Source organism: Magnolia sinica, chromosome 14 (assembly GCF_029962835.1).
Source record: "Magnolia sinica isolate HGM2019 chromosome 14, MsV1, whole genome shotgun sequence".
NCBI classification, from domain to species: domain Eukaryota; kingdom Viridiplantae; phylum Streptophyta; class Magnoliopsida; order Magnoliales; family Magnoliaceae; genus Magnolia; species Magnolia sinica.
In genome coordinates, this window is record NC_080586.1 from 27392267 (window position 1) to 27464355 (window position 72089).

Below are 72089 nucleotides of genomic sequence, written 5' to 3' on the forward strand. Positions count from 1 at the left end.
TTCAATTTTTGAAGTTTCTGCTAAAAATGAATTATTTTTTAAACTGATATTTTTAGAAGCCATAATTGCATTATTAATGAAAGTTGATATGATGGAAGATGGGATTCCCATAAAGACTTTTTTTGATAAAATGTCCAATTCAGAAAAAGAGTCCATTTCTTGTGTTTTATGCGGTTTTAATGCAGAATGGAGACCCAATAATGCCTTACTTACAAGTAGATTATTTCCAAAATACCACATTCTCCATCGGATCTTCACTTCAAATGTATATCCTAGAGTAGGGAATAAGATTAATCCTACTCCCTTTATGGTTTGTACTCTGCATGCTGTTGCTAATGGTATTAGAATTTGTCTTCCTTCTCTAATTTGCTATTTGATTATTCGGTATCGTTTACATCCAAGACATGGTTCCATTTCTTTCGCTCATCTTATGACTTCGCTTGCTTTACTATTTCGTGTTCAAATACCGTCGATTGAAGTACCGGAATTCAAATTACCTTTTAATTCTTCCAATATTCATATGATGAGACTATTGCCTCTTCCTGAGCAACATGGCATTCAAGAGGAAAGGCAAAAAGATGATGTAAATATGGATGACATTTTTGATGAATTAGAAGAATTAGCGGAAGATGCAGAAGATTCAGACTATTTACCTTCTAATTTCAACGAAATGTTATCATCTTTAGAGCAGAGGATGGATGCTCTGCATGTGTCTCAGGAATCTCTTACTCAAAATCAGAAAATGAATATGAAGTACATGAAAAAGTACTTTCATCTCTTTAGTAGGAGTTTAAAGATAATTGATCCTGAGATGCCAGCTCCATCATCCTCCGAGTCTGAATGATTTTTGAACAAATGTGGTCTGTAATAACTTTATATTTAGTTTGATGTGTCAGAACTTGATACTATCGACTTCTTTAACTTGGTACTTATACTGTTCCATTGGTTAGAAAGTTTATTCTCTTTAGGGCATGTTTGAATTCGCGTATAGGGCTGGATTGCATTGTTATTCAATACGACACATGTACAATGGCGGATGTAGACTGTATCGAGTGCCCTTTTCGTTTGATGAATAAATTATTTGGGAAGGACTGGCTTTGGAAATGTAATCAGTTGATATATGCATATTCACTATTTGTTGAAGGATCGAACTAAAATGAACGGTTAAGCAGACCATATACAATACACGGTATGAATGTCGTCTACGACATAATCTCATTTCACCATTGATTTTAGGTCGTAGCTTTGTGGGCCCCATCATGATGTATGTGTTTCATCCAAACCGTCAATCAACCTATATTAATTAACATACAGTATGACACCTAATTTTAGGCCTATTCTGGATGTAACATAGATTATAAGGATCAATCTGTCTGCTTCTATAGGCAGTTCATCTGGCCCTCTATGATCTAATCAATATATAGGATACCGATATCACTATAGAGTGGGCCAATGGAGTTTGTAGTGTTGGATATCCATCCACTGATTATTGTGGCTGAAATTGAGATTCTACTTTCACATAGACACATCACAGACTTACCCAATGAAAAATTACTAAAAATTAAAGAACTGATGTTTAAATGAAGCAAACAAACAAAGTCAGAAATAACAGTACACATACAATACGATAAATACAAATAAAAAAATGATTTGGCCATAAAATGAAAAGGAAAAAAAAAAAAGAAGGGGTGACCAGTGTTTTGAGGGTGTAACAAAAAAAAATTACAGTCTTAAAAAGAATACGCCTCACTGGTACTGAGCTTTCTCCACTCATTTCAAATTACCATATCGGCCACACCCCACCTAATGATCCCATATCATCAAAAACTTGAAAAAAACCATGCAACTACTGCGTATATAAGCACGACTCTAATAAGAATTTTGATGATGTCGTTCAAAATCCCTTCGTCATCAGTATTTCGATTCATGTCCGATATCGAGACGTCAGATCCATGTACTCTATTTTGATGTTCGTCAGTGCTTGGCGGTGGCTGAAAGGGAGCGGAACCACCTTCAACTCTTTCCGATATTCTTTCTGTCATGCTTGATGACGCCTTGTTATGTACACCACAGGTGTTGCCCGAACCAACTTGCTGGAGAGTGGCCTAAATACATGTAATCAAGTTATTGTTACACCTCAGATACAATGGATGAATCTGATAGTAACCATAAATTCTTAAACATGTTTTCAGAATTTTTCGTATACAATTTAGGTTCATACCTTGAATGTGGTCCACACTGTGACAGCCTCACCGTGTGTTCTGAACGATCGGTGTCTGGACCCGCTGAATCTTTCAACCTCTTCCCGAGCATCCTCCCAGTTATCATATATTCTCGGCACTCTACCCACAAATACGACACAGTATTTACCAATTTCTACCTACAAATAAAACACGTTGTCAGAATTGAAGTGCATTGTGTGGTCATGGAGTATCCCAGGTCTTATATAAAACTAAGAACAACTCATGTGGTCATATAGTATTCTCGTTTTCTCACCTGCAAAAAACATTCACTTCAATCACAAACTCTTCTCAAATATACCCATCTAAATGATGCAAAAAATTCATGCTTGATGTGTATATATATTTAGACCCTCTTTATATATAAGCAGTATGCATACGTAACCCAGTATCATTACATGAAGTCAGATTGTGACACCACAATTATGACTGTAAGAAGAAGTAATCATCTCTGTTCATTATATTTATCAATAGCTGATTAGTGAGATGGCAGCATTACGATTGAGATGTCAGAATATAAAAGATAGAAGCTAAAATATGGAGATAAATGAAATTTCTTAATAAGGAAATAGCAGCATCAAATCCAATCAATCTGAACGATCTCAGAAGCAATCTGAGGCAGACATCACACCAGGTTCTTAAATTAACAACTGAACCATACATTGGATAATATATCAATTGAAGACAATTAAAGAAATTTGGTCTGCAGGTCTGAGGCAAACATCACAGCGAGTTCCTGTTATATATTTATAACCTACAGTGAGCAATATATCAATTAAAGATGACTGAAGACATCTATTCTGATAGTCTGAGGCAGACATCACAATAGGTTCCTGCGTTATGTAAAAGACCTATAGCAGGTATCTTGACCATAAAAGGATGATCAATATAAGCAGATATAAATAAAAATAACTTTTGGATGGTGCAACCATCAACACCATTACAATCTAAAATTAACTGTTAGAAGAACAGCGCAAGCAAGCCTAAATCCCACAGCCTCCAAACCCATCCAACCATAACATTTATACAGCACATTTTAAAAAGAAAAGAAAAATAAAACAATTTGTTCAAGAACCCATAACCAAAGTATCAAAGGCAAAGTTTTTTTAAATAAGACCACTGCGTTCAAGGAGTTTTTGCACCCACTCCTTACACCTCTCATGGCCCATCTTCATGAAAAACTCGGCACTGACAAGGTCTCCCTACATCATCCGTGCAGCACGCAGTTGATCTTCAGGGCTGAGTCCCTCTACCTCTTCAAGTATGCTTAGAATTTTCTGGACTTAGGTCATTTTCCTACCCTGGGACATTGTAATAGTGAGAGACTTCACGGCATCAGCTATTTCACCCATTCGATCACCGATTACATTACTCGGCTTGCCCCTTTTTTGACGGGATAAGCCGGTAACAGTAGAATGAGTGTTCTTGAACCCCCTTGAGGTATCCACATTTACTGCATTAACCCTATTCAACCGATTAGATGCATCATTGATATGAGGGGCTGAACCACTGTCGTGGTCCTCCCCAGACTCTGAAGAAAGGCGAACTGTATCAGTCCCATATTGATCTGAATTAGAGTAAGAATTTAACTCATTTCTACTTCGTCAGCAACCCGAAAGTGGTGATGAGTAAGCTGTGCTCGCAAAAGACCCATGAGCACAGTCGTTCCTGAACATGAATGACAGATCGTTATATTTGTCAATATGTTTGCCACGCACTCTTTTGGTGAATGGGTGAGACTGTAAAAAGTGAAATACGAAGTTATTAACATATTGTAATGAATAAAACTGAACGAAAGGTGTAACAAATAATTTTTGAATATTACTAATAGAAGTGTACCCATCCCACACTTCGTCTGTCACCGTCACCATTTTATTTTCACAGTCTCATCCAAATCCAGAGGTATTCAACATGTCTTGCACGGCCCAAAAAAAAAACTTTTTAACATCTGCAAGCGGTTAGAAATATCTTTGTTTTCAATATCAATACCACATCTATCAGAAATTTCTGTTATGGTGGCCTTATAAGCCTCCGGTTTGAATCCCATATCACTTTTCCTCCCGAGGTTTACTTGTTCTACTAGTGCATCAAATAATGCATTGTCCATATGGTCTGTCCATTGAATCCGCCTAGTTTTCCTAACAACTGAACGTTTACTTTTGCTGCCACTTGTCAGATTTTTCCTACTGGGGCTACTAATAAGCTTACTCGGTGATGCTATGTTTTTTTGGGGAGGAGCTTGTCTCACATCCTGGGGAACCCATCTCAATCAAATACATTTTTCCCTTATATGTACTTCGTAAGAAATTCATATTACCTATGCATTTGTAACAGTTAATGGGAATAGGAATACTTAAAATAAAAACTTAATTGCAGTTTAAACGAAACCACATAAAGTAAAGATTAAGGCATGCTGAAATATAATATGACAGCTACTGTTATATGGCATGCGATCAATATTAAATTTACTGTCATAATAATATCAATGCATGATAAAGTAACTATCAAATGCATAAAATCCAGTTAAAAATCCCACCAACCAAACACAATTTTAAAAAAAAAAAAACAATTTGCTGTTACACAAATAGCATAATACATAAACAGTAGCAAGGCAAAGTCAATGACGCTGTCGAGTCCGAGGGAGACTGTCATTCCACATCCTATCTGCAATGTCATATATCTTTTTCGTCCACTCTTCTCTTACTTTATCTGCCACGTGAGATAAAGCACGATCTTCTTTGGTTGAGCTTACGTCCACAGGAGATGGCATATTTCATCAGCACTGCCCACAATATCCTCAACTGTTTCTGTAAATCCGTCTTTAACACAGACACGGATGAAGTTGTGTATAACACAAAAGGCTATAAAAATCTTTACTTGAGTTTTAAACTTGAACTATGGTGCTACACAAAGTATAGGAAAAAAGCCTTTCAAGAGTCTGAAACAACGTTCAATGACATTTCGTAGCTGTGCATAACGATAATTGAAGAGTTCTTTCTTATTTGCAGGCTTTCATCCGGTACGAAACTCATTCAAATGATATTTGATACCTCAATAAGGTGCAATAAACCCAGGGGAATGTGCATAACTCGCATCAACGACATAGTACTTCCCTATACAAACTAACATATGGGTATTATAAATCTGTACATAATATGTTCTACTATTTTTTCTTAGGAAATTACATCAGTGTTTAGTTACCATGAGGAATAAGGAAACAATCTGGTCGACGAGTTAACGCATTATGCAAAACACGAGCATCAGATGTCGAACCATCCCAACCTGCAAGCATGTATACAAATTTCATATCAAAAGTACAAGCTACCATTACATTCTAAGACAAAAAACCTTTTTCATTTCGAAAGGTGGCACTTGCTTCGTTGGAAAAATGTGCAAGTATATCAGTCCCATCGAGTGCCCCAATACAATCCTATAAAAATATTGTTATGACTTTTAAGTTGTTATTTACAAATTAGCACATAGTTAATTCCATACAAATCAGTATATCACTGATTATTTTACTTGAAAATATGATAACCACATAGGATTATTAGATATCTCTCTTAGTGTATGTAAACCTGAAAACTTCATATATTTCAGATAAAGTCTAATTACAGTATCAAGAACTCTTTGAAAATGACGACTAACGGTCTCACTAGACCTGCAAAAGCAATGACCAATGACCCAGTTTCGTACATTGTGGCCTATTATATGTAGGAACAATACCACTTGTTCCTCCAAACTACACATCCTTGAATCCGAAAGTAAATTTCAATCTCTCAGTAGAAAGCATAATTCGAAGAACTTATCTCAACCCATCCTTAACTGTGTTAAACAGTCAATGTCGCTCTTTTTAATGATTCCATTTACGAATCTATTTCTCTAAATATCACCACCTCTAAGCGATGCATTCATACAATAATGCCAGTAATATTTAGCAGCTCCCATAACACACATAGCCGCTACGATCGCAGTTAATGCATCAACTATTTCATTTCATTCCATTCACTACTAGAAGATTGATCTCCGCTGAAGTCCCCACTATGAGACCCCATTTAGACAAATGGGGGCTTCACCTATTATTCTTCTCAGTTATTTTATAATTGTTAATGCATATGACATAACTGGAGTATATGTACAACAATGAATTAAAGTATACTCAAAATTTTTAAAAAAAAAAAAGACATACAACATATGATTTTTTAACAAGAATGACACATATGAGATATATATAAATTTGGGGTATAATAAATGCATGTAGTCTTTGCATTCTGGCATGATAGAGTGAAAAAAATGAGTTATTGATTAGGGAAAGTTTAATAGTCCTTAGTTGGAAAATTACATATATCATAAAATAGATGATGCCCTCATAAATATGTATTGATTTTAGGCATGAATCAGCAGAGTATGCATACGCACGTCTGTTTTTTGTTAAAGTGAAAATAAACTGATTAGTATGACGATCTGCACATATGCAAATATCGTTTTCTGCATCAGTGGTCGACAGACAATTCTGTAAAGTATTCTAATTTCAACAAGAAATTTAAAAATAGAATGGAAACGATATTCCAGCAATATGAAAAATATAGCTTACAACACTCAAGAAATCTGGTCTGCTAGCCTTTCAGACACATATCATATGCGAAAAATATTCATAGCATTATAGACAATAATAAATAGAAACTAGGGTTTTGACATGCATTTACTCGAATGATACATTGAGACATTGTAATATTGAGGATGGCGTATCACCTTCTACAATCAATGCACCACTACAAGAAACAAACCCTTGAAAAATATAATAGAACAGAGGTTTTTGGATGGAATAAAATGGAAGATAAAAGCTTCTGATATAGGCATATACGAAAAAGAGTAAGCATCGGTAGATGGAAATCATAAATCCATCAACAGTGTATGACATGCAGTGGTCATGTCCCACAAGTCATGAGGTGAATCCATCAACCGGATTCAGTTCAGATATGCATACACCTCATGTAGATCTAGACAATGAACAAAATCGGATTGAAAAGTATAACAGGATACACCCTCTGCATAGGGTATAGGAGAGAAGTGTCTACACAAATACTCATCTCCTTCTGTAAAAGAGGGTATACGAAGAGAAATGGTATCCATCAATGAAAGGATGGATACGATTAATTTAAAACGATGATCACCTGTTGTCCCAGAATGTATAGTGGGAAGAAAATCATATACCTTCTTTCACTTCTGCCCTTAGGGTAAGCTATTTTGGGCAAGAGAAGAAGGAGATTTATGGCAAGATCAACCTAAGATGAAGACATCCCATCTTCAACGTAAGCGAAGAAGACAATGCTAACAACTGTCTTTACGTCTCAGACATGGCTGTAATGACATCCAATCCTCTCGCAAAAGGGTTGAGACAGACGGAGAAGAAGAACGAAGGCACAGGAAGGAGAGATGGACTAGCGAAGCACGTTGCGAATGAAGGTCTTCTCTCTTTACAGAGGCGGTGCAGTGAAATGAGGGCGCTGCACTGCCCGATGTTTTGGTAATGTACGTAAATAATGCGTGTCCAGACTGTTCTAGTTCGGCGCTATAATCGCCCGCCATGTACAACGGCGGATTTCAAATCCATTTCAAACGACCGATATTGTATTTTTTAATAATAAAACAATGCAATACGAAATGTGCCTGCGATCCAAACACGCCCTTAATGTGCTTCATTAATCTGCCTATGTGATATTGCTTCCTTTCCTTATATCTTCCTTTGTCAACTCGTGACAAAAATGGGGAGAATGATTCATTGATTGATGAGATTATGATGCATAAATATAATATGATGCTTAAATAGAATGTGAAATTTTTTTCTTAATCTTATGCATGGATAGATCTTGTGTATGCATTTGAAAAACAACTTGATTATATTTCTTAGGGGGAGCAACAAGTGGTGTGTAGATTTGATCTTCAAAAAGATTTTGATCTGAAGCTTTAAGTTGTTGTTTGAGTCCATGTGGTTAATGTAATTATGTATGACATGATGTGTATGAATGATATGATGTGTATGTGTGTTTTGTCATGAAATTGACAAAGGAGAAGATTGTAAGTGCTTGTATTCGAAGCGCACATGTAATTGTCAAATTTTATAAACAAAATGCTGGTTAGATCTTCATTATACTTCAATCCTCTATGACACTTCATGAAGAGTGGCTCAACATCATATGATTAGAAGATGCAGTATGATTACAAGTGAAACATGTGAAAAATCAATGTGTATGCCAATCATAAGGTAAAATGAGCCTAGGTAAAGACCTTAGGTTAGAGGTTTTTTAAACATGGCCCTTATATGCTTGAATCTATAAAATTTACTATGTAAAATTGTTGATGTTCAGCCAGCCCAACCTCTGGTTCAGCCAGTCGAATTTGGTCTGGCCAGCCTAACCTTATCCTCGGTTAAGTTTATAGCAACATCAAACTGAAAAATCTGTTACAAGTTCGGCCTGCCAAACTTGGCTTGGGCTAGCCCAAAGGTGTATTGGGTCAAGTTTCCAGAAATGGAAAAAATTCATATTTTAAGAGGATTTGGCCAGCTGAATTTTTGCTCAGGCCAACTGAATTTTTAATAAATCTTATCCCACAAAATCTGATAGCCATTGAAATAGTATCCTTAAAATTCAGCCAGTCAAAACTATTCTTAGGCTAACTAAAGTTTCAAATCCTTTGGCTATAAATAAAGACCTTCTCTTATTGTTTTCAATACAAAAAAGTGTAAAAATCATCCCCAAGTAAAGAGGAAAACTCATGTCCTTCCAAAGCTAATTGTGTGGTAAATCTTATTTTATTTTAACTTGTTCATTTCTCATTCTCAAGTTAGTTTTAAATTCAATTAAAGAGTAAAATATACTCTACTTGAGAATAGATAATTGAATTCGCAACTGTTAGGGTTTTTATTCTTTGAGAAACATTAAATCCCTAAATCCTTTCTAGTTGAGCATACATTGATTCATCGGCAACACCCAAGTACTGAAAAGTGTGGGGTGTTACAAAACAACATCTTGTCACATCAAGGGAGAAGGAAGCTCAGCATAGGCGGAGATAGTACCTATAGACATCCTACAACATTAAGCGAGATCGAATCTCGCTCGTTGACTTCGGTTTGGCCCCAATTAAAGTGCATGTATGGCATAGGGCATGTCTTGAAGACAACCATTAGGTCAGATCGGTCGTTGCTGGGGCATACATGTGATAGACTGAATGAGGGAGTATGGTCTCAATATCGTCTGTGGGACATCAACCCTATTTTAAAAAAAGGCAAAAAAAAAACTACATATAGTCCATGCAGGATCGGTTATAGGTGAAACGATCTTTAAAGACTAATTCTACATAAAACCAGCTTAGGGATGACCGATTCTACGTAAAATTGGTCCTTAAACCACCGGTTCTAGGTGTAGGCTAAGCCGCTCCAATCACAGGTGTTGCATCTCTGCGCTTCGTGCTCTAATTCATGGTTTCTATGACTGACAAAGTCCTAGTGTTTATTTAAAATGCTCTTTGCAAGTGAAACAAGGGAGGAGAGGTAGAAATAAAGAGGTAGCGACAGAGAAAGGAAATGATGATGAAGGTAAAGAGGTTCTATAGTAGCTCGATTAATACCTGTAGTCCAATCCTACTTGAACCGTAAACCATCTCGACCAAAATACCTATGCTTCATGAGTTACTGGACTTCGTGCAAGAGATCATTGCCACGATTAAGAAGATTCAAGCTAAACATTTGGTCACAAATCTTAAAGTGACAGAGGCTAGTGATGCAAGGGAACAACTTTCTACTGCATAACCTAATTGAAAGAATCTGAAGTAGAAAGGGTTGATCTTTCTACTAAGATCATAACATTGGAGGAGTAGTTAAAGTCTTTGAGAATATGTCGAGAGCAGGTAGAAAAGATTTATGGGGAGTAGTAGAGTGAAATTAACACACTAGTCAACTTCATCCAAGTCAAAACACCATTAGTCGGTTAGGCCAAACGTGTAGTCCTGAAGACCTAAGCGAATCTTCCTAAACAAACGGAAAGGCATGATTTTTATTTTTATTTTGGAGATGATTGCTTTTTTTTTTCTTTTGATCTCTAATTTTTCGTCTTGTAAAACAATTTGAATTTTATGAAATAAGCCAAAGTGCCATTTTTATCCTATCTCGACCGCTCTTTACTTAGCTTCTTTATGCTATAGGAGTAATTGCCATAGTGACATGACATAAAAACGAGGAGTTGTGTGTCGTTTCCATTACTGAAATAAATGTCATTGCGGTTGCACATTCCAACTCCTTGGAAGGTGGTACGATGCCTTGCTGCCATTATTGCACATCATTAATTCCAGGATTCAACAAAAGCAGGAATGATCTCTGCCATATAAGCAACACTTCTATTCCTATTTCTTTACGCTTTCAAATTCACACTTAAGGGGTTCATTTTCAGTTTATGGACCCTCATTCGTTCAAATGAAATTGAAAATGGGTGAAATACTCTATAATACTGACTGACTTGACCACTACATTATTGATGTATACTTCCATAAAATGGCCAATCATATTATGGAAGATATAATTCATTGCCCTTTGATAAGTAGCTCTTGCATTTTTTTAAATCTAAATGGCATAACCACACATCAAAAAGTTTCCAAAGGTCTCGGGCATCTGAATGTCATATTTGGCACATTATCAGGTATTATGCTGATCTAATTGTACCCTGAATGGTTGTCCATAAAGGAAACCATCTAATGCCCAGCTGCTCGGTCAATCAGTTGATTAGTCATTGCCATTAGATACTCATCTTTAGGTGTGGCTTGATTCATGTTTCTATAATCGATACAAACTTGAAGCTTACCATTTTTCTGATGACTAACACCACATTAGAGATACACTCAATATATTTCATAGGCATGATGAATCCCACCTTTAACAATTATTCGATCTCATTTTTATTTTTTAGGTAACCTCTGATATCATCTGCCTGAGTGGCTATTTGTGTGGCCAATACCATTCTTTTATTAGTAACTTGAGCTCGACAAGGTTTTGGTCTAAACTAGGCATTTCGTGGTAATCTCATGCAAAATAGTCAGCAAACTCTCTGAGTAAATTAGTGAGCTTGGCTTGGATTTGTGGTTTTAGCAGACCATTGATAAAAGTCAACTTGGGATTTTTCCATGTTCCCAAATTTACTTCGATAAGGGGATCCTAGACTTAGGCCTAAGAATCCTCTAACTTCTCTAGAGCTTCCTTTAGATCCTTTAGATCTATACCATTTTCAGCTACTATATCGGTCGGTACTTTCGTTTCGACCAAGTTGATAAAGCAACCACCGTAATACTTTCTCAAGTTGTCCTCGAGCTTCTTTATTCTGGCCGTGAATTCGGTTGTCCTCCCATCGACTGTGAACTTGTCATGGAATTTCTTCTATAGTGTAACATGGAACTATGCGATAGGGTACTATAGCCTTTAGCAGTTCGTCATCTAGGCGTATCACTGTAGCAATATCTTGCACTATGCTATCTACGTTAGTTGCAGTAGATGTTCCAGTTGGGCGCCCATATTTATTTTCTTCCAATGAAACATATCGGCCCAACTCCATCTCTATAAAGTTATGCCTCATCCACATTACATATAGCCATGAATGGCTTGTTGTCAGCCAACACCAACTCAACCTTATCTTTGTTCTTTAAAAAATTACTAATTAGTGCAGAGATGATAGGATACATGAGAAAGAGTGTATCAAATCCCTACATAACATGGCATTGTAATTGGATGAAGTGTCAACTATGAAGAAAGTGGCTAATACTTTATTGGTTCCCACTATCAACTCAATAGGCAAGACGCCACGTGTTTTTGTTATTCCTTCACTGAAATTGTTGACCGTGACCTTGGTTGGAATTAGGTCAGCTTTGATTTTTCTCAATTTTGCCATTATTCTGGTGGAAAGAATGTTTATAGCTACCCCATTATCGACCAAAACTAGGTTAGTTAGACATCCCTCTAGATGGACTGATATATACAATGGTTTGAGGTGTTGGGTCATAGTAATAGCGAGTATTTCTATAATAACTTTCTTAAAAGATGAACCCGTCTCAATAGTAACAGTTAATATATTTTTGGTTCATTCCTCTGGGTAGAAGGAACTGTGTTGTATTATTACCGAAGGACCAATCTCCTCTACGTCTACTACGATCTCATTATGCTGAGATGGCTTAGCTTGAAAATTGGATGGGAGCGTGAGCACCATGTTACAGTCCATCACGAGATCCAAACCTTATTACAAAATTTGGACATTGCCACCTAGGCATTACCAAATTATATTGTTCTTCAGCACTCTTGACAATAAGTACAATACTTGGGCAACTTGTCATTGGAGCCACCCCTACCTTTTCAAGACTAGGTGGGGTTTCTTCCAACAACTTTGCTATTGCCATAAGCTCTTTGATCAACAAGTTGTCATCCGAGAAGCACTCTCTAAGATACTCAGCTGGGCCATCGAAATTTTTAGTGTCTTTCCCGTTTTCCTTATTACTTTGTTGGCTTTTCGTAGTCAAATCATTTGAGGAAGGCTTCACAACCAAATCGACTACATTCACAGCCAACTGCTCATCTCTTGGCTAGAGACTTATCAACGTCTATCATGGCCTCATTGCATCTAGTTGCAGCTCATTTTTCATGTAGGTCAATTCTCTTCACTTGGTAACTTGTTGTCTTTGCCAACTTTGCTTTTGAGTGCGAGTTATCCCTTTAAGCACGACTGAGAATTTGAGGTGACTCAACCTTCTCTAGACCTCCTCCTGATTAAGGCAAGTTTTGAGCATCCTTTCGTTTTGGTGATGGAGCTGGGTGGGACTGGTCAAAATGAGGCTGGTATGTTCTCTATAGCTGATAAGTGCTCGATCCTTCGAACCTCTCTGTGAAAACCATGATCTGATCTAACTAGTTGAACTGAGTAAGAGCCTAGTCGATCGAATCGCCCTTATGCACTGACTGCACATGTGTAGTCCGTGGTTGATGTGCGGTGCTGCTCTCGGCCACATCTCTACACTTGTAGTCATCTGCTAAGATGCATAATGTCTCTTTCTGGATTGTCATGCCACATCTTAACGATCATAAGGGCCAATGTCAACCATTTGTTGCGGTCGAGCCAGATTCTAAATATTAATCGTGGCTATGTTGATCTCCAAATTAGGTGAAAATGTATCAATATCGATCATCATTACTTCCTTTTTTTTCTTAATGAATTTTAACAATCCCTGGTCTATGTTGTCTTGAATGATATTCCTGAAAACCACACAATTGTTGTTGGTTGGGAATGAGTTCTATGCCACTTATAATACTTGATTTTTAAAATTCTTCAACCATGGGTATTTTATGGTTAATGAGAACTTTAATGAACTTTCCAGCCAACATGATATCAAAGATTTTGTCAGTCTCAGTAAAATCAAATGTGTATATTTTATAAGTTTTTTGTGTGGTCGGTGTAATGGCTTCAATTCTAACCCATGCTGAACACATAAATGGCTTATTGGCCACTACCTTGGCTGCAACCACCTCGTAGTTAGGATCATAGCAATATGACCCAATTGATAAATTTTTTTTTTTATTTCTCCTTCCTAAAGTAGGACTTCATATCAGGAAACTTTTCTTGTCAAATCATATAAATCCACAAATTATGTCCTAATAAACTTTTTGTGAAGTTTATATTACAAACCATCTCGGGCGAGCTACACAAACTCGTCTTCAGTTGTGACTACCTTCCATCTGCTCTTTGCTTTCTTGAACTGGGCATTATAATTTTTGACCGATTCACCATGCAACTACCTAAAACATGCAATATCGGCCATAAAAATCTCCCTATCCTTGTAGAAGAAATGGACGTTGAATTTCTCTTCAATCTCTTTCCAGGTTTGGATGGAGTTTGGCAAAAAATTAGAATATCAAGTAAACGCCACTACCATTAAAATGAAAAAAAAAAGAGGTCAAATAGTTATAATTTATGATAATCATTATTAGCCAATTCACTACATTGCATAATAAATTGACCTATATGCTTTTATGGTCGGTTGAACAATGTTTCCAGTGAAAAGTGCAAAATCTGGTCGATAGTTTTTGGGTAATAGATATTGTTTGTCGATCCATTCGAGATTAGTGTAGCCGCGAAATTAGCCTACCACTTCTTGAACCAGTTGCATAACCTAATCACGATTCATGTGTTGAGGTCCAACCATTAGTGGTGGATCTGGACCTATTGGGTATTGTCCTCCATGATATGGCGGATTCTTAGGTAGGGGGTACCCTCAGGCATTCTTGATTTCTAACTTCAGGAATGATGTTCCGGGCCTCCGGGCCTCCCACTCAAGTCGCTTGAATTCAACAGGCGGAGGCATAGTCCATATGCCTTATGTCGGAGTAGGATGTGTGTACCGTGGTGAGGGAAGTACTGGCAAAATTGACGCCAAGTTTCCAACGTAACTACCCTCAACATTCGGGCTGAGGTATACCGTGTGCTCTTTTAGCAATGATAGCCACCATTTGGTTCAAGTTCTCAGTCTGGCTAACCATCCATCGGTTGAAGATTTGTGCCTGAACTCTTGATTATTCTACCTTGCTCCATAATATGTTGGATTCCCAACTGCATATCGTGCAGCCCAACCAATATCGTCATAAGAGGTTCGCTCCGAGACGAAGATGCACCATTCTAAGTTAGAGGATTGGGCATTGGGTTTGATGGCGAACCTAAGAGTTTAGCTATTGGTTGCGCTTACATCTCCCCAAGTGGAGGCAGTGCAGAAGGTGATATAAGATCATATACCCTAGAGGAGCTTCGAGTAATCATTCGACTCATATTTATGAAATTGGATTAATTAATCATGCCTCTGTCACACAAGTATGTTTACAAAATCAGGTGTCCCATCGGGCATGCCAAAAACTGTTATCGCTCGGTTTTAAATTTGGTTGTGTTTTATTTACAGGCATGTCAGAACTAACTATGTGGATCAATTCCAACTGAACAACTTTGACCATAAGTGCCAAGATAGCCATATACGTTATAATTGACAATATATGAACAAGATCTAAGAAGAACGATCGCCTATTTAGACACTCGCAAGATGTTGTTTAAAATGATCAAGTGATTATCAAAGGGTAGGGTTTGTCCTTCGAGGACAGGTTGCACCTTGCCTTCTGTACGAAAAGACTTTCAAATATAAAAGTTAACCCACAAAAAGGAAATACTTACAGTCAACTTCAAATAGTAACTGCAAAGCACCTTTCTGAAAGAAGAATTTCGTGTTTTGATAGAAATTGTCCAACGTATGAGTGTAAAGTTGGATTACAGGCAAGGATTACAACTACATTATTACTGCTACTCCTAATGTAAGATTATGTTACTCGTTACGCTAAGGAATGTAAAGGATAAATTATGCTAAGTAATATAAAGGATAATTTGTAAGCCCCATATCCTACACCGTACCATTCCATAGACTTCCGCGGTTTTTCCGGTTGAATTTCAACAACCTTCGACCTTTAACCAGTATTTGCACGCGACCCTGAGTCACACGCCGTCAACTTGAATCGACTCAAACCGAGACTTGTACCCTTGCAACCGCGCCGTCACTGCGGTTCCGATGCCATGTCTTGCCCGCCGATCCGATACTCTGGCCAGGAGATGTGGGTCAGCATTCGGTGCGAGGAAAACATCGCGCGTGCGAATTCTGAGAGAATCTCTACAATATGTCACATCAATCAATCAACCAATCAATCCCATCATGTCAAGTACATGTCAAATACACATCACCTCTCACCCTTCCCCAAGCAACCCCTAAAGTCAAAAGTTTCTTACAAACCCATACTTTTCTTACACCATTTACCACAAAAGTCAAAAAAATCTCTTACACATCCATCACCACCACATTCATCCCCATACCTCTCTCTTTACAACCCTCTCTCTCGGTTCTCAAAACCCATAGTCCAAGCAAGCAAGAAAAATTCACACGTCCAAGCCTCTCCAAGCCCTCCTAAGCAACAAGTGTGGCCCACTTTTTTACTCTCTCATCTCACATCTCAACCATCAAAACTTTATCTCCTCCGTTAAGATCGAAGCTAAGGAGCAAAGGAAGCCAAGGGAGCAAAAAGAAGGTGGTGGGTGATTTTGGATTTTGTCTTTCATTCATTTATTTGATTTAAGGGTCCATATCTATTGGGACCCACCTTGATGTACGCTTTGTATCAAAGAGGGGCCCATAGTGGTGGGGCCCCTCAACCTTCGCCGATGTCTCTCTCTCTCTCTATCTCTCTCTTTCTATGATCATGGACCACCTATAATGTGTGTATTTTACCCATGCCATCCAAATAAGTGGGCCACCTTGATCCCTTTTTGGGGCTTGTATGACTGGAAGGTCACACAGGCCTGGATGAAAGGGAAACACAAAAATTAGGCTGATTCAAAACAAGTGGGCCATGTGAGACCCACCTTGATGAAGTTTACACCCACACCGCCCCTCCAACGGACGCACCAGTGAAGGGTGCAGCTGGCAGTGAGGAGTGGACTGACGTGGGTGCACCAACAGTGAAGTGTTAACTGACAGTGGAGTGGACTGACGGTGGGTGCAGCAGAGTGAAAGGTGTGTGGACGGTGGTGCCCTCCCTGACACACCCTGAGCCCTAGCTCACGTGGTAAACTGAGTGAGAGATACCTCGTATCAACGCTGGGCCCACCCAACTCAATAGCTCAGGTGGTAGACCGAGTGAAGGATGCCTCGTTTCAACACAAGAGGCCTGGTATAGATCCCTGTGAAGGTGGCTGACATGGGTGTGCACTGACATGGGTGTGGACTGACGGTGGGGTCCATGGGACCCACCCACGTTGTCCGTCCATTTCAAGGGGCCACACCAGTGTAACTGTTTTATCCAGCCGTCCATCATCCTTCGGCGAGGGACCCACGTTCGTGTGGGGCCTCCCTTGATGAATGTGCATGTCCAGGCCGTCCAGAGCCTGGACGTTGCATCTTATTAATATAATGTTAATATATTATATTATATATTATATTATAATAGTATCTAATATCATATGTAAGCTAAGAAGGGTGGGCCCTACCTGGGACCACCTTTACTCTCCCTTTTAATGGAGTAAAGCTGCACATCAGCAGCTATAAATGTTATATATATATATATATATATATATATATATATATATATATATATATATACTTTATATAAAATACATGACGGTGGGTCCTACGTGTGACCCACCTCTGCCTTAAAAACAAAAGGGCAGCCACGCTGCACGTGCTGCAGGTTCCACCATGATAAATGTGCTTCACTCATGCCGTCCATCTGTTTTTATAGTAGGACCCATTGCCATCTGACGCAGCAAGCCCTGTGGGTCCCACTACTAAGGACGTCAGATGTTTTATAATAATATATATTATATAATATATGCATAGTGGTGGGCCCTACATAGGATCCACCTTTGCCTTCCTAGGTGCAGCCAGCTGCCTGTGCAGTAGCCACCTAGCTGCCTTTGTTGGCAGCAAGCCTGCAAGCCACTCATTGATGTGTATCGACACCGTCCACTATTTGAACGGTGGGGCCCACTATGATGCATGTATTGTATCCGTGCCGTCCAATCATTTGTGAGATCATTTTACAGCACGGGAATATAGTGGTGAGCCAGAACTATTGTTCAAGTGGACCCCACCAGTTAAGTAGTGGACCGTGACATCCACCGTTCAAAATCCTAAGGGCCACGGTAGTTTCCAATTAAACTGATATTTGTTTTTATTTCACCTATCTCTATGTTAACTTATGAATAGGTCGGATCACAAAACACATAAGGGTGGGCCCGATTGTTATACCTAAGGCCCATTGGTGCGGCCCGAGTTCAGATACATAAGGCCCATCGGTGCGGCCTATTGGATATACATGAAGCCCATTTGATCGGCCCATCTTGATTCGGCCCATTCGACTCGGCCCATGCGACCCGGCCCATTTGATTCGGCCCATTCGACTCGGCCCACGCGACCCGGCCCATCTGACCCGGCCCAATTGATTCGGCCCATCTGATTAAGATTCCACCATGATGCATGTGATGATGTTTTTGGCGGTCATGCCTTGGGAGCAATGATGGTTTGACGTCCACATTGATGGGCAATGATGGTTAGATGTCCTCATTGTGACCTTCCCTTAGGCCTTGTTAGGCTCATTCTCTGCGTGGGTTAACCCAAATAAGTGGGCCCCATTCGCCGTTTGTGACTATCGATTCCGATTTTTGATTCCGATTATCGATACCAACTATCGATTCCGATTGTCAATTCCGATTTTCGATTCCGATTATGAGTATATAACAACATAGCATCATGATACATGCTCATACGCATCATCTGCATGCTTGTGATGAGATGAATAATTGATCATCGCACATGCCATTAGGCAGACTGTTATGGACTCCCTGGTAAAGGAAGTTGCTGTAACGCCCTGAAATTCGGGGGTCGAGCATAACTCAGCTCCCGAGTTTCAAAACATCACCTATGCAACATATTTAATGATGGATGTATGTTGTCTGTAAGAGTACATAAAACATGGAATAGATTAAGCTAAACTGCAAACATAATTCAGGGATAAGTGAAAGACGCAAGTGGAAGACTTAAAAAAACATATGTGTACATGTGCAAGTCCCTGAAATATGTATACATGTCAGGTCATACTTACAAGTGTTGCTCTCAAAAATACAAGAATCAAAATGAAATTATATATTCCAAAAGAAAATCCAGAATCCCCACACATCAGGACATGGCTCACAAGAACCCGCCTAAGAACTGCACAAAAGATAACATGGCCTCAACATCCTTGAACTCCTTCTCTGCCTCAGGGGTCGCGTCAACATCTGCATCTAAGACAAAGTCTGGTTGGTGTTTAAACACCGCCCCAGAACGTGGGAGTGAGTGATCAACTCAGTGGAAAAATATCGCAAAAGTTAACATGATATCAAATCAATCAAGCAGTAATGGTAAGGCAATACAATTAAACAACCCTAAAGTACTCTTGTTAATGCAAGGATGTATGTATAAATGATGCATGCCCTCGCCTTACTCCCTCAGCGTCTTCATCTAACGTTACGCATGACAACCTCCCGCAGTGCCAACGACTTCCACGCACATGCAAATGCGGTGCATGAACATGATTACCAAGTTGTTATTAGTCCTTTTCATACAGCAGGATTGGGAAGCTAAGGTACCTTCCTCATATCAATTTCCATACGGTGATCCATTCTAGGGTCGTCAGTCCTAAGCCATCTCATACGATCATATGGTTTTAGGTCGCTGTAAAGGGCTCGTCACCAATCAATGCATGCCTATCATACCTTCGTTACTACTCTAAGGCTCATCGCCTTAATACAGTATCTAGGTATGCTCGAGGTCACTACAAAGGGCTCGTCACCAATCAATGTAGGCCGACAGCACGAATATAGTGTCTCATACCACCATAATCGGCTCACGAGTTTGGTGTGCTCACTGGTCACTACGGGGAGGCTCGTCGCCCCAGCGTAGGCTAACAGTTCGACCATGGTGTCTCATACCACCATGTCCGGCTCATGAGTCTTAACGGATCAAGGTACAACGGTTAACGGGATTTCATCGGTAAGTTTGGTACCCTAGATTCAAACAATAGCGTCTATACATGGTGAACATACATCGGACAATCGGGTTACTTAACGAACTCGATTAGCACGAGTGCACGTTGGGTTGAACGATATAGAGTGTGCAAATACTCCGTGTGGCCAAACCACTGCCGACAACTCTAATACGACTCGGGTTCATCAAATCACGTCCTTCGTAGCGAATGCAACCTCAGCTACGAACTCAAGGCCGATTACCGATTTCCTGGACTATTTCATAGTCCCAAACACATTCCATTATAACAAATATGCAAATACAATTTGGAACAGTAATGGAACAACAATTCAAATCATGTAGTATGTGAGCATTTGAAGAATATCAACTTAACATGGATTTAAACATAAGTAATACTTGAAATTAAGCAACAAAGAATGTGACTTGCATGTAGGAAATCATATACACCAATAGGAGAGTTGAGAATCGCTTTTCAACGCCCGCAAATAGGATAATATATTACACTTTAGACCATTCAGACATTTCTACAAACACTTAGACTACATAGTTCAACATACATGACATATGTTGGAATACACACATTTGGAAAATTCCTTTTGTCAAGGAGTTGACACACATACAATTAACACAAGTACACGACAAATAATCATGGCAAGTACATGTTCATATTTTATACGTATACGATACTTCCTATATATACATAGAATACACAAATCTCAATATAACACATACATATCAGGAACGCAAAATAAACATAGCATTTGGCATGTAAAATTGCACCCACAACAAGAATAAACCATTAACTGACATTGAAAGCCTTGAAAACCATAACCTATACGAATATAGTCCGCACCTTAAACCCAGAAAAGCACACCGAACTGATTCAGACGATATGTCTTCGTCAACGGCGACTAGATAACCTAAAACAAGAATAGAAATGAGCTACATCAACACATAAACTATTCTAAGCTCTAAACAGATTAGGGTTAGATTAACTTACCCAAGAAGGAACTTAGAATCGCCGGAATAACGATTCAAAAGTGATGGTTTAAGGTGTAGAGTAACAAGAAAGAATTTTAAGATGATTCACCAACTTCTCTCTCACTTTCTCTCTTTTTTTCCTCTCTCTTTCTTAGCTAGGGTTAGGAAATTCATATGGAAAAGAGAGTGAGGGTTTTAAGGTCTTTATATAGGCCTAACATTGATGAAAATAGCCCCAAGGCCAAGGTATACTTAGGTTATAACCAAATCAGGCCTCTCTCGATCCAACAGAGCACTTCCGGTGGTCCTTTTCCCACATGCGGTCAGACTTAAGCTCACTGACTATGGATCTAGGTCAGGCTGAGTTTTCGTACCAATCGGATTTACAGATCAGCCGTGGTGGACCACACTCAATTCAACGGTCACCGAAACTCGATTAGGTCCACAAGCACTATGACATGCTTGGGCCACCTTCCCTGATCCGAGGGTGAAATTGGGTCAAAATCCAACGGTCAGATTGCTTAAAATTGTTGCGCAAGCGATACGACTCGGATTTCGTAAAATTTTATTTAATTTCTCACCGTTCTCACACTCTTGACTCCGGACTCAATCAAATCGACCCAGGACATCATTTGGACTTGATTTTTGAGGTGATGGTCAAGTCCAACATGGTGACCATAACTGTCTAAGATTATCGCTATCGGACTTTCGACGCACGGTCCAGGTCCGATCCAAAGCTTTTAAAAATTTTCAAGAGCAACTGGATTTAGCGTTGAATCCCAGATTTCAGAGTAACATAGCGCTAACGATTCTACAGGTTTTGAGTCCTACAGATCAAATTTAAAGTGATTGATGCTAATTTCACAAGCAATCGAGTTTAACGCTAATTAACCCATAAATAACTTCTAAGGAAAATAGAGGTAGTACTCGGGTCTTGGCACGAAATTTTCTGTCATTACACTTGCCCACACGAGCGCGCGGTACACACATTTTGCTGTATGATTGGATTACGTGATTCATGCATTTCACATTGTGTGACATGGTTACTGTACACCCTAGCGACATCTGGGTCGTAGCCTCCATAGGCGTATCGTGGTTAACAAGATTGGATACCGAAAATCTTGATCTACATGGGGTGCTATAGATATTCCTGGGTGAAAGTCCCTAAACCATTACGGTACCAAGAGGTTGCTCCAACATCTAGACCGAGTGGGTGCATGAGCGCCTAGTGCCGATTACCAGACGGTCACGCTTTCCGCTGTGTCATAGTCGGTTGGAAGGGGGTGCGACCTTACCCGCCCAAGAGGAGGGGGCAAAGCTAGGTTGAGTTTGACCAGCTAGAGGAATGGGTCCGTTATCGACGAGCCGAGTACGATATTGGCAAGCGGATAGTGAAGTCTCTTCCATTCACCTTATTGCGCACGATGGGGCGGCAACCTGGTTGGAGTGTACTAGACCCCGGTGATATTCCAGAGTTGAGCTGTATTGATATGTAGGCTTAGATGAAGATTTACATGCTTGAGTTGCATTTTGCACAACATGGCCTTGGGACGGCTAATAGCATTCATGGATTCATCAGCATACTTAGCATTACTCTGATACTGCATAATTGTATTACTACTTTACGCATACACTTACACCACCCTCTAAGCTTTCTATAAGCTTATACACGACCGTTGCGTGCAGGTGACGTTGGACCGCAGCAGCACTGAGACAGGAGCGCATAACAGATCATCTTGGAGCTTTTGTCCATTATCATTGAATTTCCCTTTATGCTCATTGTACTTGTAAAGTTTTTAATCATAGTGGAAATGTAATGGAGTTTTTTGTTATTATTTGTGGGTTATGCCTTTAGTTATGCTTATTACGAATCAAACTGATATTGAAAATCCTCCTCTTACCATCCCAGGATCGGAACCTGGCAAATGGGCGCTGGGAGTCGAGAATGAGGTTCTACGGAGGCTGTCGGCGCCGGATTCGGCGATCAAAAATTTTGTAAGCCCGGTTTCTGAGTTTGGGGCATGACAGAATTGATGGATTTTATTTGTTTGATTGGGTTAATATGAGATGTTTTCTTTCATTGAAATACTGTGTTATTTATAGACCTTCTACATATAGCAATTTAGATACTTCTTTCCACGTTCGACGGTTATAACAATTTTTTCATCACTGATCTATTCTTTCATCACTGAATTTGGCCTTGAGAAGCTTGCTAACCTCTTCTTCAACAATTGCTACCTTTCAGGACCGAGTGGACGTCGCTTTTATCGGATCGGCAGGTAGGTCGGATTGATGTTAGGTCGATGTGTGATAACGGATGGGTCGATTCCTAGCATGTCTTCATGGTTCCATGCAAATACGTCGGCGTATCGCCAGAGCAGGGCTATCAGATTGTTTTTCAGTGGCGATCGCAGAGACGAGCCAATTTGTGCTGTTTTAGATCTGTCGGTCTCGACCAAAGGTACTGAAACAAGGTCTTCCACCGGTTGCCCTTACTCGTGTGTTTCGGCTCGGAGATCCAGTGACTCGATCATTGATACCTCGATCGGGACTTTTACGGCTGTTGCATAGCAGCGTCTTGTGTCTTGCTGATCTCCTTTAACAACTCTCACTCCCGACTTAGTCGAAAATTTCATAGAGAGATGGTATGTAGATACCACAGCTTAGAGGAGACTCAGAGAGGGTCAACCAAGTATCGCATTATAAACGGATGACTGGTCGACTATCAGAAAGTCAACCATTACTATGGCCTAATGCGGATGGTTTCCAACAGTAAGTGACAGTGAGATGATACCTTTTGGGAGTATCTATCCTCCTGAGAATTCGATTAATGGGGTACGCACCAGCCGTAAGGTCAATCGTTCAATACCCATTTTGTCGATGTACGTCAGCAGATGATCCTGTGTCGACGAGTATGCGGAACACCCTTCGGTTTGAGATGGTTAGAGTGATAACTAATGCGTCATCATGAGGATGATGAGTGCCTTGAGCATCTTCATCGATGAACGAGATGCAATATTTTTCTCTCTTCTTTTCCTTCGAAGGCTGAGCTATGATCAGGATCTCGGACTCGGGTCGACTGATGCTCTTGGCGTGACTTTTTCGAGCATTATTTGAGTCACCTCCGCCGCGGGGACCACCGACAATAGTCTGGATTTCCTCCGTAGGTCGGTTGTCCCCCCGGCGTTCTTCTACTGTCCCGGTTCCTTCGACGTGTTCTCTGAGCCGGCCTTCTCGGATAAGCCTTTCGTCTCTTCCTTCAAGTGTTAACAATCACTCGTACTGTGGCCGTAATCGCGATGGTAGTGGCAATATTTATCCTTATTTCGCCGGTTCGGATTACTCCGAAGCTTATTCGGCCAACTAACAAATCCTTCACTCTTGATTTCCATTAGCACTTGCTCTTGAGGTTTATTAAGCGGGGTGTATGTAGAAAACCTTCGGTTAGGTTGCTTGCCCGACTTGCGTTCATTGCGTGTTCGGTCGTCCTTACGCTTCTTTCCTTCGGTCGAGTCAACTTCTTTTTTGGCTGACTCTTTGGATCGGGTTTTCGCGTTCTGGGCGGCCTTACGCAAATTTCTTGTTTCCTCGGCGTCCGCGTATTTATCTGACCGAGTCATGAATTCAACCAAAGTCTCAGGCGGATTCTTGTTTAGCGATGTCAGAAACGGCTTATCCCTAACGCCTTGCATGATGGAATTGAGTGTCGTCTCCTCTGAATATTTTTGAGCTTAGAGTGATTCAAAGTTGAAACGTTTGATGTAGTTTTTCAATAGCTCTCGCTCCTTCTGAACTATGTTGTTCAGATGCGAAGGGGGCTTCAACTTCTTCTTCCCGCCGATGAAATTGGTGAGAAAGACATCGCTGAGTTCCGTGAACGTGCTGACAGACTTTAATTTTTGCTGCTTAAACCAAAGTCAGGCTACGTCGGCTAAGGTGAGGGAGAAAGCTCGACACATCACGATATCCGAGGCATCATGCAGTTCCATGTACATTCGGAAGCATTCGATGTGTTTCGTTAGGTCAGTTTTGCCTGTGAAAGGTGTAATCTGCGGGAGGCGAAATCTTTCCAGAAGCCGGGCTTGCATCACTTCGTCGATGAACATGGACGCTTTTATTTGTCCTGGTTGAATATGCATCCCGACTATGTTTCATATTCGCCATCTCCTCTAGCACTTCTTTTTTAAAGTCTTGAAGATCAGCTTTCCAAGGCTCGTTACTTTCTGTCATCCTTTCAACCGGGGCCGGCCGCGCCTCCTCACATCTATCTCATGTCGGAGATCAGTGGAAGGTAGCATGGTAGTCGCGGATGAGCAGGCGCTGGCTCGGACGGCCTATGGGGCTGACTCGGCTGTGCCAAAGACCGCGGGGCAGTGGGATGAAGGTTGACAACTTGTTACGGAACATTCATCGCCTGTTCTTGTTGAGGTTGCTGAGTCTGTTGACGGTGCATCTGCTCCAACATTTGCTTCATAACGTTTATATCGGCTCTGAACTCCTGGACCTCCCGATCCAACCGTCCTCCGCTGGGTATTCCTAGTTGCGGCAGATGCTACAGGACGAGCCGCGGAACCTTGTTGATTGTTAGGTTGATTCTGAGCTCCTTGGATCCCGTCTGGACCTGACGGTCTAGCGTTATTAGCCTTATTTGGTTCGCTATGACCAGTTTTTTTGGTTTTCACCATTAATGCTCGCTTGAGACTTCTGGATAGAGCCTGAAACATGACTTTTTGTATCGTTTTCCACAGACAACGCCGAACTGTTGATGCAAAAATCTGGTCCACCCTCTTTAGACATTTAAATATCTACACAAGAAGAAGACAAAGGAGACCCTAGCTAGAGCAGGGGACCCTCCGATGCCAAAGTCAGGCTAGGAATCTGGGTCTTATAGTATCGAGGGATTCTGGGAGAGAGTTTTTGTGTACCTTTCACCCTTGAAGTGTCTCTCATTTATAGGAGAGGGAGGATCCCGCCGTACGGGGATTCTCTTCCTGATTTCCAGGAGATTTGATTTAGCCGTAATCTACTTACGGATGATTCTCGATCCCGAGATCCTCGGGATCGAGAATCATTTCCCATAATTTTCGGAACGGTATTTAAGCTTACACTGTCTCTTCCTCACTCGGGTTGGCCTTGACCGACTCAAGTAACAAACGAGTCTCGACTGGCTACAAGGATAAAGCTTTTTGCCTCCTGTCGGACGGAACAAGATCGACTTATGGCCGGCGTTCTTCCCTAATCCAATAACTGACACTTAACCGGCCTTGTATGGGTCGGTTTTATAGTCGGTCGGGTTGCTTTTAGCTTCAGGGCATCAATCGGCCCCTTTACAAATTGCTACCTCGTTAACCAAGTCAACTTTATGTGTCTTACTTTGTCTATGACTCCTGACCCTTAAAGTCTCGGTCGGGATTCGTTTCCCAGGAATCTGAGCTAAGTCTTTCCTCTAGGCTTTGTCTCGTACATTGCCTCGGACTCTCGCAGTGCCGATAGAGTTGGTCCATTCCATAACCGGGTCTTCAGACTTGATATTTTTTCCCCAATAACTACTATTCTCGTGTGGTGTGGTCCACTTAAGATTTGAATGTGCATGGTCTAAATTTAAGCCAATTCTTTTTTTAGATCATTTTACAGCACGAAGCAAAATTAAAATAGATCCAAATCTATATAAAAAAAAATATGATAAATGATCACTAAAAGCTTTTGTGGGCCTCAAAAGTTTTGGATGAATGGTATTTGTGTTTTCCTTTCATCTTCGTGTGTATGACTTTATCAACAGGTTGGGTGGCAAAAAAAAACATTACGGTGGACCCTTGGAACGGATAGACGGCGTAGATGTACAAAACATGCATCAACGTGGCCCAACGGTCAGGTCCCACACACATCGATCCGGGGTTGCAGCTGAGTAGAGTCCTCAGTCGTTTCCGTCAGTCAACAGGGGCTTTTGTATCACTCCATTCCGGACGCGGTTTGGCTAGTGACGCTGCTACCAGCCAGGTGGCTAGTGGTCGGTGCTATGTGGACCCAACCTGATATATGTGTCTTATCCACGCCGTCCATAAATTTGAAAGATAATTTTAGAGCTCTATTGGAAAAAATGAGGTATATATAACTCTGAGGTGGACCACACCATGGGAAAACAGTACTGATTGATTTTCCACCATTGAAAAGCTCGTAGGGCCCACTGTAATGGTTATTTGACATCTAACCTGTTTATTAGGTCATACATACTTGGATGAAGGGAAAACAATATTTCAGCTTGATCCAAAACTTTTGTGGCCCTAGGAAGTTTTTAATGGTGGGCGTTCAATCAACACTGTGCAGTCCACTTGAGATTGGATCAACCTCATTTTTGGAATCATACCATAAAATGAACTAGAAAAATGGGTGGACGGCATGGATGAAACACATATATCATTGTGGGGCCCACATAGCACCGACCACTAGCCATTGGGTAGTGGCAGGGTCAGTAGCCGATCTGTTTCCATTCCATACCCAACCAAAATAAAACAAAAAAAAAAAAAAAAAAAAAACGCTCCTGCTTAAAGCAGACGCACGGCGGGTGCAACTGCCCCCAACGCTCTGCCAACCATACCAATCTCTCTCTTCGTCAGACTCCTTTAACGGCCAGACCCAAAGAAAAGAAAAAGAAGAAGAAAACCCTAACTTCAGTTTCTAAAGTTTCCTCTTTCCTCGATGCAATAAGGGTAAGTTTCAGAACGAAATGAAAACGCACAAAAAACGGTCAGACCCGTCTTCTCTTTCTCTAAATTCGCCTTTGTTATCTTCCTTTTCTCCACCTCTGATTTTCAAGCCTAGGGTTCCTCGCCCGCCTGTTTTTCTTATCTTTTTCCCTTTTGGAGTTACACAGTACTCGGCAACTGTGTGGATGATTATATTCGTGCAATCCAGCAGTCGCACGTTTCATGGAATTAACTCAATCCAGACCGTCCAAATCCTCGGCTTCGCGGTGTGCTAGTTATGGCCCGAGAATCACACTAATCTGATGTGGTAACCGTTCGATTTTTCCCAGTGAATTTGGACGGTTGAGATTTTTTTTCCTGAGACCCTCCATATGCAGGATCGGATTGTCCGATTACTGTAATTCGTGGTCTTTGGCGTGTGTATGGCAGATGGGTGCAAGTGCATCTTCCTCCGTATGTTTGTTGGATTACAGCATCATTAACTGTTTTTTCTTCGATTTCAGTGGTTTTCGTTTTCAGTAGATCAGTTTTCTTGCCGCCAGGCAGTTTCATCGTCGGTTGAATTTTGAGTGAATTTGGATTTGATTTTGCAGGTTAAGGGAATTGTAATTTTGTGACTATTTGGTCCACTTTTTTTTTTTTTAGTGTTTGGGCCTTTTGGTGAAGGAGAATCATGAGTCCAGAGCTTTTGGAAATTCAACCTCGCGAACTCAGGTTCACGTGTAAGTAATACATGAGGAAGAATATATGGCCTTTCTACTTTTTGGTTATGCAATATTACAACTTTGTACTATGGCATTACCAAAAAGTAGACAGGTGGTTGTATTTACAAGTTTGCCAATCATGTTTTTCCCCCTTTTTTGGTGGTTTATGTGATATGGTGTTTGTCTGCATAATTTGTGGTAAACCATTGTAGTATTTACTTCTTAGTTGTTGATATCTGTACATGTGGTAAGATTCTGAAATTAGGAATTGTATGATCCTTGGACCGAGGATGCTTTGAGGATCGTTGGGCCTTGTAACTGTGGGGCCCATGTTTCTGTTATCTAGACTGTTGGTCTGATGGGCCCTACTATGGTGGATGGACCAGATCTGGACAAACTCCCTGATGGGTCAACTTTAATGATTAAATCATTGGCCTCAAACAGATGGTTAAGAAGAAGAAACTAAAATACAGCTGCAGTCTGCATTCAGTAGAAAAAAGGCCAAAGATTGGATGGGCTATATTTTACAATATTTTGAACTTTTTCAGTTTTTTTTTTTTTTTTGGTTGTTGTTGTTGTTGTTGTTGTGTGTGTGGGGGTGGGGGGTAGATCAACGGTCTGGATCATTGAACTATGGGGTCCCACATTCATAAACTTGAAGCTTGGGATATTGCATGTATGAATGCATATGAGCACACACCTTTGATGCTCTGGATCATTGAGCTATGGGGTCCCACATTCATCAATGGTCTGGATCATTGAACTATGGGGTCCCACATTCATAAACTCGAAGCCCGGGATATTGCATGTATGAATGCATATGAGCACATTCATCAACGGTCTGGATCATTGAACTACGGGGTCCCACTTTCATAAACTTGAAGCCTGGGATATTGCATGTATGAATGCATATGAGCCAGCTGTCTGGATCATTGAACTATGTGGTCCCACATTCATCAATGGTCTAGATCATTGAACTATGGGGTCCCACATTCATAAACTCGAAGCCCGGGATATTGCATGTATGAATGCATATGAGCACATTCATCAACGGTCTGGATCATTGAACTACGGGGTCCCACATTCATAAACTTGAATCCTGGGATATTGCATGTATGAATGCATATGAGCACACACCTTTGATGATTGGGGGGGGGGGGGGTCGGGATTTGTTTGGATCATTGAACTATGGGGTCCCACATTCATAAACTCGAAGCCCGGGATATTGCATGTATGAATGCATATGAGCACGCACCGCCGGGGGGGACATTAAACTTGAATCCTGGGATATTGCATGTATGAATGCATATGAGCGCACAGATTTGATGAATAATGATTTTCTATAGTTTGACACACCCACATAGGCCTTCTCGGGTCTGATGATTATATAATTCCTCTCATGAGATGTACGGGTTTGGATCATTGAACTATGGGGTCCCACATTCATAAACTCGAAGCCCGGGATATTGCATGTATGAATGCATATGAGCACATTCATCAACGGTCTAGATCATTGAACTACGGGGTCCCACATTCATAAACTTGAATCCTGGGATATTGCATGTATGAATGCATATGAGCACACACCTTTGATGATTGGGGGGGGGGGGGTTCTTTGGATCATTGAACTATGGGGTCCCACATTCATAAATGAATGCATATGAGCACGCACCGCCGGGGGGGACATTAAACTTGAAGCCTGGGATATTGCATGTATGAATGCATATGAGCGCACACATTTGATGAATAATGATTTTCTATAGTTTGACACACCCACGTAGGCCTTCTCGGGTCTGATGATTATATAATTCCTCTCATGAGATGGGGGGGGGGGGGGGGTAAACTTGAAGTCTGGGATATTGCATGTATGAATGCATATGAGCGCACACATTTGATGAATAATGATTTTCTATAGTTTGACACATGCGCGCAGGCCTTCTCAGGTTTGATGATTATATAATTCCTCTCATGAGATGTGCATTCTTGGGCCCGATGATCATATAATTCTTCTATTGAGATGTGCATTCTTTTTTCCTGGAATTGAATAGATGGACTGACTCCTTTTTCCATCATCAACATCACCTTGTCTTCCACACCCTTAACGGCTTTATCTTTGTGATATTAATCTTTTGCTCATGCTACCCTGACTTCTAGCCCTTATAACATAGTAGGTTGAATAATAGCTCTATAAAAATTTCCCATAAGGTTCATCTGCATGCAAATGGGGTGTCTGCTTTAGCTGTCATCATCATCATCATCATCATCATCATTGGAAAAAGCTTTGTATGACTTGCATCCCACCTAACATTGACCCTACTCCTTTAAACCAAGCTTTGGGCTAGCTGATGCATTGATTCTAGGCAGATTTTCCAAGTGTGTTTGCGTTAGTGTCTAAAATTATCGATTCTAGGGTTAATTTTCTTTTCCTTTTTTGTACATCTCTGTAATACTAATGTCATGATTATTTATATAAAACAAGGTCATGATTGATCAAAATAACACTATTGTCGTGATTGATAAAAAAATATTAGTCATGATTGATTATAATACATTAGTCAGAGGCCATGTCAATTGTATGTTGGTCCTTATATTTGCTTTATTGGATTTTTTTTTTCCGCACCATAGAGATGATAATTTTGCCCCTATATAGTGGCAATTTGATCATATCAAGTATTCCTTTCAATAAAAAAAGAATATCATAGTTGTTTCGTAGGTGTTTGTGATTTTCTGTGTTAGGATAACTGCTATGACAATTTTTATTACATGAGGCGTCTCCCATAATCATTTCTCAACCTGGTAACTATGATTTGCATATATTCGAGATTCAAAGAGTAAGAGCTGATTATTGTTAGGCATGTGGTGTACCGGCGTTTGGTTGGTCAGTTGATATGTTTGATTATTACTTGCCTAAATCTTTCTCATGTAATGATTTTGGTTGATTAGTTTATGCATGCTCCCTGATCTAGTCACCTTGAGATAGTTCGTCGCATTTTACGTTACATTAAGTCTTCTCTAGGACTTGACATCTTGTTTAGTTGTCATAATAATTTTGATATCGAAGCTTTTTTTTTTTTTTTTTCTTTTTTTTTTAAAAAAATGTAGAATAAGCAGGTTCCTCAGATGATTGATGCTCCGGGACAAGATATTGTACTTTAAAAAAAATAAAAAAATCTCGTTACCTGGAAGACTAAAAAGCAGATAGTTGTTGTATGATTCAGTGTTGAGACTGAGTAATGTGCTATGGCGAATACCGCATGTGAAAACTTATGATTAAAAGGTTTTGTCATTGAATTGGGATTTCCAGTGAGTGAAGACTCTCGAGCTTATGTATTGTGACAATCAAGCTGCTATTTATATAATTTCTAATCATTTTTTCATGAGCGAAAAAAACACATTGAAGTTGATTATCACTTTATTCATGAGAAGGTTGCCGCTGGTATTATTTCTGTTCTCTTTATTCCGTTTACCACTCAACTTGCGGATATCTTCACTAAGGGTTTGTTTGAATACAAGTAAAAAGGTAATAACGACTCCTTTCCGTGTTTGCAAGAGATGGAAAATGGTAAGCATTTCCACCTCGAAAATCGGTCTGAAAATGGGGTGGGGTCACCCTGACGTAAAATAAAGGTCTAAAAAGGGAGTTGTTGAGTCTTAACTTAAATTAGTGGGCCCCACTATGATTTATGTGACTTATCCATGCCGTCCGTCCATTTTACCGGCACACTTTTAGGATATGAGCCCAAAAATGAGGCAGATCCAAAGCTTAAGTGGACCACACCACAGGAAACAGTGGCCCTAAAGATGTACACTGTTGAGCCAAGACTTCTATGGCCCCCAAGAAGTTTTCAATGGTAGGTGTTCAATCTCCATTGTTTCTTGTGGTGTTATCCACTTAAGCTTTGGATTTGCCTCAATTTTGGGCTCAAGCCTTAAAATGAGCTGGCGTGGATAAGTCATATACCGCATGGTGGGCCCTACAGTTTTTGTGCATTTCCACTCGGGTTTAGAGATGAATATGTTCAAATAGCCCACCTGTCAACATCATGTTGGGAAGGGTGCAAAAATTACAAATGGAAATAATTATTATCCATTTACGGTGAATTACAGGGGAATTAAAAAAAAAAAAATCAAATGAAGGCCCTAAGGGTCCTATCGTTGAAGTGGAACGATGTATTCTTGGCAAGATGAGCAATTTGTAGGATTTAGAGATGAATATGTTCAAATAGTCTGCCTGTCAACGTCATGTTGGGAAGGGTGCAAGAATTACAAACGGAAATAATTATTATCCATTTACAGTGAATTATAGGGAAATTAAAAAAAATCAAACGGAGGCCCTAGGGCTCCTATAGTTGAGGTAGAACGACGTATTCTTGGCAAGATGAGCAATTTGAGGGGGACTGTAGATATTTCTAGACTGTGGCGTTCTCTCTACACCATGGGCCATCTCTTATTCTCCTCTTATTTCTCTTATTACTTTTCTTTCTTTTGTTTTTCCTCTTTTTCCCTTGGTTTCAAGGATATTTTATATAATTTGGGATATCACTTAATAAGAAGGGTGTTGGACTTCTAGCCCAAGGGCCAAGAGTTTTTTTTTCCTCTCTCCCAAAGGCTCTTCTCTCTCTGATAGGATCAATAGGGTTTGGATTGACCCAAACCCAAATTGTAGCCCCAATTACAAAGTGGATATTGTGGTGTCAAATGCAAGCCACCTCTCTTGTGATTAGATCTTCCCTCATAGCCAAGTAGCTAACTCTTTTCCCCAGGAGACTAGTTGCCGTCCAAACCTCTGAACTGATATCCTGAGATGGAAACTCAGGGAACCAACTGTCCCTAAAGATGCTATATTCGTATGACAACGTCTCTCACAATCTGTCCAACTTCTTCCTAAATCTCCACCATCATTCGCCAAGAACCAATTTCAGTACTTGATTCGTCCTACACCCATGCCACCTTCCCTTTTGGATTTTTGAACATCTTCTCACTTCCTCAAAGGCCTTTTGATAAGTAGGAATCCATGTTAAAAAGACAATTCATAATCATTATTGGATGATTATTTCCCAAGGTACTATTGAGAAATGGATTCCATTTTAAATGCTATGCTTGATTTGCAAGTGGAAATCTTGATTCATCTTACAGGGGTCACCTTGAATATTTTGCTTGCGAATTGTAGAAGTGGAAAAGTGTGATGATCACATTATGGAATTCATAGTTATTAATTTTATTTTTGTGCAAATCAAATGTGGAAAACGTCATGTCGAGGGAAATGCTTCTTTTCCTTTATTTCCCTATGGATTCTCACTTATTAAACAGGCCGCAAGTGAAACTTGTCCCTCCTCCTTCCCCTCCCATAAAAAAATCTCATTCTTTTTTTTCTTTTCTTTTCCCAGTCTTATGTGCTACATTTGTTGGCACCCTAAAGAGGAAATACATTGGGAGGTTGAAAGGGGTAGATTTGATCAACATAGTTCTTCCTCCTATCGAGAGGTGAGATATCTTCCATCTAGTCAATCCCAATTCAATACTCTCAATAATAGGGTCCTAAAAAGAAATAGCACTGGTTTTTCCCTTGATGGGAAGTTTAATATAAATAATTAGAAGCTTAGTGTTTTGCATCCCAATTCACTGGCAAGAGATACAATCAACCCTTAGTCACCATTGTAAAAAAATGCTCTTCCTCGTGTTAACACAGAGACCTGAGACGGCTTCAAAGCACCGTAGGATGCCCTTCATATTTCTCATGTAATCCTGTGACATGCCACACTATACGCTGATCATTTCGCGAATTGCACACAGGGCACGAGCAACTCCGGCTTGCTGATTCTGAAGCCCCTAAGACCCCCAATGCGGGAGGTTCATTATCTCAAATAGTCCCCATGTTCCTTGAATGAATCTCTTGATAAAACCTAAGGTAGGAAATGCTACTCAACAAGTTTAAGCTTTCTGCCACAATTGTGAAAGAAGAGGGAGAGCAGGTTTGACGAATGCCTTTGGAGCTAAAAAAGAAACCAACTAGGGAAACATTGACTAAAATGGAGAAAGAAGCAGTGGATGTGCATTCCTTATTCCATCTAACCTATTTACTCATAAGCTACCCATTTTCTTATCCTTGATTCTAGAATTGCCGTGAACATGGATTTAGAAGTTAGGCTAGATATCTTAGACCTGTTTACATATTAGAGCTCCAAGATGCACAAGGTGCTATAGTTTATTGACATAGATATTAGGAGTGGATGACCTAAGCCATTTACATAGAGAGGAGTCCTTGCAACTCTCCATTGCCATGTGACCAGCGAATAAAAACCTTGCTGCAACAACAAAATTAGAAAGAGAAGTGTTTTCCAGAATTGATTTCTTGCATATTAACTTGTTGATTGTGATAAACCTATGTAATAGACTATTAGATAGCACTTGATTGTAATCCACCTATGTAATAATCACCTTGCGCCTATGAGAGTTTTATACTCTTGTTGCCAGTCCCCAGCTCGGATAAACATGATTGACTTCAAACATGTCTTAACTTATGTCTTAACTTCAAACATGATTGCTGACCCCTATCAGTTACGATAAAGCTTAGATGATGATGGTGATCAAGTGATTTCTTACATATTGGGATCAGCGGCATTTTGACGAAAAAAAAATAATGCTTGACTAGTGTCGAATAATTCAGATGGGTGTGGTTTAATGGTGCTTTTCTGAATTTGTTGGGGATCTTGATTCACAGGTAGGATGATGAATGGGTTAGGCACAAGAAATGATTTCTGCTCTACTGGTAAAACAGTAAAATGGACAAATCTAGTAAATAAGTGAAAAAGAAATAAAAAGAAAAACAAAAGATAGCAGTGCCAATTGCTGTACTTCATTATGGACCCTCTATATAAATATAACTCAATTGTGGTTGCCAGCTCTACTATATGTTATTTCCATACTACTTACTTTTCATATATCTGATATTACAAGATTGTCTCCACATTCATCAATATAGAAGTTGATGTAGGGAATCAGTTACTTTTTGATTGTAATCAACCTATGTAATAGACTATTAGATAGCACCTGATTGTAATCAACCCATTTAATAGTATATTACAAAGTGCCCATGGGAGTTTTGTGCTCTCATTGGCCAGTTCCAAGCCCAGATAAAGTAGGGTTGTGTCAGTTCAGCAACCAGAGTCAAACTTTCATCATGACTTTCATCATGAGTCTGGACAACACGGAAAAGGATTCAAGTAGCCCCATAACTTTCATCATGAATCTGGACAACACGGAAAAGGATTCAAGTAGCTGACCGGCCCGACCCCAATTACTTGGGAAAAAAATGGCTTAGATGATGATGATGTAGGGAATAGTTACTCTTAGTACTCAACGCCAAGGTATTTTAGTCATTAATCAGATGGTCGAACCCGCAAAATATAGGAACCCTCATGAGTAGTTGATTTATGGGATTTTTACGGCAAAATTCCTTACTAATTTGGATTTTGAGGAATAATCCCTCCACGATTGGAAATTACTGAGCAATGCTTTTGGAGGTATGAAATTACCAATTTGCCCCATTTATTTTGTACCTTTAGAAAGTATTGAAGACAAGGATTGTGGAGCTCAATTGGCATGTGCGTGACATCCAAGCATCCAACAGATGCACCCCACCATGATGATCAGATGAACAGAAAATATGGTGGATCCAGTCATTGTGTTCCACACCATGAAAATAATTTACACCTCCCAAAAACATCCAAATTCACTTGTAACTCATCCAATGATTTGATAAGCCCCGTTTTTTGTTTAGGTGATCACCATGTTTGGGTGCATATTTTAGACAGGTCGGATGTCATAGCATTTAGGGAATTTTCTCCCTCAAAAAGTACTTACTGGGCAATTCGATTCATGGAGGCATTATTTCATGAAATCGGAATTTCTGAGGAATTTTCCATAAAAATCCCTTGATTTATTTTAGTTACAGGTTCATTAATTTCCAAAGTGTATATGTATGCAAATCCTTCCTTCTTCTGCTTAGCAGTTTCTCCTTTCTGTTTTCTCTAATCGTGTAGATTTTTATCAGTCTGCTGCTTCTTGCATTTTGCTCTCCTGTTGTGCAATATTATTTTGAATGAGAACCGATTTTTTAGAGAAAAGGAAAATTTTTACAAATTATGGTAGGGGAAAGACCCTCTGGTCAGTCCCTCTTTCATGAGAAGAAACATCAAAAGCAATTACATTTTAAGTACAGAGCAAGGATCCTCATATACCTTTATCTTAACTGGATTTAGGGAGGATGATAATGGCCTTATAACTGCATTTACTATAATGTAAGTGTCTGACAGATTAATATTGTTATTGCTAGTTGAACTGAAGAAGCAATGTTCGTGCTCTGTGCAACTTTCCAATTCCTTGGACCAGTATGTTGCTTTCAAGGTAGAGTTTTTCCACCATATGTATGCTCTTCATATACTATGTAATTTTAATAAACCACTTATTTATGAAAATTTTATCAAATCCTGACATGGTGGAACAAGATTTGTGTAGCTGACCCCAATTAGTTGGGATAAGGCTTATATGATGATGATGGTGATTTCGAAAAAGAATGGAAGGTTGCTATAAACAGTCTATTTTACTTCTTCTTCTTTTTCTCATATAGTTTTTTTTTTGGTCTAATGAGCTCCATAATTTATTCTCATAAAGTTATAATTAATTTAAGTTTTATTCCCATTATTAGTTCTTTTTCCCCCTAAAAGTCTATGGGACCCACAGTCGATGCCCATGATAGGAAGAGAGGCATTGGTTATCAAGTCAATGTATTGTTTGCTCTGAGTGAGCGGATTGGCCTTGTTGAATTGCCAAATGAGCACCGTTGTGTGCTCACCTTTTGCATGTGTGGGATAGGATATACGTGACACATGGGTAGGAATGGAAATGTGGGTCCCATGGACCCACCATGTAGATAGCACTTTTCAGAGACCAACTGATTATCAAGTGCAACATAATATCAAAACTAATGGAAAGAATCAATAGACGCATACCAAAATTATGACAAACATGATGAACAATGCCTACATTGCAAACGGCTACTCTCATTGTGTATGGGCCATACCTTAAACTTCCACTGGTTGGACTTGACCTGTCTATTCCGGACTATTAATTTGATAGACAAAAATTAGGGAGAGAGGTGTGGGTAGAGATACAAAGATAAGAGGAGTTTTATGAGGTTGAGATGAGAAGAAGATGGAATGAGAGAGTTGTATTGTGAGATATTGAAAGAGGGAAAGTTACAGTCGGTTGAGTAACTGTAGATAATGGGAGATGTGGAGAACGGTCACATACATATGGACGTATGTAAGTTTCCATACCTTCAACCCACCATGAACTTCATGGAACCCAAGTCGTTCATAAAGTGAGTGGCCTCATTTTTGCCTTAAATCGAAAAACAGAGGCTGATCCAAATCTTGGGTGGGTCATGCCACAGGGAACAATTTAAAATCACCCCTGAACCTCTAAATCCATCTGGTTTGGCCTACATGACTTTTTCCATTAAGATGGTTTTTAGGATCTTAGCCTAACATTGGATGGCACTTTGAATGGACGGGTTGAATAAATAGAAACATCGTAACGGGCTGGCCCTACACAACTCAAATGTGTCACAACCGATATGATCATTCCTATTTGAGTGGGGAACAATTGGTTGATATAATCGAAAAAAGAAAATATATTATGTGTCTATGTGGGATTTTGATAGAATGAGGAGCCCATCATATTGTAAATGTAAAATCCACTCTGTACATCAGGAGAGATGTCTCCTGCTCATTAGATAAGCTGGCGAGTCATTGTTTCCACCATATCTAAAAATCATCAGCTTTATAGAAGACTCAAATGGGCCACACGAAAATGATCAATTTAGAATAACTCCTAAAAGACCTTTGAGTTCATGTGGTGTGGCCATCCTGAGTTTTTTTACCACGTTGATTTTTGTAGATTCTCTTCATCTTGGTAAGCTAAACCTGATTAATGGGTTTGATGACAGATACACATAATGGTGACACCAAACACAAACATATGGTTGGTGTCCCATCCCCATTGTTTACTGTTTTGTGGCCCATATGAGTTGTGGATCTGGATTATTTTTTGCCGAATGGTGTAGAATCGAAGAGGGAAATGGATGAATGGTGTAGAATTGAAGAGGGAAATGGATGAATGGAATAAATAAATTTGAACATGGTGGGCCTCACAGAGCTTGGGTCATTTACCTGCTGCATAGAAGGGTGGTAGAGGATTTAAGTTGGAGAGAGCCCAAGCTGCCAAGAGAGGTTGTAATAGCCTACAACACCCTTCTTACAAAGCACATACAACACCTGCATGGTCTTTGTTTGAAATGCATACAACCCTGTGGGTCTTACCATTATGTCTGTGTGAAAGTCCACATCATCCATCAGATGAGCCACATCATATCCATCGTACAGAGAAAATCAACTCCATTTCAAATTCTGCAGGCCCCACACATAGACCTATGATTATATTCCTTTCTCTGTTGTTCGATGTGGTGTGGCCCACCTAAGTCGTTGAATGATCAGATTGGAGTGGATGTGATGCACACAGCACAGTGGGCCCCACAGATCTCAGGTGTTGCTTTGGTGTGCATGGAAAAGTAACATGGCAGTTACCATCTAGTTACCAACAGTGCATGCCTCTTGTCAAAGTAAAAAGAAAAAAAGAGAAAAACCAAAAAAATAGGAAAAAAGGGAGCTATATAGATGAGATATAACTTCTACAACAAGAGCTGCATATTGCCATTTTTTCTAGGAAGTATGATCCGATCAATTTCAATGGACACCCCCATTGAGTGCATGGCAGCAACATGATCTCTAGGGGTGGACCAGCCTGGCTGGACCTAATCTTTATGCCTTTTGTTCTCTCTTTTCCTTATAGGTCCCAGCATTGGCCAGCTCCAGCCATAGCCCGACCTGTTGCCATCCCATGCAAATCAACCATTACTCACCCCTTCTGTGTGAGAATTGCATGATCTTAGCCTTAGGTTCATTCTGAAGTTCACATGATAGGGTTTTCAAATGGGACCAATTCTGTGTCATTTGGACATTGTTTAGTACCCAGAAAGTGTCTCAGAATACAAGTAACAGAAAATAAGGGTACGTAAAGACCTTTGCTACATAAATTTTTTCTATAAAAACTACTAGTTGTATGAATTAGCCAATAGCATGGACCTTTGAGCCTGCAGATCAATCAGGCCATCATGTATATTAATTAGGCCATCATATGCGACCCACCAACTTATTGAAAAGTTTCATGGATCCGATCCATTGGGTGGATATCTGATTGTGGGCACTTTTGGGTTGCACCATCAATTTCTTGGAAACAATGGTTATATAGAAGGCCAATGTGTGCGCAGTTAGAACCATCTGATTGGTGGGGTTTTCGCATGGTGGTCGGAGGGCATGCTGGTGCTAACAGATTGTCCAAATTGATGATAGTGATACTAATGCTAGCTGTCTGGACTCCAGAATATAACCAGGTGCATAGGAAGGTCCACATGCACTTAGCCCACTAGATGACTTCCTGCCAAATTATAATCTGGTGGAAGATGTGTCTCTGCATGTATGGTCTATCTGACACGACCACCTCTCTATGGTAGCTTTAATATGGCAAAAATTCATGTTGTTGGGTATGAAAATCCTTGTTTTACTCAATTGACTGGGTCTCAGAAGTCATTGTTTTTAGTGGATCTTGATGGTGAGCAATATAAATCCATATATTATTGACAGGTTAAAACTACATCTCCGAAGAAATATTGTGTGCGACCCAACACTGGCGTTGTTTTACCGAAGTCAAAGTTTGAGTTCACAGGTATATGTTTCTCTTTACTTTGCTATGGTCCAAATATTATTTCCTTAAGAGCTTGTTGTACACATGCATATTCAATTCTAAGCCACCTGGTCCCTTAAGGCCTGTTTGATTTTTCATCTCACAGGTAATTACCTTGTAAATGGGTAATAATTATTTACCCAAGTAATTACCGCATCGTTTCCGATGCAGATGTTGACAACTTAACTTTTGAGCACTAAAATTGAGGACAGTTGCCAAATGTAGGGCCCACTGTGATGTATGTGGCTTACCCACACTGTTCATCCGTTATTTCAGCCTCATTTACGGCATGAGCCCACAATGAGGTAGATCCAAAGCTCAAGTGGACCACACCACAGGAAACTGTAATAAATTGTTCGCCTACCATTAAATACCTCTTGGGGCTCCTAGAGGCTTTGAATGAAGCTGATGTTTGTGTTTTCCCCTTATCCATGCCTGTGTGACCTTATGAAGGGTTTAGATGACAAATAAACTTCGATGTGGGCCTGGTGAAAGAAACAACTTTTAATGGTGGATGTTTTATGGACACTATTTTCTTTTGTGTGGGCCAATTGAGCGTTGGATCTGCTTTTTTTTTTTTTTTTCCAACTAATGCCCCAAAATGTTCTGTTAAAATGGATTGACTGCGCGGATATGTCACATACATCATGGTGCGGCCCACAAATTTAAGTCAATCTTTTTGGACCATTTTTCAAAGCGGAAATACAGCCCGATTAGGCTCAATAAGTAATAATTATCTATTTACAATGTATTTATGGTTGAGGTGAAAAATCAATCAAGCCCTTAGTGAAATCTAGTTATTTGCTCAAAACAAAAAGAATGCTAAGCCACTTGGTAATGAGATTTGGTTCGAATACCTGTTGGTAACCATCAGGTCTTAGCCTCTCAGGGTAGAGCCATCAACAGGCAGGACTCCATTTAAATTTTGGTCATGAGATTCTGGCCTGGCCTAGCCAAGTGTCTAAAAGTTAGGCCCAACCCAGTTCGATTGGAAGCTCAGGTGGGCCACCCAAGGGGAACAACGGGGAGGGAATGCCCAACCAATAGTACTTTTTGTGGGGCCCACCATGTTGTGTATATGCCATACTGATGCAGGACAATTAACCACTTGCTACGAGACCTCTCTCGTGGGCCCCAAATCGCATGGGTCGCCCACCCTGAGTGTGCCCCTGCATCCCACAGGCGACCCCACTCGAGTCCAATGTGAAAATGCCTCTGCATTAATCACCCCTAGTGAGGAGTCTCGAACACGAGACCTCCTGCTCTGATACGAATTGGATGCAGGACAATTAACCACTCGCTCTAAAAGCTCGAACTGTTAGAGTATGATGAATTAATCCCTTTGTCTCATAGCCCAGGCCCCACATCTCATGGGTTAGGACCTTGGCCGAACCCCTTTCGTGGGTCCCAAATCACATGGGACGCCCACCCTGAGTGTGTCCCCGCATGCCACGGGCTACCCCACTCGAGCCCGGTGTGAAATGCGCATTAATCACCCATGGTAAGGAGTCTCGAACACGAGACCTCCTCCATGAACCCCAAATCGCATGGGTCACCCACCCCGAGTGTGCCCCTGCATCCCACAGGCGACCCCACTCGAGCCCAGTGTGAAAATGCCCCTGCATTACATACAACTAGTGATTTAGTGCATGCCACTAGGATGAAGGAACACGCAAAAAAATGAGGGCATTCCAAGACTGAGGTGAGAAACCATGCCATATTAGAGGCTAGGCATGCTTTTACACTGTTACCTTTGGTCCACATGAGTTTTGAATCAACCTAATTTTTGGGGCTGGAGGGTAAAAGGTGATGAGGCACACACGATGGATTGAATGGATGTCATACAAAATCTTGCTCAAACCCTGATTTATCACTAGGGGTCTGATTTTGAGGATCTGTATGTTTAAAATGGTTGGGTGTCTCGGTTACCTGCTGATCCAGGTACCCATTGGCAGCCCAACTGTCAACAGGTACCCATGGATCTAGGTTGTCTGACTTGCCAAATCCACTCATGACTTGCCCAAGTCCATTTTTTTTTTCCCCGGAGCCCCACCAAGTCAAAATAGGTGGATTCAGTGGATATCAAAATCAAACAGCAGTGGCTGAGTCTGACTGAGTTTTCCAGTGACTCGGTGACTCGTCTGAGTCAGAAAACCCAGTCGAGTCGTGATAAAGTCGAGTTTTAGAAAAACTTTGATACTCTGGCATGGTGTGGTGGATGATACATAGGCACTTGGAAATTACCTAAAATTTGAGATTAACTAATTCGAGTTAATAAACCATCTTATTGATACCAATTTAGATCTACCATGAAATAAAACTCACGTGTACTTGATTATTTTCCTTTCAGATTAGTGGACGCTTATTGTGCATTTAAAATAAGATTAGTCTATGGTCTTTTTTCAACAAAATAAGTGTCCATGCATCAGAGATTAGAATTGCACAAAGAATCTGATTTTTGGAGGGTAAGTTGGAGATGGTGTTTAGGAAAATTTAATTGGTTTAATTTGAGTTAATATATACCACGTGTGTGATTTCTAAGTGTGTGCATATCAAGCATCATAATCAGCCAGAGTATCAAATGGTACCTCTTTTGCTAAATGTGTTAATTGACAGAGAGACTCTTCGGTTGCCTCCCTCCTCTACTCTGGCAAAGTGTAATGGTAGATATGTATGCACTAAGAAATTGTGTATGTGACACACAATTGACTCAATTCAAACCATGCAAATTGAGGCACAGTTTAGATGGACCATAAAAAATCAAACAAGACTAACCATTGGGTCAAGTATCTGATGGGCAGCTTTGATATCCTACACAAGTGACTAAAATTGAACCGTCCAAATCAGAGATTAGGATCGTTCAATGAAACTGATTTTTGTAATATGATTAATATACCATTGACATTCCAATTTGGACGGTTTACCTTTGTGTCAATGTATAGCATGTATACAATTTCTAAGTGTCTTTGAGTGTCAACCATCATACTCTGCCAGAGTATCAATAGCTTCGGAAGAGAAGTGTAACTAAATGTTGGGATTGTTGTCACAGGCAGGCATTTAATTGTTCATTGACTCTAAGATAGTTCAACACCATTTATAAATGGTGCGACTCTTCCAACAACAAGTGCATACGGGACCCATTATATGAATGGTATCAGTGGTTATGGTCAAATCATATCAGCGGCATGGATAATGAATAAGTAAAAATGTACCTCCTTTCTACAAAACATGACTTGCCCAAGTCACCATGGTGATTTGCCCAAGTCAAATTTAAGGGGTGGACTGAGTCGAGTCCAAGTCTTGAGCTTGCCAACCTTACCATGGACACCATGGGATCATACGTGTGCACGCACGTGTGCACACCCACTTGATTAGGTACCTGACTTGAACTCTGATTTTCATATGGGTCCAATTTTAGGATCCGTATCTGTTGAAATTGGGTCAGTTATCTTGGGCACCTGTGGATCCAAGTACCTGTTGACAACCCAACTATTGGTGAAGAGAAGTGAGCACTCAGATTTAAAAACAGCTGCAATATCTTCCTTTGGCAATCATTCTCTGAATGATTATGATTTTATTTTAAAAATTCAACTGGTTTTTATTATAGTGAAGTACGATCAATGTGTGTGCATGCCCATGCCCAATAAGGTAGCTGATCAGATGATCAGAACCACGATTTTTATATGGGTCCCAGTTTTAGGATCGCTCTCTGTTTAAATTGGGTTGGGTATCTTGGGTACCTGTGGATCCAGCCAGTTACCCATTGGCAATCCAACTATTGGTAAAGAGAAGCAAGTACTAAGATTAAAAAACAGCTGCAAAATCTTCCTAAAGCAAGATTATGATTGATGTATTTTTAATTTCTTTATCCTTCTATTTTCAAGATTAACCTGCCAATATGTCTGGCCAACTGTGAGTTTCGGAAAGAGAACGCACTTAAGTTTGGCTCGGGTTCACACACACACTAAGCTTGGCTCAGGCACACACATACACTAACCATATGATAGGTAAGCGGGCTCGGGCACACGCACGTACACGTTAAGTGATAGGTAAGCTGGGCTTGAACTGAAGACATCAATGTTGAAACATGCTGTCTACTGTTGAGCTATGGTCTCAACCCACCCACCTGCCCACTATATGGTAGGTAAGCTGGGTTCGAACCTAAGACCTCAATGTTGGAACACGCTTTGTCTACCATTATTGAACTATGGGCTCAAATTACAGTTAAAAATAAAGAATGTTTGTAGTTACATATGTGCACCTTGCTCCTCAAGTGATCAAGGATTCATAAATCTGTCAACCATGTTATGCATTTCCCTGGAGAAATGATGGATCAGAAGGCCATTGTTTACTCAGGGCTATAATTTATTAAAGTTTTTTGTGAGTGTGAAATGACTGCAGAGGGATTGTGATAAGAAAGAAAGCCTGTTTAGTGCGGAAGCTGACCTGGTTTTCCCCCCCACGGGGGGACTGACAGGGTCTTGGCCTGGTAAAGCAGAGATGATGCTGCCTATCTGATATTTTCTAGTTCTCTTCAGCCTGATGGCCCTGATCAGATGAAGATGAGATGGTCGATCTGTCAGGCAAGATCCCAACATCATCAGTGTTTCAGTGAGAGAGGAAGTTGCTACTGACTATCAAAAGAAAATATTCATAAAAGAACTATCAATAGGAAATATACATAAAAAAGGACTATCAAAAGAAAATGAGGGAAATTCCCTTGATATTCACAAGCGAATTCCACATGCATGAATAAGAGACAAACAATAGGCCCGGGTATCTTCACCACGGGCACTGCACGATGAATAGCTTGTTGTTTCAAAAAAGATAAAAGTAAAAATAAAAATGATGAATAGCTTGGCTCTATGCTTTTGTGAGCCTTGGGCTTGTCATGCATGTGCTGGCATGGGTGCTTTTCTTTGTGTGAGGGAACCCAAGTGTCTTCATTATATTTATACTAGTATAGATATAGTTTAGAAGTAAACAAGATGGGAATAGATTCTTCTAAAAATGTCCGTTTCTTAATGTTTTTTAAATGTCTATTAGAATTGTGTAATTAGAAATGTCCCTACATAAGATAAGACATGACATAATTGGATACATTCCCCATACAAAATAAAAAATGACATAAACATCAAATAGAAAAGTAAACACCCGGTCAAGGGTTCGAGTATCCATAGGTGGTGAAATCCCACTATGGCGTGAGTGTGTGGGTGTGTGTGTGTGTGTGCGTGTGTAAAAAAAGAAAAAGAAAAGTACATATTAATTGATTTTTTGTTCCCATGTTTTAAATAGCGAATAGCGTGTAGCTCGGTGTTCACCCCTCTGAAGTGTGAGGCATAGGCTACATAGCATGTGGCATAAGCTACACACTGCTTTTATATTTTTAATCAAGGTTGCGCTTGGTTGCACCAATTTGTTGATATTTGGTGCTACCAAACGCAAGCTAAAGTAATGGGAAGGGGCAATGATTAATAAAGGTAAAGAAAGAGCAACCGAACTGATTTAGTATTACTACTTATGTTATTTTACTTAAAGCATTGAAAAGATTAACTAATTTTTATTGAAAATAGAAAAATGCAACAAATCATTGAAAACATTAATTGATTTCAATGTTGTAGTGAAAAATAACTTGTAATATGAGCCACGTAGTTTGTAGCGTAGTCTATGTAACGTGTAGCGTATGCATTATCATGTAGTGTAGGCTACACGCGACTTAAGCTATTCTCATGAGCTATGTAGCGTTAAGGCTAAGGTACATGCTACATAGAGTAGCTATTTAAAACATTGCCGCATACCTATCTACTAGGTCAGGTTCAGCAGCTGGCTTCTTCATTGTTGAACCATTTAATTGGGGTAACTGAGGTCATACCTATAATAATGGCAATGGAGAGGGTAATAAAGTAGTGTTTATCATTATGTGTGTTTATTGTACACATTTGGCAATCCCATATGCTTTCCACTATTGATTTCTGACTCTTTTGCTTTCAATCTCGACACAGTTACCATGCAAGCTCAACGGGAAGCTCCACCTGATATGCAGTGTAAAGACAAGTTCCTAATCCAGAGCACAATCGTTCCTTTTGGTACCACCCCAGAAGATATTAAACCAACCCATGTAAGTATTTGGAGTTGCAGTCAGGTTAGATTGTTCATTATGGATAAGTATTTGGAGTTGCAATCGGGTTAGATTCTTTATTATGGATTCTCATACACTTTGGTTTGGCAGTTCACCAAAGAAAACGGCAGATATATTGAAGAGAATAAGTTGAAGGTGGTCCTAGTAAGCCCGCCTCATTCTCCGGTATTGCTGCCTATTAATGGAGTTTCAAAGCAGGTGCCAGCTTATGAAGCTCCGATTTTGAAGCAGGAGCCTATTTTGAAAGATGAACTATCAATTGGAGTTGAAAACCTTCCTCCATCTCATGTTGTTGTAAGATAAACTATTCACTGTTGCATCGAGTTGCTGGTAGCTCCAAGAATATATGCACCCCGATTTTATTTAGAGGAAGATCTCCTACAACCAATTGCAGGTTAACGTAGCCTATAACCCATTGACAACTATTCTTATATGTTTTCAAGGGAAAATTTGGAAACAAAAGTTCCAAAGATAAGTAGCAGGCATGTTGTAGGTGATCATTCCTCTTTTATATATTACCATTTAGTTCTAACTTCTAACTTTTATCCTTTCCAAGGTTGTCTTGCTCACTGAGTTTACAAAATGCTGTCAGGAAAGAGGCATTCAATTGGAGAACTTTGTTCTAAATGGATTCTATTAGTTACTGTATAAACTGTATCAAGTGTTACATGTGGAAATGACCTCTTTTTTTTCATTCTTTTTTAACTTTTGAAACTAATATTTGTTGAAGTCGAATTCTTGGGGAGTCATTATAGCCAACAGAGCCATACCCTGATTGCTGAAATGTGCAGTCAAAATTTTATTTTTATAGCAGAAAAATCTTGATCTTAGAAATGCAGGCCATTTAGAGAACTGGCCTCTTCAAGTAGGCCCCAACGAAGATGTTTACATAGTGACACTTACATGACATTAATCCTTCTTTTATAACAGGTTCCAAAGGATGTAGATGTATCCAAGGATGTAGAGGAGTTGAACTTAAAGCTAAATGAGTTGGAATCACAGCTAAATGAGGTGTGTTGGTAATTCAGTAAGAGTGCAAATCCGTAGTGTGATGACCTGAACTGTGTTGTTCTCCGAACTTTCTGGCCAAGGGTTCGGGGAAACAAAATTGGGTGCTATGCTCTATCAAATGGAGATGAATTTTGGAAGTTACTCGATTCCTTTGATGCGGTCACTTCAAACCTTGGTTGAAAGTAGCTTGTGGCTTCCATCTTGGCCTGACAAGATGCCATAATTAGGATGTTGTTTCTTTCAGTTTGCTTTCTTTTCATTTTTATGAAAATATAAATTTAAAGAAAGAGAAGTTTTTCCAACAATAATAGATAAGAGGTAATTATACATTGTTAGGTTAAGCTGGCATCTGGTTAGAAATAATCTGAACATGTGGGCCTGCCTTTTGGTTATCCAAATCATTTATATGGTGGGCCACATGGTGGAGTGGAGCTACCCCAAAATTCTCCCCTATTGGATGGCATACTAACAATCCAGTTGGAACCTCCATTAAATGTATCGGATTGTGAGGAACAGCTGATAGGTAAATATCAGGGCATGACCTGATCCATGATGGACCCACCAGTTCAACAATGTAGGCTGCTTTTATGTGGTTCTTTTATTTTCTCGAAGGATCTTTTATGTGGGTTCCACTTGTACAATTTCCAAGTCAAGCAAGAGGAGAAAAGAACTTTCTATTGAGCATCATTAATACTTCTATTCGTAATCCTAATCTGTGATATAGAGTTTGTAGATTACCCAGGAGAGAGACCAGTTTAAGTGGACCACCAACATATTCTTCTATCTTAATTTGCATTCAGGAATGCCAGTTTCCACAACCTAGATGGTCTTGTTTTTACCACATTCATTCATATTTTTAGAGAATCATAGCATGATATTCATGCCCATAAATCCGTGAATTGATTTATTTTTCAGGCTGAGAAGACCATCGCGAGGCTGAGAGAAGAGAGGAGCACAACCATTCAAGAAAAGGATATGTTAAAACAAGAACTAGTAAGTTTTGTTTTTTGTTTGTTTTTTTTTTTTTTTTGAACAATGATAATCTCATAAAAAGGGCTGAAGCCAAGGAACGCAAAAACAAAACAAAAGATTACAACAATTGCCAAGAAATAGGACATTGGCTATAGCATGGTGTGCCGTAAAGGCCGTTACGTAAAGGAAACAGTGGCAACCGTTACGCGTTACAGGGTCGTAACAGCCGTAACAGCCATCATGGTAAAAAATGACCGATAATTGCCGTTAGTGGCATGTTACGTCCCCTATAAAGTCCATAACAACCCCATAATGGTCTATTATGGGGCAGATACAAGTTGTTCATACTTTTTAATCAACATTACATGGCAGAAACAGGTTTTTCGTGGTTTTTTTCAATAATTAAAAAAGGCCGTAACGGCTGTTACGGTGCCGTAACAGCCGTTATGCCCCGTATCGTAAAGGTAACGGTGGTGGCCGTTACGGCCACCATTACCATTACGGAACACCTTGGGCTATAGAGATTTATAGCCACAACCCATTCCTCAACCTGCCCTTTAGCCCTCCTAAAAACATCCAATACTCTCCCTTGATGATTTCTAAAACAACAATCGTTCCTCTCTAAAGGCCCCATAATACCACAAGCATAGCCAATCTCCAGATTTTTGACCCCCTTGTTCCACTCCCTCCTCCATGCCATGGGAGTAAAAACACATCTATAGAACCCGGAATCACCCACTCCACTCCAAACAGAAGAAAGAACTCGTTCCAAACTGCTCTTGTGAAAGAACAATGAATGAAAAGATGATCCACTGATTTTGTGTTTTGGAAGCAAAGCAAGCAAATATTTGGAAGACAAAAATTCCTTTTGCAAAGATTGTCCACTGTTAAGTCCGTAGTTCTCCCTACTAGCCAAGCAAAAGCCGCCACCTTTGACGGGATGCTTGCTAGAATCAGCACCATACTTGCAGCACTTGGAGAAGAACAAATTCTTCCACCTCACCATCATCTAGATTCTTCTTCTTCTTCTTCTTCTTCTTCTTCTTCTTTTCCCATCCCCCTTCCTCCACCCCATATTTTCTACCCAACAACCCCCTCCACCTGGCTCCTGATTCAACCTCAAATCTCCACACCCATTTCCCTAACAGTGCAAGATTCATCTTCTCTAAATTTCTAATACCCACTGATCAACTGGACAACAAACTCCTCCCACTTCATAAGATGAAATTTATGCTTCTCCTTCGAATCTCCCCACAAAAAAATCTCATCTTGCTTTCTCCAAAGAGTTAAGAACTGATTTAGGACATTTAAATAAGGGCATGAAGTAAACTGGAAGATTCGACATAGACGATTTGATCATAGTAATTCTCCCGCCTAGAGAAAGATGTTTTGATTGCCATGTAGACATCTTCCTCTCGCTTTGTTCAATCTCTTTTTCCCACGTAGCCTTTCCCAGTCGACCAATACATAACAGAAGCCCAAGATATGTAGACGGAAAAAAAGACCCCTCCCTACACCCGAATAGTGACGCAAAAATATGAATATCTTCTTTAGCTATGCCAATCCCCAGAATCGCATTCTTTAGCTAGACCTGACACCACCTCAAAACAAACCACAATCTACCTCAAATTCTGAAGATACCACTCATTTGCCTTACAAAAAATCAAGTATCATCCGTGTATTGAAGATGTGACACCTAGAAATCTGAGGTAACGACTCGAAAGCCTTCCACCAACCCAACAAGAACTAGTAAATTATTTGTCTATTAACTTTTTTCTCTGGCTTTCAACCCCAACTGTCTTGTTAAAATGTGTCTGTTACATTTTTTCAAGGCAATACAAGTTCCCATATTTTCCTGAAAATGCTTCTGATCACTACCAGTTGATTGCCAGTTGGAACCATGTGTGTATTCATCAATTTTCTTTTCAACTGAACAAGTTCCAGCTGTTGGTTCCAGTTGTTTTTCAGTGGACAAGAACGAACAAATATTGCTTCCTGTTCTGTTACCTTTTTAGTTTTTTAATGTTTTAGAGCATGTTTGGGGGCAACCCCAAAAATATCCTTTTTGTCAATGCCGTCGTTTTTGTGTTCTGATTCAGAAAAGTAATTCCCAAATTTATTTATTTTTTTTCCAGGTGGAATGACATTGATTCCACGTGAAAATTGTTGTTTTCGCCACTGCTGAAACTTACCAAAGTATTGCCCATGATGCCAAGGCATCCAAAAAACTGCTTTTATTCATCTAAGTCTTAGTTGCAAGATATCCACTGGTGACTTTCAGGGTTCAAAATATCAGAACCTTAAGTACCTTGTCAGGAACTTATCAGACTGATTCCCAGGCAAAGATACAATGCACAAAATAGATAGCAGTGGTGGCTACATTATTATTATTATTAATTATTTTTTTTTTTAAATTATAAAAGAAAGTACAAGAATATGCATCACGTCAAGGGTGGAGAAAGCCCAATGGATTGCGAGCCCTCCACTCATCCTTGGCAAGATTGTTCGTGGGCTACCTCCTTAGCCTTGCAAAAAGTGATTCCCATGATCTTGGGTTTGATCAATTGAAAAAGCATATTTATGATTCCAAAGTAACATCCTCTCTTCTTTTGAACATTTCTGGAGTTAGCCAATATAACACTTCCGGCATGGTTTGTTGGTGGGATGATGTTTTAATTTAATATCTGATTCCTTTTGTTTTCTCTTTGCAAGGCATTGGCAACAAGGAAGAGCGGTGTAAGAAGAGTTCGGGTGGGTTTTCCGTTTCTGTTTGTCTGCTTCATTGCACTTGTCAGTATGACACTGGGGTACAAGTTACGCATGTAGAACTCGTACCATAGTCCGAGCTTGCGTTTGTTGTTTCAGAAACTAGGGGACATGGGCCGGAAGTCTGTAATTAGGATCTTTGATATTAGGATAGAAAAGAAGGCCCCTTTCCAAAGATTAGTTTAAGGCAGTCTGATTGTCTGTTTATTTTCGGCGACTTTGCACCAGACTCTAACAAGGTGTATGTAAAGGAACATACTTTTATTTGAATAAAGAGGAATCAAAAGATGTATCTTTTTCACGCAGGTTGGGAAGCTTCGATTTTTAACAATGTATTTCCAACACCCATTGGAGACTCTGTTCTGAATTTCTGTTTTTTGTTCGTAATTTTGATATGAGTTTGCAGATTAGGTTGGTCATTCACATCCACAAGTATTTGCTCATGTGGCTGATATTCAAGCATTGCATCTAGAGGGAGCCTACTTTCTAGATATTCTGGCATGAAATCTGGGCTGGTGGATTCAAGGGGGGCGCATTCGAGTCATAGTGAATCCTCCTAATGTTTAAGCTTTATTTTAGATCTTTGACTATAGTCACTATGATAGATAGGAAAGAAAAGAAACATATATCAGGCAGTGGACCATTGATGGTTCGATTGAAAAAATGTATAACCTTAGTGATCGACTGCTGAGGGAGGGATGTATTCATCCATCATTCTGGGTTGGGGATCGATGGTGAGATGCAGGCTTCCAAGTTGGGGATCAGTGGTGACATGCAGGCTCCCGAAATTGTAGTTCCTTGAGGAAGATTTCTACTCAAAATCCATTCTTTCTTCCTAGGCAGGGTCCGTCTCTGCAGCCAGAAGTGCAGCAACCAATCATTCATGATTGAGTTCAGTTCATCATGGGGCACAAATATATGAAACAATCAACAATTCAGAAAATAATTCTAACGGCCCAGATATAATGTACACTCGGGGCCTCCTCATGAGTTAGTAGCCTGATCCTTTTTTTGTTGGTCAAGCGATCTATAAAGTGGTCCACTTGAGACATGGTTCAGATGTCAGCCCAATGTCAGGCCCACAGGTAGAGTTGCATTTCTGCCTACAACTCTGTTTCTTATAATCATTCCCAGAGGGCTTATCAGGGTGGTGCATGGCATTTGAGCAGTGCGTGAGGCGGGCCTTGCCTTGAAGATGCACATGCGAAAAAGTCAGGCTGATTTACTCATCAGTCCAGGGTGCATGTTAATTGTGGGCCATTGGCTTCTTTTTTTTTTGCTGTGACAATCCTTTGTTCTTGTATGGGGCTGTCTCACCTGATGGGTGGATTAACTTGATTTTTGCATATGGCCATCTTCAATGTGGCCTTTCCCGTGCACTTCATCAGGAGAGGGTACATTTGGGGGACTAGCTGTCCACAAAATAGACTGGGAAAATATGACAAAGGAAAAAAAAAAAAAGCCAATGGATAAGAGAACTTTTTGTGATGACCAAAATAACACTTTTATGTCTAAAATACTATCAGGAGTAATTTAGTCATATCAGGATGGAAGTCTGGCTAAATTGGTGGGCTGGACGAAACCAACTTGACTCGGACTCGGTGGGATCCAACACGGCTGTACACTGCAAGTCTTAAAACCTTGTGTGGTGTGGACTCTGACCTGAGGAGCAGCGCAATCAGGTAGGGTCGACTCAAGAAACTGATTCAACCCATAACTTTTTAGTGGCTAGTGTGGTCCATGGTTCTGCAATCTAAACAGTTGGTATGTTACGATTGCCCCTGTTAATTTCCCTCACACATCGCTACAATAGCAACGCGATTTCCTATCAATGCCTTTAAAATAGGAACATTGACCAAATGGCTGTCTTTTTCTGACCGTCTCTATTCTTATGGGGATATTTGTTTTTACAATTTCCTGTGTTAGAAGATCAGTTATTGTTCCAATTTTACTCCGTAGAATTTGTAAATACCAAGGGTAATTAGGTCATTTATAACCAATGTCCTAAATGCAGTTGTTGGTTAGCTAAAGCAAATACAAACAGAAATATCCCACACAGACGTGGGGAGTGCAGAATCCTATCTCTAGTAGGTATGTGTAGCATTCTAAGAAATCACTCTCCTCTTCCAACTCTTCCTTTCATTCCAAGATTCAAAGATCAGCAATCCTTCTCCCTCATACTCCAACAAAATCCCCACCTTCACCTCCACCACCTCAAGCAAATCCAAGCCCAGCTCTTTCACAAATCCCTCCACCAAGACAATATCCTCATTACTAAGCTCATATCCATCTGCGCTCTGTCTGGCGCCACCGACTATGCTACCCGCCTTTTCGAATCCGTCTTCCATCCTGACCTCATCCTCTGCAATTCCATGCTTAAAGCTTACACCCAGAATGGCCTCTTTGAATTGGCCCTCCACTTCTATCTACGAATGCTCGAAAGGGGTTTCTATCCCGACCACTATACGCTGCCTTATGTCCTCAAAGCTTGTGCTGGTCTCTCCAATGTGGGATTCGGAGAACAAGTGCATGGTAGTTTGGTGAAGAATGGTGGTGTCTGTGATGATGTCTTTGTGGTGAATTCTCTTGTGGACATGTACTTCAAGTGCCTCCAGAGTGACGCTGCGATGCGGGTTTTTCAGATGATTGCTGAGCCTAATTCAACGTCTTGGAATATAGTGGTTGCGGGGTTGTTGGGCTCGGGTGATTTGGAGTCTGCAAAGAATTTGTTTGATGAAATGCCGGAGAGAGATGTCGTGTCTTGGAATACTCTGATTAGCGCTCTGGCAAAGGTGGGAGAGTTGGGAAAGGCTCGGGCACTGTTTGATGAGATGCCGGAGAGGAATTTGGTCACATGGAATGCTTTGATTGCCGGGTTTTCTCAGAATGGTCAGTGTGATGAGGCGTTATCAGTTTTCTCTCAGATGCTGAAATCTGGAGTTGAACCAGATAATGTGACGATTCTGACAGTTGTATCTGCTGTTGGTGGGGCCCACTCACCGGACACTGATGCAGTCGATCGGATCCTCAGTTTCGCTCGGTCATCAAACTCAATCTCTGTCTCGACCGCAGTATTGAATCTTTACGCCAAGTTTGGGAAGATTGATGATGCTCGAAAAATATTTGACGAGATTCCTGAGAAAGATCTGGTGACATGGAATGCAATGATCGGAGGGTACTCTCAAAATCAAAGACCCGTTGAGGCAATCGAGTTGTTCTGCCAAATGCAAGCGGAAAACAGGTCTAGAGTTAAACCGGATGGGGTGACTATGGTTAGTTTGACTGTATCATGCTCGCAGATGGGTGCTTTGGGCTTGGGTGAATGGGTTCATGCTTACATTGAGAAAAATGGGATAGAGTTGGACGTTTTCTTGTCAACCGCCCTCATTGATATGTATGCTAAATGTGGAGATCTGAACTGTTCCTGTCACTTATTCTGGGGACTGCCCAAAAGGGACCTGGCTTGTTGGAATGCAATGATCAAAGGGCTGGCAATTCATGGGCAAGGAAATGAGGCTCTTGAGATCTTTTCTCTGATGGAAAGAGATGCAGTGGCACCCAATGATATAACATTTGTAGGTTTGCTTAGTGCTTGTAGCCATGGTGGCTTGGCAGCTGAAGGATTGGAGCTATTTGATTCAATGCAAAGTCGATACAGCATTATTCCAAGGATTGAGCATTATGGTTGTGTTGTAGACCTACTTGGTCGAGCTGGGCGGTTGGCTGAAGCCTATGAATTTGTCAAAAGTATGCCCGTTGAGCCTGATGTGATTGTTTGGGGGGCATTGCTTGGTGCATGTAGGTCCCACCAAAATGTTGAATTAGCTGAAGAAGCAGCTCGTCAGCTTGTCGAATTGGAACCGAAACATGATGGAAATTATGTGCTTCTATCGAATGTGTATGCATCAGCAGGGAAGTGGGGGGATGTTGCCAAGGTGAGGGCTCACATGAAGGCCCACGACGTGCGGAAGAAACCTGGGTGTAGTGCAGTTGAATTGGGCGGTGTCGTTCATGAGTTTATTGCAGGGGATAGGTCACATCTGAGATCTGCAGAGATTTATGCGGCCTGGGATAGGCTCGTAGAGCGGCTCAAGCTGATTGGCTACGAGCCGGACACTGGAGCTTTGTTGAGGAACTTGGAGGAAGAGGATAAGGAGGCGGCTTTGTATCGTCACAGTGAAAAGTTGGCATTGTCATTCATGCTCATCAGCTCGAAAGATGGGTCGCCGATCAGGATCGTGAAGAACCTGCGGATATGCAGTGATTGCCATCGGGCCATGGAGTTGGTGTCTCAGCTCGAAGAGCGGGAGATAATAGTCAGGGATCGGAACCGTTTCCACCATTTCAATGGTGGGCATTGTTCTTGTGGGGGTTACTGGTGAGATGGTAAAGGGAGAAATGGTGATGAATATTGGATGTATAGAGAGATCTTTCCAACCCCTAGAAAATGTTGTGTTTTATAAGGGAAAAAAAATTCAAAAATAAAATAATTTATTTTAGACTATTATATATGGACACTTTTAAAAAATACTCATACATTACTGGTAAGGGGAGGGATTTTTTCCATCGGAAACTTGGGTTAGTAAGAAGCATCATCCTCGTAGGTGTGCGTGTGGCATGTGCTGGAGTGCTGCTTGGGTACTTTATTAGGCGCACGCTGCAGTTCACGCGTGCGCATCATTAATCTCTTTGTACTGCTTTTATGTCTTTGAATAAAAAGAAAGAAGGGGGTCGATTTAGGCTCCTTCCCTTCCACTGCATAGCACCGCTAGCAGGTATTATCGAGCTCTCTGTCCCACGCATCTAACCAGCTCGTGTGGTTCACCAGTTCTACCGAAAACTCTCATTCGTTGAAGCAGACCATAATGTGCTTTAGGAGCTGAGTGAGAAACGTCTCTTCTTTTGTTTTGGTTTATTCACTGATCTGAAATGTCAGCACTCGTTTTCTTATTGATTCCAAGGGCGATGGCGTGGAGGTGACCTCCTTAGGAACTCACCTTTGTACCCATATCTTACCATTTCTTCAGAATTGTCTGCTCGTAGCATGATGGAATTGTCTGATTGTAGCGTGATGCGTTGCTTCAATGGTTCGATACGAAAGATGACCAACTCTACAACTTTTGGTGTCGTATTTTCCAAAACCAAGTTCTGTTTCGTCCGGTTCATGACTTTACTACATTTGCCTTTACGATATTTATTGCTAAAAAGAGAGGAAGAAGTATGAAATAAACAGTAACAAGTTGACACGTGGTGATGTCTTGTAACGCCCTGAAATTCGGGGGTCGAATCTCAAAGTAACACATGCATATCAGGAAAGCAACGTAAACACAGCATTTGGCATATGAAATTTCATCCATAACAAGAATAAATCATTAACTGGCATTGAAAGCCTTGAAAACCATAACCTATACGCTTAAAGTCCGCACCTTAAGCCAGAAAAGAAACACCGAACTGATTTCAGACGAGTTGTCTTCGTCAACGGCGATAGAATACCCTAAAGCAAGGATAGGAATGAGATACAACAACACCAAGACTAATCTAAGCTCTAACACAGATTAGGGTTAGGTTAACTTACCCAAAAATGAACTCAGAATCATCAGAATAACGATTCAAAGTGAAGGTTCAAGGATGTAGAGGAACAGGAAAGAATCCAAGATGATTCACCAACTTATCTCTTACTTCCTCTCTCTTTTCTACTCTCTTTCCAAGTTAGGGTTAGAGAAAATTCGTATGGAAAAGAGAGCTAGGGTTTAAGGACTATAAATAGGCCTAATATTGATGGAAAAAACCCCAGGGCCAAGGTATACTTAGAGTATAACCAAAACCCGACTCTCGCGATCCAACGAAGCACTTCTGGTGGGCCAAATACCACGAAAGGTTGGACTTAAGCTCTTTAACCATGGATTTAGGTCAAGCTGAGTTTTCGTACCGACCGGCTCTTCAGATCAGCCGTGGCGGACCACACTCAATTCAACGGTCACAGAATCTCGATCAGGTCCACAAGCACAAGGACATGCCTGGGCCACCTTCCCTGATTAGAGGGTGAAATTGGGTCAGAATCCAACGGTCAGATAGCTTAAAATCATCGCGCAAGCGACACGACTCAGATTTCATAAAATCTAATTAAATTCCAACCGTTCTCACACTCTTCGCTCCGAACTCAATCAAATCGACCCAGAACATCACATGGACTTGGTTTCTGAGGTGATGGTCAAGCCCAACATGGTGACCGTAACAGCCTAAGATCATCGCTATCGGACTTTCGACGCGCGGTCCAGGTCCGATCCAGATCTTCTAAAAATTTTCCAAATCAACTGGATTTAGCGATGGATCCCAGATTTCAGAGTAACATAGCGCTAACTAATCTACAGGTTTTGAGCCATGCAGATACAATTTAAAGTGATTGATGCAGATTTCACAAGCAATCGAGCATAGCGCTAATTACCCCAAAAACAACTACTTAAGGAAAGATTAGCACAAAATTTCCAAGGTCATTACATGTCTCTAGGGAATCGATTAGGTTGTTGTGCCTGACCCTATCTGCTAATGGAATCAGCATGTATTCTTCTCCTACACAAGCCTCCAGGTTCTGGTTTCATACCCCCTGACCTTTTCACAAGTCCAAGAGTTCACTCAACGCCAGGTAGCCATTGCCTTAAATTAAAGGCTAAAAGTCTTTTCTTTGTTGCTGTTAATGAGAGGAAAACAGTCAAAACGTGAATGGTATTAATCCTCTCCCTTTCCTATGATGGTTGGTGTTCCTAGAGATGGAGTACTAACTCCTTATCAGGAAGGGACGGTTAGAGGGGTGCTCCTGACTTTGATTCAGGTTATGGTTTGAAAAGGTGTTGTTCCGTCTCGCCGGATCCTATCCATAACTAGTGTAGTAGAAGCATGAGCTTCGATGTATTTGTATTGTAATAATAAATGCACGAACACCAGAGCCGACCAGTTTATTTCATTTCAATATATATATATATATATCCTTATTATAGAATAATGAACTGCACTCCTAGTTAGTGTAACATAGTTGAAGTTAGTTGCTTGGTCAACCGAGCAAGCACCGTCGTTTCAATTGCTTTCATGAGCAATGTTGAATGGTGAAGTACACCAATTTGATCTTCATCTATGAATCTGACCATCCTCATTAAATCTAAAACTCTCCGTCCATCCGAATCCCCCTTCCTCAATGACAACCAAAAAGCAGTAGCCAAGGAAAAAAAAAAATCTCGAAGGAGGCACTTTCGATCCCCTTGGGTTGAACATAAGTAAAGTCCGAGTGACAACGATAGCGGTGTTATTGGTTTCTTTCATTGCTCTTAGACTGATAAGCGAAAACACCTTTGAGATGGTATTAGCCAAAGAGTCATGGAGTTTAGAGAGAGAGAGAGAGAGAGAGAGAGAGAGAGAGGTGGAGCATGAGTTTAACGATAGGTGTGATTATTAGAGCCAGGGCTTTATAGTGGGTATAATATGTAATAGGCAAACTTCAAGGTAGCCCTATCTAATGAAATTAGGGATTTAATAGTGAAAATTGCGCAAAGGACCGGTATGATGAAGACTTAGGTATAGATCTGGCCTAAACCCACACACACATTTGAGTGATATAAAAAACCAATTTTAAAGAATAAACAATTCTAAGTTATTCTTAATCATTACATTTTTCTTCCTTGGTAGAATGGGAAGTACGATCTCGATCCAAATTTAGGAACTAGTCCAATAAAATGGGAAGTACAATCTCAATCCAAATTTGGGAACTAGTCCAATTAATTAATCATCGAGTGATTGACTAACTCTCCAATTTCTTTCAAATTGGCTAATTCGGGGCTACTTGTTGGGGCAATCTTTGACGAAACCTAACCCAATACAATATAGACATCGCGTCCCTGGCATTTTATGATCGAGCACCTCTAGGTTCTCTCTTCACGAGAAGTATTTGTTTCAATCTGCATCTTTCTACCCGTAATAGGTATTGGTATTTATCTTGATTTCATTTTCTCGTTATCAGTTGACAAGGTATAGATAGTACCTAAACACTTCTGCAAATGAAAAACTCTTTATGATGGGAGAATGTTCAAAATTGAGAACATCCATAAGCCCTTTCGTTTTGTGTTGGGTCATAATACAACCAACCCTTTTATTCAAAATATATGAAATACTGGGTTTGAAAGCTTGTTGAAAAACTACTGAATGCGCTAGCGTGCAATGGATTTTTAGCCAACTGAAAAATGATTATAAATATTGTTAAGGCACTAGCGGGCTTTTGAACAACTAGAGCTACTCGTAGGAATAGATGAAAAATGTGAGTGCATATTCATGCGCTATTGTACCGCTTGCCCCTATCTAGTAAAAAAGCATAGCTCGTTGCTTTTCTTGACTTTATTCGATAAAAACGTGAGAAACCATATATAAGATATGGTTCTCGAATAGGAAGAGATATCGGGAGGCTCCAATCCCATATATTATGGGTATTGGTAGGCTGTAGAGGATTAGTTTACCTTTACTCCTATAATTGGGTAATAAACTAGATCTCGAACTCCAAGTCCGATGGCATTCGATAATCTCATTGAGATAGTTGTGGAGGAACCGGTCGTTGGTATTGCTCAATCACACCAAGCCATTCGAGGTGCGAACCGATGCGTCTGACTTTTTTATTAGGAATGGCGCCACACGCCAACTGATTACTCCTAGTTGATTCCTGATTATAGAGTGGGTCGAGCACAAGGGAATAGAGTCTTCCTATACCCCCTCCACCTGTGTTTGAGTAATGAATAATTTATTTTTCTGGATTGCCCCTGTGGGGAAACCCATTCAGTTCTGATATCAACCATCCATGTTCGCCCCGTGTGCTAGCATTCCTTTTTAGATGGAGCAACCTCCGTTTTTATGCATAGGATTCAAAGCCGGAGTGCACTATAGTGTACCCTACTAGATCGAGGCACCATTTTTCATTAGAAATGACGTTGCCCTATTAGTGAAGGTGCGCAACGGCTTTAAAAAATCCCTTTATGTATATAAGGCCCTAACGAGAGTCCATCAGTTTGCTTCAAAAGTGGAGGGTCTTTCTTGAACCTGACTATTTCGCAGAAACTAGCAGCTATCCAACTAACTAGAAATGTTGATTCTGTCCTTTTTGTTAAAATAGGAGCAGGAAGGCCTCATTGGCAAGGATATCCCCAGAAAATGGATTTGGACTTAGTCTTTAGGGTTTTGGTTAGTGCTTTATGGCCCGCCAAGCTCTAGTAGAGTTTGTAGGTTAGTGTGTATTTGTTAGTTCTCCCCAAAAACCAACCAATCGGTGAATCTCTCTGGATTGGATGGCTTCAATTAGTGGAGGGAGAAATAGATATGTTGGGTGAGGGTGATGATGCGCCGAAAATATAACCTGGAGCCAACAAGATCTGGAACAGGTCTAATTTAATCTGTATCTAGATCTGGCAACTAGCTTATTAAGAGAAACTGCCTCAAGGTAGCATGTCTAGTTGATGAGGGAGAGGAATAGATTGCTCTCGATGCCCCTTCATGAATAAGCCAGAGTGGGCTTAGTAGTCGGCTTATGTATCAAGGCGCACGCGTAGAGGTATGATTAGTTCCACGAATCTCACTACATTGACCATAGTAAACTCCTCATTTTACCAAAATAGAGGTCTGATTGGACGACCAGGTGCAACATCACATTTGATACGTGACGAGGGTACAACCCACCTCTACAAATGAATGAGGATAAATCATCCAATGTGAAAAAAACACGTTTAGAAGGGCATGAACCTCTTCAATACGGTTTAGATTGCTAGTTCTACTACAGATGATACACGAGAAATCTTTTTATAGTCTTGTCTATGGTAGCAAGAAATGGGAAAGCCGAAAATGTTGGGCATTAATTAGTCGTTGGAAAGAAATAAAAAGCATTAAAGGTTTAGTCATCATTTTTGATAGATCTCCCTCTTGAATAAGTGTCTTTTTAGTAAATAGAAAAAAGGTCTCATGCGAAGCTAACATGGCTGGCTACAAGTATAGCCAAATCAAGGTGATACGAGACAGACGGTCAGAGGCCGCAACTTGTTTCTATTAGAGTTGCGAGCTTATTGCGGTTAGTCCCAAAGGGAGAACCATCACTACTTACTATATCCCTACGTCCTTACATAGCTCATTCTCGCAATAACATTTGAATAATGCATCACATGCTAGGAAAGAAATTTATGAGACCATTGATCCAAAATCCGGGATATAGGGAAAAAGAAGCTCAACATCTCAATTTTGATCATCTTCGTTGCGAGCTAGCTGCAAAGTTCAACCAAATTTTGGAGTGTTCTCCCTACAAGAGCCCCCAGTAGGAAGCTTTTGAATTCATTCGAGGAAAAATCGTCCATTTGAATGAGTTCTTCCCTCTATTGTGCAGGATGACTTAGAACATTCGCATGTCTCATATCTTGTCAGAGACTGGCTTAGGCTTGCAACTGAATTGACTTTATGGCTTTGCCGCTTACCTAGTTCACTAGCTATTATAGATATGTAAAAGATAAAAAGAATGAATGATTTTATAAAAACTTCACTCACTCAATAGAGAGTGACTTACTCACCAAGATTGAAAACCATGGCTTCTTTAAATCCAACTATATATGGTCCAGGTGCCTTTGTGAAACCCAAAAGTCCACATGTCTCTACTAACCAGTTTCTCCATTAAAAGCAGTAGTAGTTTCAGCTATTAATCTAGTTGTTCGAGCCTCCTGTCTCTATAGAGAACAATCGCCGGAGAGTTCAAGGTACTGATCATTTCTTAAAATGTACCTATTTTGATCACGAAATTGATCGATCGAATGATAGATCGTGACACAAGTCAATCAACATATACTCCTCCCTCTCATAAACCTTTATGGGTTAAGTTAGGGGAAGAGAATTCTATTTGAAATGAAGGAAAGCCTTTAGACCTCGGAAGGATGGGCTTCTTGATTGGGAATCAACTTTAGCTCAGAGGAATTGCCTTTACCTTCACACTCATCCTTTTCAGATGGGCTCTGCCTCGAAGAGGAAGAAATATCAGATTCATCATCACCCTTTCAATGTATGGAAGAACAATAGTGCTACCATTCGAATGAGAGATTACTTTATATCATAGCATAGGTAGATTTGAATTTGGATGAAGCAAAGAGCTAGAGAGTTGAACAATGCACTAGTATTATATTGCATTTTTCAGTGCTTCTTTGAAGTTGTAGCGTGCTAGCCCTTCTTTTAAAGCAGCAAGCAGAAGCCCCCTTGGAAAGGGTGATTTTCATAAAGACTTCGTAAGAGACTTGTCATTTCGACGGTTCTAGGATGTTTCAATAACCAGACTGTAAAAAAGATCCTGAAGTCGCACAACTAGTTGTGAAGCTAGCGTGTGGTATCAATATAAATGATCAAGGTAAAGCACAATCAGCCGAGACCCCTGACAGAGGAAAGAGTCTTGAGGAGTCTAACGTTCGGCCATGCATAATTATTCATGCACTCTAATCGGTTGACTCACTTGCCACCCACCAATCGAATTCCCGTTTCTCTTCTTCTTTTTCTTTCATCTACTAGCTGAGATCGGTATCACGTTTTTAGATCCATCCCATCCTTTTGTAGTACAATGCATGCGCTGTAGATCATCACATAAATTCATGACTAGGAAGATGGGACTATGCCTTAGCCTTACCTTAGTGTTGATGAAAGGGATATCGAGTCGCCTATTCGAGAGAGATTTAGGAGACATGATGTGCATGAGACTGAGCCACGCTCACCAAGTCTTTAATCAAGGATATCGAACATCAGTAATTTTGAGACCCACGAACACTTACTGCCAACATGAGGTCGGGAATTAGTCGGTCCAAGAAAAGTCTCTTAGGACTTATTTTAACAAATGAATTAATTAATTCTAAATTCTGAAAAGATGAATAAACAAACTTATATAAAAGAGATGTTATGAATAATTTGAAATAGGCTATGCTGACTGAATAAATTGCATTAGTCACAAATTCATACCAATCCACATAATAGTTTGAATTTTGATGTAAAAGGTTTATCGATAGGGTTAACCATTTCAATAATATATCAAAATCCATTCCTACTTAATTCAAAGAAACTCCTATGGACCCAACAAACAAAGTAAATATGACCAATACAGAGTAAAGTCAAGTTTATTAGTAAAACACGCTAGTGTGACTGAATTTATAGTCATTTTCTAGGTGGCTAGCCCTGAAAAGCTTATTGGTAAAACGTGCATTGACCTTTGACATAATAAGCATTTTAAAGGGTGGAGAGAATGTCGAGTTGGCATTAATGTTAATCCTTAGAAGACCAAGGCCATCCATTGATATGCCTTCTCTCGAGAATCTGAGAAACTAAAAAGTTTTATTAAACGTCTCTCGTACATATGATTATTTCTACCCTAGTTAGCAGAGAAGTTGTTGCCACTCTTCCAACTGACATGGATATAGTACCATCAATGATTGGTGAACTGACAGATCCATTTGCAACTCCTTCATAAATATTACCTGAACGGTACTTCTTTCCCGTATTTCAAATCCTCCGTACAGTACCTAATAAGTTATTGGGTGTTCTTTTAATGGTTTTGTTACCAACGAGATTATTAACAATACCCTTTTTTGAGAATGTTAAAAAATTTCAAAATCCATTTTATCGTCCAGTGGCTACAACAGCCTTTTTGATCACTTTGGTTGTCTTTCTCTTATAGGCCTATTTTCTTTGACTTGACTTAGCTTGACTTACTTGACTCAGTGGCTAGAGTATTGCTTTTATAAGGTGAAATTCATTGGTTCAAATCCAATAGTACGTAAAACTAGCCCTTCACTTTTTCCAACATGACAGCAGTTAGTGATCCGTGTAATAAGCGACCATTTCTACCCTTTTTTAAAAGAACGTCGATTTCAATCTCAATAAAGAAAAAACTTAAATAAAATCATAACTCTTATCTTGTTGTCCTCTTACTCTTTTTGCTTGCTTGTCGAGGTCTGTCGCTCGAGTGTCTATGGGAGATCAGATCAATCTCGTGATAAAGAGAGGTCTTATATGATCTTTCACTGAAGAAAGGTATCATCATAACCAGGTCTCGGGGCTCCCACCACTGGGGAGATTTTGTCTTCATCCGGGGGTTCATTTTATTATGAATTCAAAAAGTGTAAGGCTAATTAGTGGTCTTAAAAACTTCATATAATGGGTTTAAGATAAATAGATTTCATCTGTCTCTCACAAGTATTCATTCCTTATTAGCGAGTTGGGGGAGCACGTGTAGTAAAAACTACTACATGGGTAACCAACCATTTGGAAAGACCGAAGAGACCATAATAATAGAGTTGTCGCTGTATCTAATTCAATAATGTGTTGTTCATAAATTCCGATCCTATATAATTTATATACACGATTTGTAATACCTGACTCAGCCTATAAGTGCAACTGATTGGTTAGTAAATGAGATTCGCCTTCCGAAATAAAATCCGGTAATGCCTGCATGTGCAATTTAAATACTCAAGAGAATCCCTAATAGAACCTACGAGGTACACCCCTCATAATGCAACCATAAATAACCGAAACTGATACCATGATGACCACCCCGACAAGATGAATCCAACGATAACTTTTGCTCATGAGCACGTGACCCTGAATGCATGCTATGGTGTGAAGAACTGACACTTTTTATTTGCAATATCCATGAAATTATATACGAATGACACCATCATGAGGTAATGATGAGGTCATATTTGAAACTATTCCATTAAGATTAGTTTAAATTAAATATAGACTTAAGTGTAAGTTAACCTACTTCATGCCTCATAAAAGTCAATATAATGAGGGAAGTAACTTTATTAGCTAAAGTTCAAGGCTCTTCCTTAAATCAAGGAGAGCCATGATACCTAGCACATTTTGATTAAATAAATACTTAGTATAATACTACATGGAACCTACATAGAGAAGATAAAACTAGCTTAATTGGCCATTAATAAAGTGAGGACCCTAAAAGTCAAAAGTTTTCCTTAATTCAAGGAGATCATGTCACCTCACCTAGTTCTAGAATTTCCTAACCCCATCTAGAAGGTCATTAAGACCCCCTAATCAAGCCCTAATGTTGAGGGTCAAATATTGCATATTATCTCCCATTTATTTCTTGGTTTTACAAATATAATACGACTTAATAGTATATTTTATGCGTATTTGTGTTGTAAGGTGAATTTAAGAGCTTGGATTGAAAAGAATACCAAAAGCATGGATTTAATGTTCAAAAGTTACCAAAGTAAAGAATGGATCTTAGAGACCAAGATTGAAGATTTCAAGACCTCAAGATTCAAGAAAACCAAGTGGAGAAGGAAGGAAGTCGAAAGAACAGGCGCAGAAAGCACAGCGACTGTGCCATCGAGAACCATTCGATGACATCGAACACTGGTCGATGACATCGAATTTATGAGGGAAAATCGAGTTGGTTGTTGGACATATTGAGTGTTTTTTTATCAATCGAAGACATGTTCGATGACTCGAAGGAAGGTGCTCAATGACATCGAAGACTGCTCAATGATATCGAGTTTATTGAAGAAATTGAAGCAACTCGCTGGACTATTTTGGACACATTTTTGATGACACAAAGACCTGGTCGATGGATCGAAGCTTCGCTCGATGACATCGAAGGATGGTTCGATGACACAGAGACATACATAGTGTGAAAGAAGAAAAGGCGCGACTTTCGGATTCAAACCCCCTCAATGGCATCGAAGGGTGTTCGATGACATCAAACCAGTTACGCAGTGTTTACGCGGACTGCGTAAATTTGATTCGATTTTGCGATTTTGCTGAACTTTATCTATAAACAGGCGTTTCCTAAGTTTTTTTAGGACATCTAGGGTTTGGAGAAGTAGAGCAAAAGGGCGGAGCCGCTTCTCAAGAGTTCTTCTTCCATTCTTCTTAGTTTTTAATGCTTTCTTCTAGGGTTTTTAATCCAATCATGTCTATGGTTAGCTAGATCCCTTAGCTAGGGCTAAGGGGTGAAGCTTGTAGCATGGTTGGGAGGTTTTTGTTATTTGATTCTTGTTATTGTTGAACTCCTTTGATTCTATTTTTATATTTAAGAAATACTTTTAGTATTTAATGGTTTGCTGTGACTAAAATTACAATGAACCTGCAATAACTTAAAGTATCTTCTTCTTCTGGTTGGGGATTGTGAAGTTAGTACATCCTGTTGTTCTCCATCGTCCCTTGGGCATGGATGGGTGACGGAATCCCTTCTATTTTTCACAATTCTCCCATGTTTATTGTTAGGTCAGTACATCCTGTTGTCTACCATAGTCCCCTGGGCATGGTTAGGTGATGGAATCACTTCCAATCTTCACAACTTTCATCCGTTGAGAATTAGGTCGATGGAAGTTCAGATCTGAGTTTACTGAATATCTTTCAATTGGATAGGATAGCACTCCAATTCCAATTGAGTGCCTTGAATCAAATAAGAAAAATCCTAATAGCTGCAAGTGGATCCCTGGAAACCCTAGTTCCTACCTTTAAATTCTTAAGTTTCTAAATTCATCATTTCACAATTACTCCCTACTTTTCTGATTTAGGTTAGATCTTCTCCTAGTTTTGATCCTGATTACTTTTAGATTAGACACACAAGATTAGTCCCTGTGGATTTGACCTCAGTTTCACTAAGATTATTACCACATCGCGACCCTACACTTAGGGTTGTGAACAAGTTTTTGGCGCTGTTGCCGGGGATTAACGGCTATGTTTTTCTTAAATGGATTAGTTTTAGAAGCAAGTTAAGATTAGGGTTTTCTACTTTCTATTTTTAGGTTAGGGTTTTTTTGAAGTATCTTAGCTTTCTAATTCTAGGTTTAGAAATTTTCTTAATTTGATTTTAGAAACTAACTTTTCTTCTTTTTAGAAACTTTCTATTTTCTATTTTTAAAAACTTTCCTTTTTCATTTTTAGAAACTAGGTTGCTTTCTTATTTTATTTCTTTAAAAACTAACTCATCTTTCTATTTTTGTTTTTAGAAACTTTCTAATTTTAGAATTTCTGTTTTAGAAACTAACTTGTTTTGTTTTGTTTTGCAGGATCTTAATTTAAGAACTTCTAATTCGGTAACTTCTTTCTAATTCTCTCCCTTTCTAATTCTAAATTTTTATTTTTCTTCTTTCTTTTAGGTTTAGGTTAGAATCTAAAATTGAGGGCTGAGAGTGTTTCATGCCTGAGTGGGTTCATGATAACACTCAACGTCTTTTGAGTGAATGAGGATTGGTTGATGGGTTATCTATCCATCACAGGATTAGACACCACTCAAGATCCTTAGAGTCAATTGAAGTGATGGTTGCCAATCAACCGGGAAGACAACCTCAACCTCGGGTTGAGGAAGTCCAGGATGAGAATGAGGTGCATCAAGCACCCTCGCCTCGTAGTTTGCGATACTATTTACAACCGGCGGGGGTGAGTATACCTTCATGCATGGTTTTTTCAAAAAATATGGGACACATGGATATCAAGCCAGGGGTGATCCAACTCCTTCCAAAATTTCATGGGCTTCAATATGAAAATCCGTAGCTACACTTGAAAGAGTTTGATGAGATTATAGCTACTCTATACTTTCTAAACCTGTCCGATGACATGGTCAGGCTGAAGCTCTTTCCTTTTTCTTTGAAAGAGAAAGCTAAGATGTGGTTGCATTCACTACGTCCTCGATCTATTGGTAGATGGAATAACATGACAAGGGAATTTATAAAGAAATTTTCTCATACCATAAGACGAACACCCCTAAAAAGTCGATCATGAACTTCGCCCAAAAGGAAGATGAAACATTCTTCCAATGTTGGGAGCGGTTCAAGGATCTTGTCAGTTCATTGCCACAATACGGTTTTGAAATATGGCGCACCATAAACTTTTTCTATGGTAGACTGACATCTCCCATGCGCCAATTGATCGAGACAATGCGCAATGGGGAATTCATGAATAAAAATATTGATGATGTGTGGGACTACTTTGATAAGCTTGCTGAAAACACACAATCATGGGACATCTCTTTAAAATCAAGCACGTTGTTTAGGCCGACTCAATCCAAGGAGAGGGGCATAATTTACCTCCTGAAAGAGGTGATGGTATCAATGCTAAAGTGGCTAATCTCACCAGAAAACTCGAGGCCATGAAATTAAAGAAGGATAAGGCTAAGGAAACCGTTTGCGGTATTTGTACTTGCAACATTCATACAACTGAAAATTGTCCAACAATACATGCCTTTCAAGAGGTATTGAATGAGCAATCCAATGCCGTGAATAATTACCAAAGACTTTTCAGTGGCCCACCTCTAATACGTACAATCCTAGCTAGAGAAATCATTCAAACTTCAGTTGGAGAAATGGACAAACTGCTACACATCGAGGATTCCCTAATCAAATTCCACATCAAGGGAAACCTCAGGAGGATTTAGTCTTAAAGCATCTTCAAAATCAAGAGCTTTTCAATCAGGGTATGCTATAAGCCTTTCAAGACCTCACAAAGGCCATACAAGGACTTGACACTAAAAGTACGATTGAGAATAAAGGGAGCCTTCCAGCTCAACCTCTTCCCAATCCAAAACCCCAATATGAAGTTAGCGACCCAAGCTTTTCAAATCAGATGGAGCAAGCTACATCTATCACTACTCTTAGGAGTGGGAAGACCATTGACAAAACCATTCTGGTTAGGGCTGAAAACCTAAGGACCCAGAAGAGGACAATAATGATAGATCTAGCCATGCCCTACAAGAATTAGAACTGAAACCTAAAGGGAAGCCGATTGCCCCATTTTCCTAACGGTTGATAACACTAAAATCTCTCTCTAACTCTCAGGACATTCTAGAGGTGCTTAAGCAAGTGAAGGTCAATATTCCCCTATTAGATGCCCTTAAGCAAATACCTTCATATGCTAAATTTCTAAAAGGCTTATCCACAACCAAAAGACGATAAAATATTCAAAAGAAGATCTTTTTAACTAAAAAAGTGAGTGCCATCCTGAAGCAAAATGTGCCACAAAAGTACGAAGATCCTGGTAGCCCAACCATTGCTTGCGTAATTGGGAACTATCGGATTGAGCATGCACTTCTTAACTTAGGAGCGAGCGTGAATCTAATCTCATACTCAGTCTTCGAGCAACTGGGTGTAGGTGAATTAAAACCCACTCGGACCATGTTACAACTTGCCGATCACTCAGTCTGTATATTGAGAGGGATAATTAAGGATGTGGTGGTTTAGGTTGACAAATTCTACTACCCGGTAGATTTTATTGTCTTAGATACTCAACCCATCGTGGACATGAGCACTCAAATTCCCATCATCCTTGATCGACCATTCCTTACCACATCAAATGCGATCATTAATTGTAGGAATGAAGTCATGAGTTTGACTTTTGAGAATATGACATTGGAGTTGAATATCTTTTTCAATACAGGCAAACAATTAGAGGATAATGACGATCTCCACGATATTAACCTGATTAACTCTTTCGTGGAAGATAGAACACTCTTGACCTTATCCTTTGACCCTTAGAGACGTGCCTGGCCCACTCCCATTATTTGGACGATGATATGGTTAGGGAGACTGGGGCCATGCTTGATACAGTGCCAATACTTGAAGTTAACCGGCGGAGGCCACAATTTGAAGGATTGCCCCAAACTGATGTAGTGTCTATACTGTCTAATCTCAAGGCACCAAAGCTTGACCTAAAACCTTTGCCCTTTGATTTGAAATATACCTATTTAAGTCAAGACGAGACATACTCGGTGGTGATTTCTTCCCACCTTGAGCAAGAACAGGAGAGTATGCTCATCTTTACGCTCATTGAGCACAAGGGAGCCCTTGGATGGTCGATTGTGGACCTTAAGGGAATTGACCCTTCGATTTGTATTCACCGCATTTATCTAGAGGATAATACGAAGACCTCCTGACAACCACGACGTAGATTAAATCCAAACATGAAGGAAGTGGTTAAGGCCGAGGTTCTTAAGCTATTGGATGTGGGTATCATATATCTTATAGCTAATAGCAAATGGGGGAGTACAACTCAAGTGGTTCCCAAGAAGTCCAGAATGACCATCATAGCAAATGCCAATAATGAACTCATGTCAACTAGAGTTACTACTGGTTGAAGAATGTGCATTGACTATAGGAAGTTGAATACCATCACGAGGAAGGACCACTTTCCTTTGCGCTTTATTGATCACATTTTGGAGAGGCTAGCCGGTTATTCCTATTACTGCTTCCTTTACAGATATTCAGGCTACAACCAAATAGAGATAGCCCTTGAAGATCAGGAAAAGACCATGTTCACATGTCCTTTTGGCACCTTCACTTACCGAAGGATGTCATTCGGACTATGTAATGCCCCCGCCACCTTTTAGCGATGTATGATGAGTATTTTTTCTAATATGGTAGGGCAATATCTAGAGGTCTTCATGGATGACTTCTCTATCTTTGATCCATCTTTCAGTGATTGCTTAGAAAATCTTAAATATGTGTTGAAAAGATGTGAAGAATTTGATACTCAATTGGGAGAAGTGCCATTTCATGGTTCGTAAGGGAATAGTCCTTGGACATATCATTTCATCTAAGGAAATTGAGGTACATAAAGCTAAAATTGATCTTATCTCTATCCTACTCCCACATAAAAGCATACGAAACATACGATCTTTCTTAGGACATGCTGGATTTTACGAAAGATTCATAAAGGACTGTAGTCACATCTCTCATCCTTTATGTAATCTACTTCAAAAAGATATTCCATATGAGTGGACCGAGCAATGTTAAGAAGCTTTTTTTAAGCTCGAGGGCATGTTGACTACCGCACCTATTATATAGCCACCCGATTGGAATATTCCTTTTGAACTTATGTGTGATACGTCTGACTATGTTATTGGGGAGGTGTTAGACCAGAGAAAAGAAAAGAAGCCCGATGTTATTCATTACGCAAGTAAGACACTAAATTCAGCCTAAGTGAATTACTCTACTACAGATAAGGAACTCTTGGCTGTAGTATTCACTTTGGACAAATTTAGATCTTACTTGATCGGATCCAAGATCATTACCTATATCGATCATGCAATGCTCAAGTATCTTCTTTCAAAGAATGATGCTAAGCCCCACTTAATAAGATGGATCCTCCTACTCCAAGAATTTGATTTGGAAATAAAATATAAAAAGGGAGTAGAAAACATAGTGGCTAATCACCTTTCGAAGTTTGACCTCCCCGATTCCCTTGAGATGACACCTATAAATGACATGTTCCCAGATGAACAATTATTTAAAGTCTCCCACTCACCTTGGTTCGCTGATATTGCTAATTATATTGCCACAGGTTTTACGCTGACACATTGGACTGCGTAAGATAAGAAGAAATTTTTTGCCGAGGTATGCAAATTCTTCTGGGATGATCCGTACTTATTTAAATATTGCCCAGATCAGATTTTAAGAAGATGTGTGCCAAATAATGAACACTGAAGTGTCATCTCCTTTTGTCACACTTAGGCCTGTGGTGGTCACTTTTCTGCTAAAAAGACCACGTAGCCAAAATTTTACAGTGCGGCTTTTATTGGCCAACTATGTTCAAGGACACTTATGAGTTTTGTAAAGCTTATGAGCGTTGTCAAAAATAGGGGGCATTATTCCATCGAAATATGATGCCTTTGAACCTCAATCTCATAATTGAAGAATTTGATTGCTGGGGCATTGATTTCATGGAACCATTCCCCCAATCTCATGGAAATTTATACATTTTGCTCGCCGTAAACTATGTCACTAAATGGGTTGAAGCGATTCTATGCCTGAACAATGATCATCAAACGGTCATTAAATTTTTAAAAGAGAATATCATTTCCCAGTTCGGAACGCCTCTAGCCATTATTAGTGATGGAGGTTCACATTTTTGTAATATGTCATTTGCGAACTTAATGAAAAAATATGGCATCTCCCACAAAGTAAGCACTCCATACCACCCACAAACAAGTGGGCAAGCTGAGATTTCTAAAAGGAAAATTGAACACATCTTGGAAAAGATGGTTAACCTTGACCGTAAGGATTGGTCAATCTAATTGAAC

The 72089-nt window shown here is 40.0% G+C and overlaps 2 protein-coding genes and 1 long non-coding RNA gene across 7 annotated transcripts; 2 read left to right on the forward strand and 1 right to left on the reverse strand.

The window, feature by feature from the left end:
• Positions 1 to 1501: 1501 nt before the first annotated feature.
• LOC131225334 (uncharacterized) lies at positions 1502 to 7703 on the reverse strand. The gene is made up of 4 exons (XR_009161307.1): positions 7455 to 7703; positions 6660 to 6704; positions 2222 to 2496; positions 1502 to 2105 (listed from the first exon to the last, which is right to left on the reverse strand). It is a non-coding gene; the product is annotated as an uncharacterized LOC131225334 (long non-coding RNA).
• A 19673-nt stretch (positions 7704 to 27376) lies between these two features.
• On the forward strand, positions 27377 to 51318 carry LOC131226097 (vesicle-associated protein 2-2-like). Of its 5 annotated transcripts, none has more exons than XM_058221783.1 (9): positions 27379 to 27562; positions 28153 to 28281; positions 36599 to 36669; positions 40026 to 40107; positions 46128 to 46243; positions 46355 to 46558; positions 47195 to 47275; positions 48191 to 48268; positions 50960 to 51318. In XM_058221783.1, the coding sequence occupies exons 2-9, from the start codon at positions 28233 to 28235 to the stop codon at positions 51071 to 51073; spliced, it is 795 nt and encodes a 264-aa protein (XP_058077766.1). In that variant the 5' UTR covers positions 27379 to 27562; positions 28153 to 28232; the 3' UTR covers positions 51074 to 51318. The 5 variants fall into 5 exon arrangements, with proteins under 5 accessions (XP_058077770.1, XP_058077768.1, XP_058077769.1 ...); XM_058221784.1 differs by having other exon boundaries at positions 28205 to 28281; XM_058221787.1 differs by lacking the exon at positions 46355 to 46558 and having other exon boundaries at positions 27377 to 27562.
• A 1572-nt stretch (positions 51319 to 52890) lies between these two features.
• Positions 52891 to 55798, forward strand: LOC131225560 (pentatricopeptide repeat-containing protein At1g08070, chloroplastic-like). The gene has a single exon (XM_058221105.1). It carries the CDS (start codon positions 53107 to 53109, stop codon positions 55393 to 55395), a length of 2289 nt encoding a protein of 762 aa, XP_058077088.1. The 5' UTR covers positions 52891 to 53106; the 3' UTR covers positions 55396 to 55798.
• The last annotated feature ends 16291 nt before the right edge of the window (positions 55799 to 72089 follow it).

Bases quoted from the DNA above. Each gene is read 5' to 3' on its own strand.
- LOC131226097 (XM_058221783.1), top strand. From the start codon at position 28,233: ATGAGTCCAGAGCTTTTGGAAATTCAACCTCGCGAACTCAGGTTCACG. The intron at 36,670-40,025 runs GTAGAGTTTTTC...TATTATTGACAG, and splicing joins ACCAGTATGTTGCTTTCAAG to GTTAAAACTACATCTCCGAA. The intron at 46,559-47,194 runs GTAAGATAAACT...CTTTTATAACAG, and splicing joins TTCCTCCATCTCATGTTGTT to GTTCCAAAGGATGTAGATGT.
- LOC131225560 (XM_058221105.1), top strand. From the start codon at position 53,107: ATGTGTAGCATTCTAAGAAATCACTCTCCTCTTCCAACTCTTCCTTTC.